Below are 70,524 nucleotides of genomic sequence, written 5' to 3'. Positions count from 1 at the left end.
ACCTGACACTCTCCGTCCCTTGGTCCTTACCTGCTTCCACTGACAGCTGAGCCTGGCCCACCCCTTCCTTTACAACTTCCCAGGTAAAAGTGGAAACGTTAGTTGTTTACATCTAACTCAATCTCAAAGTGTCTTTCTAGGGCTGGGGCTGGGGCTGAGTGGTGGAGCGTTTGCCTAGCACGTGTGAGGCCCTGGGTTTGATCCACAGTACTGCATAAAAATAAACAAATAAAATAAAGGTATTGTGTCCATCTACAACTAAAAATATTTAAAAACAAAAACAAAACAATTAGAAAAAAAAAAAAAAAAAAACTTACTCTTTCAGTTCTCCAGGTCAGAAGTCTGACACTGGCCTTGTTGGCTAAAGCCACCATGCGGGCAGGATAAGCCCCAGTGCCACCTCTGCTAGGTCTAGAGGAGGTCCACCCTCTTGAGGCCGCAGGACAGCTGGCCTCTCTAGGTCTGCAGGATGCCCACAGCCACAATCTTGCCACTCGCCTTCATTTCCAACACCTGACTTTTGCTCCCTCTTATCAGGACCCCGTGACGACTCTGGGTTCACCTGGATCATGCAGGACGATCTTTTCACCTTGAAATCCTCTAACTTAATCATAGCTGCAAAGATCCTTTTGCTAAGTAACCTAGTATACTGACATGTTTCAAAGATTGGGACGTGGGTAGGTTGTGCGTGTGTGTGCGTGTGTGTAGTACAGAGGACTGAACCCAGGGATGCTCTACCACTGAGCTATATCTCCAGTTTTTTTATTTTGCTATAGAGTCTAAATTGCCCAGGCTGAACCTGTGATATTACTGCCTCAGTCTCCCAAGTTGCTGGGGTTATAGGCCTGCACCACCATGCCCAGTGGACAGATTTTGCAAGCCATTATTCTGCCTACTAAGAACATTGAATTTTACTTTTTATACAGAAAAACCTGTTCTGCTTTAAAAGTCCTTTCCTTCTGGGCAGTGAGGCACTTCTGTAATCCCAGCAGCTCAGGAGGCAATGGCAGGAGGATCTCAAGTTCAAAGCCAGTCTCAGTAATCTACTGAGGACCTAAGCAACTTAGCAAGACACTATTCTCAAAATAAAATTTTAAAATATATAAGGAGGCCTGGGTATGTGGCTCAGTGTTAAGCCTCACTGGGTTCAATCCCTGATATCAAAAACAAAACAAACAAACCAAACAACATTCCTAAGGCTGCTTCAAACAAACAAAATATTTACATAACAATTGCTACCAATTAACAATAACACTTTAGATTGGAAAAAAAGGTTTAAAAGTCTTATTTCTTTATTAAATCCATCATAGATGAAACATAAAGAATATAATTTTTTAAAAAATCAACACATATCTATGATATAAAGAGTTGTAAAAACAAAAGAAAGAAAATTATTTCTTGTGTCAAAAAGGGAATGCTGTGGACTATTGCATATCTTTCCAGAAATGTTACTGTGTCTAAAAGCATGCATTTTTTTTACTTCTTATAATACAAATATTTTCTTCATCTTCACATATGCAAACATACAAATGGAATTAGGAAACCTGTCTGGCAGTTTTTTCCCACTTACATTTCTTGGACTGTGTTACACAGCCACACATATACATTGACTGTGTTCTTTTCTGTGGCTATCTGTGAATTAATCCACTCCATATATGTACCATGATTTATTTTGAATGACATCTAGGTTTGTTTTTTGGCTGTGAAAAACAACGGATCTGGGGATGCTTGCCTAGCATGCAGGAGGAGCCAAGTTCAATGCCCTGCAACTCAAAAACAAACCAACCAACCTCTTTGTACCTAGATTCTGCACATTTGTGTATTTTTCTTTTTTCCTTCCAGTACTGGGACTGACCCAGTGGTGCTCTATCACTGGGCCACATCCCCACCCCTTTTTATTTTCTATTTTGAGACAGGGTCTCAGTGAATTGCTAAGGCTGGTCTGGAACTTGTGATCCTTCTGTGTCAGCCTCGCGAGTCACTGGGGTTACAAGTCTCAGTCCCCTGCTAAAGTCTGTTGCCATTTACACCTGTATGCCTCCAGCCAGCAAAGTGCGAAATAGGCCCAGTTCCTTTTCACATCTGAACACAATGTACTGTTAAAAAACTGTTGATTCCCCTAAATCTAATCTACTTCAATAAAATACCATAGGATTGTTTTTGAGTTTGAAAAAGTATACTCATGTTTGGTTTTCTCTTTTGTTACTGGGGATTGAACCCAGGGGTGGTTTACCACTGAGCTATACCTGCAGTCTGTCTGTCTGTCTATCTATCTATTTATTGTGGTGCTGGGGACTGAACCCAGGCCTTGTGCATGTGAGGCAAGCACTCTACCAACTAAGCTATCTCCCCAGCTCTAAACAGGTTCTCCCAAAGTTGCTGAAGCCGATCTCAAACTTCCTCCTGCCTGTGATCCTCCTGCCTCAGCTATCCAAATTGGTGGATCACAAGCATGTGCAGCAGGCACAGCTCAGCTTCTTTTTTCCGGGTGGGGTACTGGGGACTGAACTCAGGGGCACCTGACCACTGAGCCACATCCCCAGCCCTATTTTGTATTTTATTTACAGACAGAGTTTCACTGAGTTGCTTAGCGCCTTGCTTCTGCTGAGGTTGGCTTTGAACTCCAGATCCTCCTGCCTCAGCCTCCTAAGCCACTGGGATTACAGGCATGCACCACCATGCCCAGCTCAGCTCAACTTAGCTTCCTTACCGAAAATAAAGACCTATGAAAATGGAGCAAATGACAGGCATAAACAGGTGTGTTTTCAGGGTTGAGAAAGCAGAGAGTGAACTGAATAACTAATGAATGTGAGAAACAGCTCTGCATCAAAGATCCGGACTAGGAGACACTGGGGCCCACGATCCTGCCTCCTCCCCTGGCAAATGCCTCTAGCCTTCCTGCATCTCAAGATCCACTGATCACTCAAGCCATACTTCTTACAGGCCAACTGCTATGTCCTGTTCTTTGCCTGAATCTGTATGCTTAATCCTCCTTGTAACCCCACAGGGAGAGTATCAGCATTTTCTCATTTTATGACTAGGAAACTGAGGCAGAAAGGGCCTGAGTACAGCCTAGGCCTTGTGGCTGGGGTGTGGGAGGCTAGGAGCTTGGCAGCACATGGCCTGAGCACACTACTGAGGCTCTTGGCCTTCCCTTGGGCACACGCCAGCCTGGCCCATCGTCCCTGCTCTTCCTTTGCCTCCGTGGCCAGGGCCTGCTCTTGGACTCTTTGATCTGGCTGCCCTCTCTGCCCAATGCTGCTGGCTCCTAAGCCCTGGGTGGACTTCCTGGGCCTCAGGAATGCTAGCGCTCCTCCATCTGTCTCTCATAGCGGCAAGCCATGCTCTCATGCCCCATGTTGGCCCTTCTGCCACTGTCTTCTCCGTGCAAACCTGCCTCCTAATTCACCCAAAGACTGACCCTGGACTCCTCTGAGGCTGCCCCTAGTAGCTCGTGTCAACTTCTGCAATGAGAGGTTCTCCTCTGGCCAAGACAGATTCCACATGTCACTTCAATGTCACATCTCCCCCTCACCCCTAAATCCTTTCCCCACCTTCTTGCCCAGGCACGTATGCACTGAGGTACAACACACCTGAGAAGGCTGCACAGCACCCCTTCAGATGCCGTCTTGTCCTGAAGCTCCTGGCTGTCCCTGGGGAATCTGCCTCTGCCTGTGTCCATCTCTGCCCTCAGACTCTGTCCTTCCTGTCTGGAAGTACTCACTCTGCCACCTGTCACTGCAAGACCCTAAACAGGCCTCCTTCACCTCTCCACACCTCCGTTTCCTACTCTGTAGGCGTCTGGGAGAAGAGTACACCTGCCTCATGAGGATGCTGTGAGGATCAAAGGAGTCACACTCAGAGCCAGCACTGCACTGACACTGCCCTCAGTACGTTTGGTCTCCAGGCCTGGATCTGGCCAGCAGCCAGGCCTTGCGAGCAGAAAACAGATGTCTTTAAGTTTTGTTTCTTTTTAATGTTCCCGGGCAGAGAGCTTACCTGTCCTTGAACAGGGGCACTGCCAGACCACTAAGTTTCTCATGCAAGTTGTTTACTCCTTGCCCCGGTTTCACTTTTTGAAAGCACTCTTAAGCGAGATTCCATCTTTCTCTACAGCATCTCCCCTTGCACTCAGTTACTTTCACTGTCAGATGCTTCTCTGTTCCTGCAGGTGTGAGGTCCAACTCCGTGCCCTCCCCGTTAGCAGTGCCCTGTGCAGTCCCTCACGCCTCACCTGAACGTAAGCGGAGGCCCAGGCCCTCACAGGACAGCATCCCCGCTCTCCAGGCCCCGTCCTGCTGTCCTCTCCAGTTCTTAACTCTGGGTACTGGCAACGCTTGGGGCCCAGCGCAGGAGCAGCTCCACTGTGCCAATGCGCCTTCCTTGATCCTGTGTTCGCCTGGAAAACACAGGCTTTCCTTTCACACTGATTCAATACCACTGGGAACTAAGCGAGTCCAAACTACGGCTGGGGACGACCTCGGGGTGCAGCAGGCCTTACTTGCCGGGTGCTCCTGCAAGGAGGCTCGTGGCCACCGCCTCTCAGTCTCCTGGGATGAGCGCCATGGGCAGAGGAAGGAAGGCGTAGTGAGAGGCCAGGCTCGGGTGGGCAGCCCCAGGGTTTCCACAAACCTGCCTGGAACCTCCAACACCACCTGGCAAGCCCTCGACCCAGAACCTCCTCTGCGACAGGACACATCAGGGCTGGACCCCTGCCCGGCCTGCAGAAGAGGCGAGCGCCTGGGCGGAGGCTCAGGCTGGGCACGGCGGGTGCAGGGCGCCTGCGTTCTGCCGCAAGCGCGGGCCTCTCCGGCCCCTCGGCCCGTCCTCCGCCGCGATCCCGCCTCTCCGGCCCCTCGGCCCGTCCTCCGCCGCGACCCCGCCCCTCAGGCCCCTCAGGCCCCTCAGGCCCGTCCTCCGCCGCGACCCCGCCCCTCCGCCCGGTCCTCCGCCGAGACCCCGCCCCTCAGGCCCCTCAGGCCCGTCCTCCGCCGCGACCCCGCCCCTCCGGCCCCTCGGCCCGTCCTCCGCCGCGATCCCGCCCCTCAGGCCCCTCAGGCCCGTCCTCCGCCGCGACCCCGCCCCTCCGCCCGGTCCTCCGCCGCGACCCCGCCCCTCAGGCCCCTCGGCCCGTCCTCCGCCGCGATCCCGCCCCTCAGGCCCCTCGGCCCGTCCTCCACCGCGACCCCCCCCCCTCCGCCCGGTCCTCCGCCGCGACCCCGCCCCTCAGGCCCCTCAGGCCCGTCCTCCGCCGCGATCCCGCCCCTCAGGCCCCTCAGGCCCGTCCTCCGCCGCGACCCCGCCCCTCCGGCCCCTCGGCCCGTCCTCCGCCGCGATCCCGCCCCTCAGGCCCCTCGGCCCGTCCTCCACCGCGACCCCGCCCCTCCGCCCGGTCCTCCGCCGCGACCCCGCCCCTCAGGCCCCTCAGGCCCGTCCTCCGCCGCGATCCCGCCCCTCAGGCCCCTCAGGCCCGTCCTCCGCCGCGACCCCGCCCCTCCGGCCCCTCGGCCCGTCCTCCGCCGCGATCCCGCCCCTCAGGCCCCTCAGGCCCGTCCTCCGCCGCGACCCCGCCCCTCCGGCCCCTCGGCCCGTCCTCCGCCGCGATCCCGCCCCTCAGGCCCCTCAGCCCGTCCTCCGCCGCGATCCCGCCCCTCCGGCCCCTCGGCCCGTCCTCCGCCGCGATCCCGCCCCTCAGGCCCCTCAGCCCGTCCTCCGCCGCGATCCCGCCCCTCCGGCCCCTCGGCCCGTCCTCCGCCGCGATCCCGCCCCTCAGGCCCCTCGGCCCGTCCTCCGCCGCGATCCCGCCCCTCCGGCCCCTCGGCCCGTCCTCCGCCGCGATCCCGCCCCTCAGGCCCCTCGGCCCGTCCTCCGCCGCGATCCCGCCCCTCAGGCCCCTCGGCCCGTCCTCCGCCGCGATCCCGCCCCTCCGGCCCCTCAGGCCCGTCCTCCGCCGCGATCCCGCCCCTCAGGCCCCTCGGCCCGTCCTCCGCCGCGATCCCGCCCCTCCGGCCCCTCAGGCCCGTCCTCCGCCGCGATCCCGCCCCTCAGGCCCCTCGGCCCGTCCTCCGCCGCGATCCCGCCCCTCAGGCCCCTCGGCCCGTCCTCCGCCGCGATCCCGCCCCTCAGGCCCCTCGGCCCGTCCTCCGCCGCGATCCCGCCCCTCCGTCCCCTCGGCCCGTCCTCCGCCGCGATCCCGCCCCTCAGGCCCCTCGGCCCGTCCTCCGCCGCGATCCCGCCCCTCAGGCCCCTCGGCCCGTCCTCCGCCGCGATCCCGCCCCTCCGGCCCCTCAGGCCCGTCCTCCGCCGCGATCCCGCCCCTCAGGCCCCTCAGGCCCGTCCTCCGCCGCGACCCCGCCCCTCCGGCCCCTCGGCCCGTCCTCCGCCGCGATCCCGCCCCTCAGGCCCCTCAGGCCCGTCCTCCGCCGCGACCCCGCCCCTCCGGCCCCTCGGCCCGTCCTCCGCCGCGATCCCGCCCCTCAGGCCCCTCAGCCCGTCCTCCGCCGCGATCCCGCCCCTCCGGCCCCTCGGCCCGTCCTCCGCCGCGATCCCGCCCCTCCGGCCCCTCGGCCCGTCCTCCGCCGCGATCCCGCCCCTCCGGCCCCTCGGCCCGTCCTCCGCCGCGATCCCGCCCCTCAGGCCCCTCAGCCCGTCCTCCGCCGCGACCCCGCCCCTCCGGCCCCTCGGCCCGTCCTCCGCCGCGATCCCGCCCCTCAGGCCCCTCGGCCCGTCCTCCGCCGCGATCCCGCCCCTCAGGCCCCTCGGCCCGTCCTCCGCCGCGATCCCGCCCCTCCGGCCCCTCAGGCCCGTCCTCCGCCGCGATCCCGCCCCTCAGGCCCCTCGGCCCGTCCTCCGCCGCGATCCCGCCCCTCCGGCCCCTCAGGCCCGTCCTCCGCCGCGATCCCGCCCCTCAGGCCCCTCGGCCCGTCCTCCGCCGCGATCCCGCCCCTCAGGCCCCTCGGCCCGTCCTCCGCCGCGATCCCGCCCCTCCGGCCCCTCGGCCCGTCCTCCGCCGCGATCCCGCCCCTCAGGCCCCTCGGCCCGTCCTCCGCCGCGATCCCGCCCCTCCGGCCCCTCGGCCCGTCCTCCGCCGCGATCCCGCCCCTCAGGCCCCTCGGCCCGTCCTCCGCCGCGATCCCGCCCCTCCGGCCCCTCAGGCCCGTCCTCCGCCGCGATCCCGCCCCTCAGGCCCCTCGGCCCGTCCTCCGCCGCGATCCCGCCCCTCAGGCCCCTCAGGCCCGTCCTCCGCCGCGATCCCGCCCCTCAGGCCCCTCGGCCCGTCCTCCGCCGCGATCCCGCCCCTCAGGCCCCTCGGCCCGTCCTCCGCCGCGATCCCGCCCCTCAGGCCCCTCAGGCCCGTCCTCCGCCGCGACCCCGCCCCTCAGGCCCCTCGGCCCGTCCTCCGCCGCGATCCCGCCCCTCAGGCCCCTCAGGCCCGTCCTCCGCCGCGATCCCGCCCCTCCGGCCCCTCGGCCCGTCCTCCGCCGCGATCCCGCCCCTCAGGCCCCTCAGGCCCGTCCTCCGCCGCGATCCCGCCCCTCCGGCCGGTCCTCCGCCGCGATCCCGCCCCTCCGGCCCCTCAGGCCCGTCCTCCGCCGCGATCCCGCCCCTCCGGCCCCTCGGCCCGTCCTCCGCCGCGATCCCGCCCCTCAGGCCCCTCAGGCCCGTCCTCCGCCGCGATCCCGCCCCTCCGGCCCCTCAGGCCCGTCCTCCGCCGCGATCCCGCCCCTCCGGCCCCTCGGCCCGTCCTCCGCCGCGATCCCGCCCCTCCGGCCCCTCAGGCCCGTCCTCCGCCGCGATCCCGCCCCTCCGGCCCCTCGGCCCGTCCTCCGCCGCGATCCCGCCCCTCCGGCCCCTCAGGCCCGTCCTCCGCCGCGATCCCGCCCCTCAGGCCCCTCAGGCCCGTCCTCCGCCGCGATCCCGCCCTTCCGGCCCCTCAGGCCCGTCCTCCGCCGCGATCCCGCCCCTCCGGCCCCTCGGCCCGTCCTCCGCCGCGATCCCGCCCCTCCGGCCCCTCAGGCCCGTCCTCCGCCGCGATCCCGCCCCTCCGGCCCCTCGGCCCGTCCCTCCGCCGCGATCCCGCCCCTCAGGCCCCTCAGGCCCGTCCTCCGCCGCGATCCCGCCCCTCAGGCCCCTCAGGCCCGTCCTCCGCCGCGATCCCGCCCCTCCGGCCCGTCCTCCGCCGCGATCCCGGTGCTCCGCTCGCCCCTCGGGCCACGCCAGAGCTCTGGCTCCGCCCCGCTCCCGCAAAACCCCCGCGCCGCCGACGCCGGCTCGCCCGCGCACCGAGGAGGGTGGCACTTCCGGCGGGCGGCGGAAGTGCGCCCGGCGGCTGGCCGGCGACTCCCAGTGGCGGCTTTGGGGCGGGGCCGCGCGGAAGGTGAGGCGGGCCGCGGAGGTCGATCAGGGCGGGGTCGCCTTGCGGCGGTGACTCCAGAGCCGGACAGGGGCGGGGCGGTGCTGGGGGCCAGGGCTGTCCCGTGCCGCCCGGGAGGGCGCGGGGGCGCCCGGCGGCTGTGGACAGCACGGAGGAGCCCGGCCGCCGCGAGCCCGGAGAACCGTGGGCGGACCCGCAGCCTGACCCAGAACAGCGAGGGTGGGACGAGCCGCAGAACGTGTCGGCTCACGGGTTCTGCAGCTGCGTGGTTTTGACTGGCAGGACAACCCCAAGTTTCTGTGCACGGCCGATGACGGGAGGAGGGCTGGAGTGCAGGGCGTAGGTCCCGGACGTGCGTGGCTCCTCATGAGAAGCTCTTTGTAGTGGGCCGCTAGAGGCTAGAGAAGGAGGTCCGGAGGTTGCATGGCTCCTCATGAGAAGCTCTTTGTAGTGGGCCGCTAGAGGCTAGAGAAGGAGGTCCGGAGGTTGCATGGCTCCTCATGAGAAGCTCTTTGTAGTGGGCCGCTAGAGGCTAGAGAAGAAGGTCCCGGACGTGCATGGCTCCTCATGAGAAGCTCTTTGTAGTGGGCCGCTAGAGGCTAGAGAAGAAGGTCCCGGACGTGCATGGCTCCTCATGAGAAGCTCTTTGTAGTGGGCCGCTAGAGGCTAGAGAAGAAGGTCCCGGACGTGCATGGCTCCTCATGAGAAGCTCTTTGTAGTGGGCCGCTAGAGGCTAGAGAAGAAGGTCCGGAGGTTGCATGGCTCCTCATGAGAAGCTCTTTGTAGTGGGCCGTTAGAGGCTAGAGAAGAAGGTCCGGAGGTTGCATGGCTCCTCATGAGAAGCTCTTTGTAGTGGGCCGCTAGAGGCTAGAGAAGAAGGTCCCGGACGTGCATGGCTCCTCATGAGAAGCTCTTTGTAGTGGGCCGCTAGAGGCTAGAGAAGAAGGTCCCGGACGTGCATGGCTCCTCATGAGAAGCTCTTTGTAGTGGGCCGCTAGAGATTAAAGAAGTACTCCGTGAGCAGCATACCGCCCCAGCGACGCTGCAGTGAGCAGGAGGTTCACTGGGGTGTGCTGCTAGGACAGAGATGAATTCTAAGGACAAAGGGAACTTCGCCCACACCTTGACCTGTCAGTCATAATATTGGAGCACTGGGAAGCATTTATAAAAGGCAAATAAGTAAGTCTGATGTGATTGGCAATCCAGAGTTTTAGCGTCTAGGGCTGGGCCTGTACTCGGTGGCAGTGCCTAGCAAGTGGGTTTGATCCCAGGTCTGTGCCACTGTGCTTGGCTATGCATGGATTTTTAGCATATTTGGTGTGACTTAACTTGTTGAAGTAATTTGATACTTACCTGTCCAACCTTGGCCAAGATGAGTTCCTTCATGCTGCTCCTCTGTCCCTGCGACATGACCCTAAGAGTCTTTGACAGTTTCTTTGCCTTCTGATATAAGAGGCTACAGGCTCATTCTGCAAAAGTCCTGTCCCAGCCCTCCCATCAGCCGCTTCTCTAAGAAATTCTGGTTCTTTTTAGTGGGAAATGGGTTTGAGACCACGATATGGGCTTTATGAGTACTCATTACTACTAAGGCAGTTATTGTTATAGACTGCTTCAATGTTTTGGATTTATCTTGATATTTCTAACTCAGAATTATAGAATTTTAATGTTTAATTTTACACTGATCTTTTTTAAATGCTAAAATTCTTTTTATAATGTTTTATCAGTACTCTATGAGTTAGTGAATTTTTTTTCTGTAGATGGACAGCATTTAAATGCCTTCATTTATTTATTTTTATGTGGTGCTGAGAGTCAAACCTAGTGCCTCACATATGCTAGGCCAAGCAGTCCACCCCTGAGCAACAACCCCAGCCCAATTTACCTGGTTTTTTTTTTTTTTTTTTTTTTTTTTAACAAATATGTGGAAATAAAAGAAAAAAAAAAAAACATATAGGGAAAATCCTCAATTATAAGACAAACATTTTCCAAATGCAAGATATGAACTTTGGATCCTGATTTGAATAATGAAATGTAAAAAAAAAAAAAAAAGAAAGAAACGTAAAAAAAATAACAGTTGGGGCATTTTAAACACTGGAAAGTTGATATTAAGGAATTGTTGATAGGATTTTTAGGAGAATTAATTACTTTGTAGTTATATTTTTATTATTTATTTACTTTTGATACTGGGATTGAGTCCAGGTGTGCTTTACCACTAGGCTACATCCCTATCACTTTTTAAAAATTTTTGTTTAGAGACAAGTTCTCCCTAAGTTGTGTAGTGCCTTGGTAAGTAACTGAGGCTGGACTCAAACCTGTGATTCCTCAGCCTCAGCCTCTTGAGCTGCTGGGATTACAAGCGTACAAGTCATCTTTTCACCCTATTGTTACTTCCCAGTAAATCCAGTTTTTAAACAGATGTAATGCAGTTCAACCATGTTCTCAGTGATTCAGTGGCTTTTAATCAGTTTCACAAGCATCACCACATGCAACTTTAGAATATTTTCACCACCCCGGAAATAGACCTAAGTTTCTTGAATTCCATTTACTCAGTGTTTCTCCTCAGGCTTCCCCATTTGACTTGGGTAAGACTCATGGGCCATGTTTACCTAGGAAAAGACAGGCACTTTCCCACTCTGTCTTGCCTGCAGTTAGTTGAACTATTTGTCTCACTGACTGGAGCAAGATGCTTCCTAAGTTAACATGACCGAACTTCCATTCATGGTCTCGCCTGCCCACTGGACCCTGAACTCTCTTGCCTTCAGCCCAGACAAGCATTAGAATGTAGGCTAGAACTTCATTCATAACAACCCCTCCAGAAAATCAGGTAAAATCAGAGCCATGGGCTGAGGTTGTGGCTTAATGGTAGAGCACTTTCCTGGCAAGTGTGAGGCACTGGGTTTGATCCTCAGCACCACATTTAAAAAAATTACAGTTACATAGTTAGGTCCACCTACAACTAAAAAAAATTTTAAAGAAGAGACTAAGTAAAGAGGACATCAAGTTGGAGGCCATCTCAGCAATTTAGCAAGACCTAACTAACTTAGCAAGACCCTGTCTCAAAATAAGAAATAAAAAGCGCTGGGGTGGGAATGTGGTTCAGTGGTTAAGCACCTCTGGGTTCAATCCGTGATACAGAAAATACAATAAAATAAAAAGCCAGGCACAATGGTGCACACTAGTAGTCCAGCCACTCATCAGCCTGGGCAACACAGCAAGACCCCATCTTATTTTTTAAAAATTCCTGATCAATGTCCAATCCCCATTTTTATTTTTATTTATTTATTTATTTACTTGGTACCAGGAATTGAACCCAGGGACACTCTACCACTGAGCCACATCCCCATCCCTCTTTATTTTTTATTTCGAGACAGGGTCTGGAGCTTGTGATTCTCCTGCCTCAGCCTTCCCAGTAGCTGGAATCATAGGTGTGCACTGCCACGCCCAATTTCCATTCTTTCTAGCATCCCTATAAAAGCAGAATCCTTTCTGGCCTTTGAGACACTGGCAGATTCTGAGTCTGAGGCTCCCCTGTTGCAGGTCCTCTGGAGTGCCTTCCAGAGTGGGTGTACAATCTGAGTTCCACCAGCATGAAGAATGTTTGGTGCTCTGCGTCGTCCCCAGCACTTGATTTGTTAGTGTTCTGGATTTGAGCCACTTCAATAGACACGCAGTGCCCTGATAACATGGCATTGAGCACCTTTTCATATGCTTATTTGTCAGCTGCCTGAATTCTTTCTGAGCTCTTCTTTGGTCCCTCCGTTAATTGGACAAGTGCTCCCCAAGTGCACAGCTGCTGTCATTACTACTGTTTAATTCAAGCATCACCCCTGCCCGCAGATCTATTTCGCTGGCTGTGTTTCTGGTTTGGTGTGATCATTTTCTGACCTTATGGGGCTCCAGAGAAGAAAAACTATTCCTCGCTGCCTCAGGGGGGCTCAAGTCTAGGCCTGAGGACATTCTCAAGCACAGGAATCTCAGACTGCTCACCTTCTGAGCCTGTGTGGGGGAGGTGATCCATCAGCCCATCAAGGAGGTATCAGAAGCCGTTTCCCTCTGGTTCCTCTTGCACCCTGTTCTGCCAGCCACAGTAGAGAAGACACTGTAGCTGACTACACAGGGATCGATGAACATTATACCTGCAATTTTGAGGAACTTTTAATTTTTACTTATTCCTTTTTAAATTAAACAGACCCTGAAACCTAAACAATGCATGTTAAGACATACCCAAAACATATAACTCCTTTAAAACATCAAACTGAATGCAGGCACAACTCATTTAGGTAGAATTCTTGTTCCCTGTTCAAAATCATCCTCTCCTCTCCTCCTCCTCCTCCCTCCTCCCAAAAATTGAATCCAGGGTGCTTAACCACTGAACAACATTCCCAGTCCTTTTTTTGTTTTTATTTGAGACAGGGCCTTGCTAAGTTGCTTAGGGCCTGGCTAAGTTGCTGAAACTGGCTTTGAACTTGCAGTCCTCCTGCCTCAGCCTCCCAAGCTGCTGGGATTATAGGCATGTACCACTGTGCCCAGCCATTTTACCTCTTGCATTGCTTCACACATGAGCTTTGGGGGGGACATCTCACATCGAAACCATAGTAGGGGTCATGGAGTAGAATGAAGCAGAGGAGGAGGGGCTGCCAAGACCCCATCCCAGTCCCTCCCTGCAAGCTGGGCCAGTGTTCTCGCTTCACCCATCCTCGCTCCAGAGTCAGGTGCATTCTCCGAGGCCTCCCCTGCCTTCCAGCATCGTTTTCCTAGACTTCCTTACCTCATCATCTACTTGGAAAGTCTGAGATGGAAGGACAGAGAACCTGGTCTCGGGCCCTGGCCCTCTCGGATGGACAAGGCACTGAAGACAGTGGCCTGTGTGGCCCCACATCTGGTCTGATTCTGCCCAGTACTGTGTCACTAGCTCGCCAGTCAGAAGGAAGCCTGACCCGTCAGGTGGGACTGGCATGGGCTGCACAGGCCGGCCGCATGGCCTCGTGCCGACCTGGCATCTTCTCAGAGCCGTCTCGCCCACCCACGCAGGGAGTCCCACCACGCACCCTCTGACAGTGTAGTGACCACGTGCTGAGAAGCTGCCCTTGGAGATGAGTGTGGCGAGGAGGTAGTTTGTTTGCACAGTTGTTTTGCAGCAGATTCAGAGGATCTGCTGTGGTCCCTCCTTCCTTACTGTGTCCTGGCAGGGCTGTGCCGCATCTTCACAGAGCACAGCATGATATGGCGGGGCCAGTGGGTTAGGTTTCCATTAAGGTGGAAAGAGAGTCCTCTAGCCAGTTATGGAGAAGGAGCATTTGTTTTGCTAGTACATGAATCCTCATAGCCCAAACATCCAGACATGTCTGAGTCACACCCAGCACAGGAACGTTGAGATATCTTGAAATGGAAAGACCCCAAATCACGATTGGCTCCCGTACTGTCTTGCCTGTGTGCATATGTCGTGCAGGGCGGTGAGTTGGTGCGCCACGCGCTCTTCTTGCAGAGTGACTGTAGGGCGTGCAGTGTTCTCAGGAACTCCTTTCTCTTCTTTCCCTTCAAGTGGCTGTTTCTCAGAGTTTGGCCTCAGTGCTGTCATACGAACGCTCCCTAAAGGGGTCCCCTCTCGTAGGACTGAAGTGAAGAGCGAAGGCCGGCCGTATCTCATCTTAAAATGTCAGTTTTTCTCAAAAATGAGTTCTCTGGTGCCCAGCACGGGGAGCATGCTGCCTGAAACCCTCTGCCTTGACAGCGTGTGGTTTCTCTCAATGAAGAGCTTCCGGGAGCCACAGGCCAGAGGGTCTGCCAAAGGCTTTCTCACACGCACGGCATTTATGTGGTGCTTTTTCCGTCTGGATTTTTTGATACACGATAAGGTAATGAACTCCGTCAGAAGATCTCCTACAGTGACTAGATTTACTGGGTTTCTTTTCAGTAAGAGTGGAATATTTGGAGGTAAAATGATCGGATTATGAGAAGTGTGACCTAACCAGCCTGTTCCAGTCTGAAAGGACTGGCTGACGATTACAGCAAGATGGGGGGTGTGCCCTAGAAGGTCCATCGTCCCTGCAGACCTTCACCCTTCTCCAGCCCTCTCGCTGTACCCTGGCTGCCATGCGGTGCTACTTTTCCTCTACCCTACTTTTCTGCCATGATTTTCTCTCTCACCTTGAGACCACAGCAATGGTTTTGGCTGTGTACGGACTGAAACCATGGGCCTCACGTGGACTTTACCTCCCTTAAGTTGTTCTGGTCACAGCAATGCAAAATAGACTCTCACAGAAATGGGCACCGGGAGTGGGGGCACTCAGCGACTTGCCTTACCATACGGTTCAGAACACTTTGGAAGTGGTTTGTAGGAGGAATCTGTAAAGGTTTGGAAAAGCAAGGTGGAAAAGACTTAGAATGTGATGAGCAGGGCTTACTGGGACATTCTGGGGGGAGCTCAGTGGACCAGAATGCTGATAGGAATGCAGACTTTATTCATGAGGTTTTTAGAGGGAAATGAGACTATTGGGAATTGGACTAGAGGTCACTCATGTAATATTTTGGCAAAGAAATTATCTACCTATGCTCATGCCATGAGAATTTGTATGAAGCTGAATTTAAAAGCAATGGACTGATTAATCCTGTGGAAGAAAATTCAAGGCAAAACAGCATCCAGTCAATGGCATAGGTATTGCTGGTAAGTTTTAGCCAGATTTACTGTGAGAATCAGAAGCAAAGAGCTGAGCAAAGGGATTTTAAAAACCTGCCATTGTCCAAATAAAGTGCTTATAAAACTGGGACCAAGAAAGATGTGATTGTTCAGGAGATTACAGCTGCTAAAGAGATGCTAAGTACAATAGGAAGGATGGCTCAAGGGAATTTCAGGAATGTGCAAGACCACATCCACTGCGGCCTCAAGCATGTAGAAAGAAAAGTTCCTTTCAGAAGACGGCCTGAGTGCACCCTGCTTGCACAGGGGACCCAGGAATTTCTTTTACTGTGCACACCCATCCAACCACTCAAGTGTCTGCACCTGTGACTGCAGGGACAAGGCATTGTGCATGGTGGCAGCAGCCCCTGCATCTTCAGGATGCTGGAGTTAGGAGTCATGGAGGCTTTCACTGAGATTCCAAAGGAAAGCCCAAGAGGTCTGGCAAAGTGCAACAGATTCAGAGGTCCCAGCGGACTGTCCCTCAGAGCACATGACAATGTGAAGTTGAAGCCAAAGGTGGAGTGGGGACCCCAAGAGTTAAGAGATGCCAGGAACATGGACTGCCAAGAAAGCTGCTCCCTATGGCCAAACTAAAGCGAGAACCCATGTGCACTGCAATCAGCAAGGCCAAACGCATGGGCTGCCCACGCCCTTCGGAGAACACATGCCCCGTCGTCTTCTAGGTACTGTACGCGGAGTTTTGGGACCTGTTTACCTGACTTAGTTTGTCTTGTTTGGGTCCAGTCCCTTCTTTCTATGACCCTATTCTTTTTTTTTTTTTTTTTGGAATGGAATATTTAGTCTGTGCCAATACATATACGTTAACTTGCTTTTGATAATTACAGGGCTCACAGCCAAGAATTTGCTTTGAGCCCAAGAGGAGACGTTGGACTTGGATTCTCGAGCAGTGCTGGAACCCTTAAGACTAAGGGACTCTTGGAGATGAACTTAAGTCATTGAGGTGGTCCACTGAGGTGGACATGAGGTTTTGGGATCGAGGGGCAGAATGTTATCTTTTGGATATGGTGCATCCCCCAGAAGCTCCTGTGTTAATGCAGGGATGATCAGAGGTGAAATGATCAGGTCACAAAAGCTGCAGCCTAATCAGACCAGCCTCGTTTGAATGGACTGAGCGTTAGGAAGGTGGGTATGACTGGTGGTGGGTTGCTGGGGCGTTCCCTACGAGGGTCATCTTCTCTGTGGTCCCTTCCTTTTTCTTTGTTTCCTGACCCTGTTGTGAGCTGAGCAGCCTCCTTCAGTGGGCTTTTATCCACATGTCTGCCTCACTTGGACACGAGTAAAGGAGCTGACCTGCAGCCTTGAGCCCTAAGTGGACTTTCACACTGAGTGCTCCCGTCAGGGGTCTTGCTCACAGCCTCACAAGGCCGGCAGAGTGTGACTTCTCTGACTTTGAGTAAGGTGAGAACGCTGGCTGAAGGAGTCTTGTGCGCTGTGATGCCTGACACAGGAGGGGCCGGAGAGCCCTCGTACTCGGGACAGGCGTGCCGTTTCTCTGCACTGTGAGTTCTCCGATGAGCAGCAGAGTGAGGACTCCCTCGAGAGCCGTTCTCACGCGCGTGGCACTCAGGGCCTCTCTCCAGGACTTGCTGTGGAAGAAGGCCATGGCTTTGAGACTTTCTGTCCCAGGCACCCAAGCCTTCCCTCAGTCAGTCTTTGATGCACATTAAATCAAGGATGTGACCAAAAGACTTCCCAGTTACAACGCAGTTTCTCTCCAGCCTTCGCCTAGTCGCGACCCAGCTGCTGAGAACTCGTCCACCTTCAGGACACGTCTCTCCACCGAGTTCCGGAGTCTAGGAAGTTAGGAACGCCAGCTGAAGACTCGCCAGCTTTTGATTCTGTAGTGTGCAGCCAGGCCCAGGCAGGAGCTCCAGGGCAGGTCGTGCCACGCCCACAGGCCTCCAGGACGAGTTCCCACCGAGTACAAGGCAAGAGTGGCAGAAGTTCCCGATTTTTTGCTACGCTTATGGAATCTTTTCAACAGGGATGGCCTGGCATTCACTTAGGGACAGATAATGTTCAGACTGCCATGACATCACGTTTTTCCTCCTGCATGTTTTTCTTTTCATCATTAAGGGAGGACCGTGGCAGAAAGGACCCTTGTTTGTTCCCAGAGGTCATCTTCTTTCCCGGAGGATGAAGGTCAGAGCTATGAAGTTCGTGCGCACTTACTTCTGCCTGTTTTTCACTTCCATGATTTGTCCGATGTTTGTTGAAAATGGACATTTTTTCCAACTTCTCCGAATCAGGTTCACAGAGATATTCTAAAGTGTGAGTCACCTGTGGGTTCATCCATCCATCTGCTGACAGGCAGCTACACGGCTGGTCCCGTGACTTAGCTACTGTGGAATGTTGCCATGAACGCTGGGATGCATGTACTGCCACAGCATGCTGATCTCACTTCTCTTGGACAGACACCAAGGAGGGAAGTGGCTGGATCAACTGGGAGTTCTATTCTGAGCCTTTGGAGGAAACCACACACTGCTTTCCAAAATGGCTGTGCCACTCTGCAGTCCCACCAGCAACGTCTGAGTGTTCTTTCTCCCCACGTTTTCCACGTGCATTTCCTATTACATGATCTTGGTGGCTGCCATTCTGAGATGGAATCTCTGTAGTTCTGATTTACATTTTCCTGAGTGTTAATGTCAAACATTTTATCATATAGTTTTATAGTTTTTGGCCATTTGCATTTCTTTCGAGAAATGTGTTTAGTTCATTCGCTCTTTTATCAATTGGGTTGTTTTAGGTTCCTTATATATTCTCAGTATCGATCCTGTCAGGAAAGTAACTTGTAGGGATCTCCTCCCATTCTGCAGGTTCTTTCCAGACCTGTTTCCTCTTCTGTGCAGATTTTTAACTTGAGGCCATTCCAAATACTCTTGGTGTTACTTCTTGTGCTTTGGGGTCTTACTGAGGAGACCGATGCCTGCGCCCGTGCTGGAATGCTGTGCAGTTTCTGGTCTGATTCTGAGGTCTTTGATCCACTTTGAGTGAATTTTTTTTTTGGTACCACACATTGAACTCAGGGGCGTGTGCGTCATCACTGAGCCAGAACCCCAGTCCTTTCTATGTGTTGTTTTGAGACAGGATCTTGCCAAGTTGCTGAGGCCTCAAACTCTCACGTTGCTGGGATTACAGGCATGGACTTCGTGCAGAAGACATCGGGGTCTAATTTGATTCTTCTAGAAATGGCTATCCACTTTTCCCAGCAGCACTTATTAAAGGGGCTGTTTTTCCTCCACTCTTTGTTTTTGGCACCTTAGTCAAAGATCAGATGATCACGTCAAGAGGATTCATTTGTCTTCTATTTCACTGGTCTTTGTGTCTCTTTACTGTCAACACAGCCAACTACTAAACCTCTTTTGGAAACACCCTGACACAGCCAGAAGAAATGTAGTACCAGTTATCTGGAGTGCATTTGTCCAGTAAAGTTGGTACATGAAATTAACTATTGCAGTCTCCCTCCATTAACTGCCTTGTCTTCTTTTTGGTACTGGGCTTTTACCCCAATGGCACTTTATCACTGAATTATACCCCCAGCCCTTTTTTGTTTTTGAGACAAGGTCTCACTAAGTTGTTGAGGCTGGCCTCACACTTGCCATCCTCCTGCCTCAGCCTCCTGATGCCCAGGCTTGTTTTTAATAACCAGTAAGATTTCAGATGCCACACACCAATTCCTCTTTTCTGTCTTTCCTAACATCTTACAGAGCATGACCACATACCTAATCCTCACCAATAGAATATGAGTGGAAGTAATGCCTGAAAATTAGTCTTCTTTTTTAAAAAGTAGATGAACCAGCAACACAACTTTGATTTCCCAAGAGAGGACAGGATGGGAAAAGCTGGGTCCCTGGATAAGCTAATGGGTCCAAACCTCTTGGCTGACCTCAGCTTCTCAACTTGCAAGTTATGTGACTGAACAGTGGCCATTGTATATAAGACATCATGTCTCCCAGAAGTCAAGTGTTCACCTTAGTACTACCTAAAGGAATCCCATTCCTAGATCTACAAAACCACATAGCTTCCCCATTTCCAGAGATGATACACACTGATGACACACAGAAACACTGGCTTTCTCCACCAGCTGGATCCTCACACTTCCCACATTTTGAATAGAAATAAGTAGTAAAGAACTACGAATTTAGTAAAGTCAAATTATTGTCCCTACTTGTAAAATTACATAATGTATCAGTAGCACATTACCTTATACTCTGATGTGGATAAATTGTTCTCTCTCAACAAGAACATCTCCTTGAGCATCTCCAAAATCTAGCATGGGGATGTTGGGAATATTTATTGAAGAGATAAATGAATACATGTCTGTTCTGGCCGTGGAGTCAAGGGTGGGCACTGATCGAATGTAAGCAGTCAAGTTTGACAGTGCTTTCTGTTTGCAGTACGTGGACATTTAACACTGGGGTCAGTCGCATTCAGGTACTGCACGGTGGGAACACAGATGCAGAGTTCAATGCCTCTTCTCTCATGGTTACTCCCCCTCTTTGGATTCCTCTCTCCAGTTTTTTTCTTTTAAAGAATTTTGAATCTTTTTGTATTTTTTCCTAGAAAAAAATCTTGCATTTAAACATCATCCCCTCCCCTCCAGTAAGTCATAGGGTAGCTGTTATGGTTTAGATAGGAGGTCTCCCAAAAGCTCACGTGAGACAATACAAGAAAGTCTGGAAGTGAAACGATCAGGCTAGGACAGACTTGACCTCATCAGTGCATGACTCCCCTGGTAGGAATCAATTGGGCAGTAACTGCAGGCAGGAGAGGTGGGTCCCTGGTGGTGCCTTTGGGGTTTTTACTGCCCTTGTTGAACTGAATTCTGCTTCCTGGTGCCATGTCCCTAGCTGCTTTCCTCCACCACCTTTCCACCATGATGTCCTGCTGTGCTTTTGAGTACCAAGGGATGGAGCCAGCTGTCCATAGACTGACACCCCTGAAACCATGAGCCCCCAAATAAAACTTTTCCTCCTCTAATTGTTCTCATCAGGTCTTTTGGTCACAGCAGTGAAAAAAGTAAAAGAGTAGCATTCTCCAGCACTGGTCTCAGGTTCAGACTGTGCTGGCCAACTCCACTGCTCAGGGACAGCGGTGAGGGTGGAAAGGCATGGCCAAGGACAGCTGCTCACCCCAGTCAGCCAGGAGGTGGAGGCCCTCATGATGCTATTGATGTTCCTATTGTAGGAATCACATTAGTACACATTAAATACAAAGGAAACAGGTTCTATAAGAAATATAGTTTATTTATCCACATTCTGTTAGCTCTTGTCCAAACACAAATACTTTACCCATAAAACATCAGTGCATAGATTATGGCTTTTTAAATTTATAAGTATTTTCAGATTTGTTATTACTTTTTTGGGGGTTAATACTAGGGATTGAACTCAGGGTCACTTTACTGCTAAGCTATACCCCACCCTTTATATATATATATATATATATATATATATATATATATATATTCCCCCCCCCCCCCATTATAGGTGGACACAGTTCCTTTATCTTTATGTGGTGCTGAGGATTGAACTCAGGACCACACATGCTAGGTGAGTGCTCTACTACTGACCACAACGCTAGCCCCTTTTTATTTAAAAGTCTCAGACAGGACATTGCTACGCTGCTTAGAGCCTTGCTGGGTTGCTGAGGATGGCCTTGAACTTGCCATCTTCCTGCGCCAGCCTCTCAGGTCATTGGGATTACAAGTGTGCACCACGGCATCCAGCCTTTTAATGACCCAATGAAGGAATAAACAAGTTAACAAGTTAAACCCTTTTGGGCTGGGGCTGTGCTCAGTGGTAGAGCACTTGCCTGGCACGTGTGCGGCACTGGGTTCCCTAGAACCACATAAAAATAAACAAAGGTATTGTGTCCATCTATTAAAAAAAAAAAAAGAAACTCATTTCAAAAAAACCCAGCCCTTTCCTCCCAACCGTACATTCACTGATGCCGCCCCGATTTCACTGTTTACGGGTGGTGTGCTGGATGGTGTGCCCTGGTGCAGGCATGTCCTCCTCAGTGCGCCTCAGCTCCCACAGGCTGTCTCCGGCCACGTTTCCTCAGCAGGCACGGGGCTAGGAGGGGGGCTGATGCTTCCCGGACTTCTTCCCGCTGTGTGTTTTCTGGTGCCCAATGAGGTGGGAGCTCTGGGTGAAGGCCTTCCCGCATTTCTTGCACACGTAGGGGCGCTCCCCAGTGTGAGTCCGCTGGTGCCTGATGAGGTGCGAGCTCTGGCGGAAGGCCTTCCCGCAGTCCTGGCACGTGTAGGGCTTGGCGCCCGTGTGTGTCCGCAAGTGCTGCGAGATGGCCGAGCGGTCGTTGAAGGTCCTGCCGCACTCCCTGCACTCAAAGGGCCTCTCCCCACTGTGGACTCTCTGATGCTGCGTGAGGGAGGAGCTCTGCACAAAGCCCTTGCCGCAATCCTGGCACACATAGGGCCTCTCTCCCGTGTGGATTTTCTTATGCACAGAGAAGTACCTTGGGTTCCGGAACACTTTACCACACTCACTGCATCGGCACACGTGGCTGCCCTTGTGGATTTTTATGAACGTGATCTGCGGAGCTCGCCGGCCCGTGACTGTTCTGCAGCCACTGCCGTGCCTGGCTTTTCCCTGTCCACAGCCCTTCTGATGGCTCCTCACAGAAGCCTGCATCACACTCTTAACCCGAGAGCCTCGTCGGCGTGGGTGCTTTCTAGGAGGGGCTTGAGGGGGCGAGCCCTGGTGTGGCTCAAGAGCAGCACCGGCCTGCGAGCCAGGGCCTTCAGAGAGCTGGTTCTGAGGCTGGTCCTTCTCCCGGGCAGGCTCCACTGCTTTCACTGCGTCTAGAGCTGTGGGGACCCCACCCTGTAAAACATCTTTGGAGGGGGAGGACTGGCTCCCTTCGCCTGAGAATTCTTTCATTTTTGGGTCCTGAACTGGTTTTTCTGCAGTAACATGAGAATCTGGAGTTGACTCTTTGCCTTCCAGCGTACTCTCCCACCCTGAAAGAAGCCAAAAATGTGGATGTTTTAGAGGAGAAGTGCCAGGAAGGATTCAACGGTATAACTGAAACACTCTAAGGTCAGGGGCCACTTTCCCCAGGGTAGCCGTCACTGTAACAGCAGAGAGGACAAGCAGTTGGTGGCCAGGAGCTGACACAGGCAGGGAGCTGCCTTAACACTCGCTCCTGAGCTCCTGCTCACACTCCCTGGGCGCAGATGGCAAATCAGATGAGAGCCTGCTCTGTCCCTGTCCCTCCAAGGTTCCCACCCTTCAGGCCACAGTTCCAGTGAAAGGTCCTGGACAGGGCAAGTGACCCTGGAGGGGATGTCCAAAGCCTGGGCAGGGCTGAGAGAGGATGAGGGTCTGACGTGGGCCCATGGCACTGCGAAGGCAGGCTCCAGCTCACCCACTGAAACCAGGTTCCCAAAGGTCTCCAGCATCACGTCATGGTACTCAGTCCTCTGCGTCGGGCCCAGGAGCCCCCACTCCTCCCGGGTGAAGCCCACAGCCACGTCCTGGAAGGTCACAGGCTCCTGTAACGTTACCCACGTGTCTGTTAGGAGGACTGGGGTCTTTCGGCAGGATGGAAGGAAGGCCAGAAGAGCTAAGGCACGGGAGTTCCTCTACTTGGCAGTTGGCTCAGAGATGCCAACTGCAGGCCCAGAGTCCCCTTGTCCCTCCTCACAGACTAGCTCAGAGCCTCAGCTACAAGGCCGATCGACAAGCAAGGTAGGCTCCCTGTGCAGCAAGCCTTCCCACGTGGCGGACTGGCCCCTGCCTCTGTGGACAGTCCACTGGAGTGCAGCACCCACCCAGCCAGGCCATGTCCGTCCTTTCTGAGGGGCTGACCAGGCCTCCCCATCCTCCCTTTGCCTGGATCTGAGAGGCATTCTGCCCAGATGGAGCACAGCCTGCCTGAGAAAGAATGAGAAGAAGCAAGAGCCTTGAGATGGGCTGTCACAGACCCCGCCCCCGAGCACAGCCTTGCCTGAGCCTGCCCCAGATGGCCTTCACACGAGGACCAGTAACTCACATGCCTGAGAACAGAGAAGCAACTTACAGTGCAAACAGCACTGACCAATGTCACAGAGGGACGGTATGGCCCGAATGGCTGGCAAGTCAGCCCATGTGTTCTGAAACAAATCCCAGACTCTACTGTTTCACTCACAAAGCCCCAAGGATGCGTTTTAGAAGGACATGGGCTCTTGAGTTCCAACCAGGATGCAGCGTGGCCCCCACACCTGCCTCTCCGCCTGGCAGGCCTTGGTGCCCTCAGGTGTGGGCTGTTTCAGAGATCAGCACACTCCCACAAGCTCAGGTCGGGAGGTCTTGCAGGGCAGGGACAACGGCAAGCCAGCAGTGGGACCGCCTCACGAAGGTGCTGAGATGCGAGGAGCAGGGCTGAAGTTCCCACTCACCTCATTCTGCACCACCTCTGGACAGATGGCCACGGCTTCCTGTTCCTCCTCTTGCTGAGCAGTGGCCTCTGGACAGCAGGCAGGCCCCTGGGTAGGGAGTCCTGGGGGACACAGCATCAGGGGAGGAGCTGAGAGGGGAGCCCTCGCCCAGGGACAGCGCCCCTGCATTCAAGGGCTGCTGCACGCTCACATGCTGCTAACGGCCCCCAGCGGTCCCTCCCGCCTCTTCCCAGGCAGCACCTCTGCAGAGCTGAGGCCTAAGCCCTGTACCTGGACGGGCCTAGAGGTGTCACCCTGCATGACCACAGGATCCAGTGTCCCCACCTCCAAGGACTGATTGGGGACCACACTTCTCCTGGGAGACAGTCAGCTCCCACCCTGCCCATTTGGACCCAAGCCCTCCTTCCCTCTTCTGCTGCCTCCTGGGAAGCACATCTACCCCTGCCACAGGCTGTGCCCACGGCCCTGAACCACAGCTCCTGCATGCCTTTCCTTCCCCGTGTGGCCCACATGGTCCTGGGCTACCCTGCCACTGAGCGGGAACACGACGTGACCCAGGCTGGTCCCCCAGGCTACTGCTTCTTCCCGCCCGGAGAATAACCTGGGATGAACACAGAGCCCGTGGTCAGCCAGTCAGAACTAAGGAAGGACAGTGGTGTGGGACATGGAAGAGAGGATGAGGCAAGAGGACACTACTGGAGCACCTGAGTGCAGCCATGCCTGAAGCTAGACCACACTGGGCTTTTTCAAAAGCTCTCCTCCTGGGAGCCCTCGGTATAAGGCTTCGTGGCTATCACATCTAAGGGTGACCAACAGCAGGATCCTCAGGGTTCTCTGGAAGGCCTCTGTGATGCTGCCCTCCTTCATCCTTGAGGTGCTGACCAGGGTGCATTGTCTGCATCAGTTGCCTACTGCTGCTGACCAGGCTGCCATAAACTTCATAGCTCAACAGATCTATTCTCTAGAATCTGAGGGTCTAGTGTGCGTTTCACTGGCTAAAACTGAGGTTCTAAGGGAGAACCCACGCACCCCCACCTTTGCAGCTGCTGCAGGCCCCCCGCCATTTCTGGCTCCTGGCCCTCCCATCTATCTCCCTGGCAGGGTCACAGAAGGTCCTCCCACCGGCCTTTTGTGAAGACCTGGTCACTCCATTTGACTCAGCAGAGTAATCCAGGATGATCTCCTCTCAAGATCCTAAATCACACCCTCTTGCCATGAGATACTATGTTCTCAGGGCCCAGGGACTAGGCCAACTCTGGGGACAAGGACCTGCCAACCACAGCATTCAGTACCCTGGAAGGGACCCAACACTGTCACCCGGCTCGTGCCCTCCCACAGTAGCTTCTTCAGGAATCATTCACCCGTCAGATTCCTGTCCCTCCACAAACACCAATGCCAACCGACCAATCCCTGGTCCAGAAACATCCTGAGCACCACCAATGGGGAACAAGGAGGCGAGCCACACAAAAGCAATTCTGCTCCCGAGCTCAAGCCAGACGGGGAGACTGAGTCACAGGGTCTCAGCTCCACAGTACTGTCACTCTGTCCAAGCCACCACACTCCTCAGCGGGCACAGCAAGGGACCTGAGGTGGTCAGCGTGCGTGTGTCTAGCCTTGTCCTCGCCCTCACCCACCATCCCTGCGCACTGCAGCCCAGGGAATCCCCAGGGCTCAGAGCCCACAGGCCCCCAATCCCAGAGCTGGGCCGATTCCCAGGGCGGGGGCACGCTGTGTAGTGCTCAGGACAACACCCGCCACAGGAAGCCAGGGTGAGGATGCACGCCTGCAGGCCCGGACGCTTCAGAGGACCCAGGTGGGAGCAGCCTGTGCGCCAGGCGCTCACAGGCTGCCTAGCCAACACACTGACTCTCTCTTAACAGAACTAAGCCACATGTGGTAGCTGCACCTGTGATCCCAGTGATTTGGCAGGCTGAGTCAGGAGGAACACAAGTCTGAAGTCAGTCTTGCCACGCAGCAAGACTAATTCAGAACGACAAAAAGGGATGTAGCTCAGTGGTAGAGTCCCCTGGGCTCAATCCCTTGTGTAGCAAAAAAATTAATTAAAGAAATTAAAATAGGAAAAAATCCCTACAGGGTGCTCAGCAGAGGCCAGCTCTGCCCTCTATTCCCTTCCACCACAAACCTGCCCAACCACTCCCTGATGTCTGCCTACCACACTGGTCACATCCACCCTGTGCCCTTTCTCCAGCTGGCCAGGTTCCAGTCTGTGTCAGGTGTCAGCTATAGGAATGCAGTTTCTGCAAGTCCCATCGGCGCCCTGACCATTTTCTACCTTGCTGTCCCATGTGTGTTCACTTGTCACATCCCCGACTCTCCTGCTGGCCCACAGGCTCAGAAGCCCAAGAGTCCTGCCTCAGTTCCCACTTCATCCACAGGTCCGCGAGAGCGAGAGCGCTCATGCATGGCAGGCATCCCAAAGGGATGAACAGAGAGCACCGTAGCCGTGAACTTCTCTGAGAAGCTCCTGGAAGGACTGTTAGGAGGCAGTGCAGCCCCACCACGGGTTTCCAACAGCTTTGACTCATAACCTGGGACACACAGACACCTTGGTGGATGGCACAGGAACAACCCTTTCCCCATCCTTCCCAGGAAGCCCAGAACTCTTCCTCCCAGGTCCTCCAAGAAACCTCTGCAGAGCTATCTCTCACCTCAGCCTTCTGTACACTCACCTTCCTCCACCGACAGCAAGGTCACGTCCTCCACCAGGGCTGCTGCGGCCTGGCAGTTCTCGGGATGCTGTGACTCCACCCATGTGCGAACCTTCCCGGGCAGAGCACCCAGGAACTGCTCCAGCACCAGCATCTCCAGGACCTGCTCCTTGGAGTGGGCCTCGGGCTGCAGCCACTGGCGGCACAGCTCACGGAGCCGGGCCAGGGCCTCCTGAGGGCCAGTCGACTCCTCATACTGGAACTGCCGAAACTGCCGGCGAGCGGCTTCAGGGTCAGCTGGATGCCCGCCTGGCTGTCGGGCTGGCTCCCTGAGGATGTCTACGCTCAGTTCCTCCTCCTCAGTATAGAGGGCCTGGATCTGGGCATTCCGGGGACCAGCCATCTCCTGGTTCAGTGTGAGGACCTCGACAACCCTGATCTTCATGAGGGGATTTTCAGCAGGAAGAGACGTCAACGGAGGGTCCAGTGGAACCTTAGGACATTCTGTAAGTCAAAAGTGTAAGACAAATGGCTACCAAGAACATGAAAAGATGCTCAAGATTTTCCCACCCGCAAAATGCAAACTAAAACCACGGTGAGCTACAATTCCACATCCACTACAACGGCCACGATCAGAGACAGGCCACATCCTGTGGACCCAGCACCAATGACAGAGGACTGCCCAGTATCCACAATACCCTCAGTTTGATCCCAGGACTGAGGAAAAGATGGACAGTTAACAAATGAAGATGTTTTAAAAAACTGCAACTCCCCCACACAACCAGAAAGAGTACAGAATGTTGTACTACCTTCCATAGCAATGTTAGCTCCTCAAAAAGCTAATCATACAGTTATCATACAACTCAGTAACTACCTTCAAAATACACGTAGATATGAGAAAAATGAAAACACATGAGTACAACTAGTCTATAAAATGTCACCTCAGTTTCCAACAAGCCAGAAATTAAAAAATTGTGAGGCCAAACGACCATCAAGTCCAGGACCACATGCACAAACTGTGATCTATACAGCGAGGAGGTCTGGCAATAAAAGGGATGGAGGACTCTGTGCCAGAACACCTGCGAACTTTGAAAAGATGACTGAGAAGGAAGCCAGACGCAAAAGACCATGCGTGCGCGGTGCAGATGCATTTACATGAAATACAGAACAGGCTTGCCTGCTCTCACCTGTACTACCCTGCCTTTGTCCAAGACATTCACCTCACACAATAGAGCAAATCAGAGAAGACAGGACTGCTCTCATTGCCAATACCCAGACTCCAGTTTCGTGTAGGGCCTGCCCTCTGTGTGGCATGTGGTACACAAACAGGAAGAGACAGTTCACTGTCCTTACTCAGTAGGGTCCTGACAAGCTCAGTTTCTTCCTTTCTGTCCAGTAAGGAGATCGCTAAGGCTGATGATGTGCCTGCACAGATCACATTCAAAGACCTGAAGGGTGAGCCAGGCGCAGTGGCCACAAAGGGTCCTCTCCCATATGAGTCCTCTGACGTGAACGCGAGAACTCCTACTGAAGGGTCCCATGTCCCCTGTGCACGGGACAGTGCTGGTCAGCACCCGCGTGACACTTGGAGCCTCCTGACGTGCTCTCGTGCTCACGTGCCCAGGAGGCTTGTCCTGCTCAGGAACGCCCGCCCGCGGCAATCTCATTCTCATGGCTTCAGAGTTCTCAGGGGTAAGAGCTGGTGTTGAGAACTTTTCCAGGGCTGGGGTTGTGGCGCAGCGGTAGACCGCTTGCCTAGCACGTGTGAGGCACTGGGTTCAACTCTCGGCACCACATGTAAATAATAAATAAACAAAATAAAGGTATTGTGTTCACCTAGAACTAAAAAATTAAAAAAAAAAAAAAAAAAAAAAAAAAAAAAAACTTTTCTAAACTCAATAAAGCTGTAGTTCTTGCCCAGTATGAATCCTCTCCACACAAGACATTAGGCAAGACGCCTTTCCTGCTGCAGCTGCATTCCTGCGTTTTCCTGCCTGTGTGAGTTCTCAGACTCCTGAAAAGACTTCCCCACAGGGGGTTACTGGGAGACGAGCATCCCTTGTGAGCTTTCTGTTAAGGAGGGCCAATCTGAGCTGAAATGGGCTTTCTCATATGCAACACATTTAGTCCACCTTTTTTTTTTTTTTTAATCAAACGACTATATTCCACTGCTTTCCTATATTCGCCACGTGTTTACTCTATAGCCTGTGAGATCCTCTTATTTATCTTTTTCACGCCCCCAAAAGATCTCATATAAATTACTGTTTTTAAATTGATGTTTGTTGTATGTTTGCAAGAACTGCCACATTCACATTTGCAGGGCCTGTGTCCTGCTGATTTCTTAACAAGTTGAAACATGCGTCCTGCAGGCTTTTGTGACAGTCCCTTCTCTGCACTACTTTCCTAATGCTTAGACAGCTCGGCTCCCACACGTTCCACTGAGGACCCTGCCGTGGCGATGACTTCCAGACGGGGTGCCAGGTGACGGCTGGCTTCCCCAGATGCATCACCTTCACAGCACCCTGTCCAGCTCAAGGCTTTCTAGAGGGTGAATGCCATGCCTGAGCATCTTTCCTCTTTCTCTTCTACCCACGCTGCCACTGGGCTAGGACGGAGAGCTGAGAGGCATGTGGGCTGAGCTGCCAAAGGGGCGAGCTTCGTGTTCAATCCCAGCTCTGCGCATTACCACATCACTGCTGGGAGAGGACTACGGCAGGGGTGCCACTCTAAACTGCCACGTCTCCATGCGCTTCCAGACCCACTCCTGAGGTTCCAACAGGTCCCAAGTGGTCTGGCAAACCTCTCCGGCTGTCTCTATGGGCCCTTCCCATTAATACTCCATTCACAGAACCAGCAAAGACCTGAGAAGTTCAAAAACTTGAATCAAGGTTGGACGCTATTATTAGTTCTCTGTATAATTTGCTTAAAATCATTTCAACATAAAAAGATAAAAAGCCTGTACTGCCACTCCTCAAAAATCTCAATCTTCAGACTTTGGCTAATGCCAAAAATTTGAGTGCCTTTCTCCTTTTTCATATTTCATAAACAAGACAGTGGCACAGACAATGGGAAGGAGAGGGAGCCTGAGCAGCACACAGGCACCCCAAGTCGCTCACATCCCTCCACCTGCCTTGACATTATCCTCACCACCACTTTTTTTTTTTGTGGTGCTGGGGATTTGAACCCAGGGCCTTGAGCTTGCGAGGCAAGCACTCTACTAACTGAGCTGTCTCCCTAGCCCTTCACCACCACTTTTTTTGTTCTTGTTTTTTAGTGGTACCAGGAACTGAACCCAGGGATACTTTACCACTGGCCTACATTTCCAATGCTTGTTAAAAATTTCATCTTGAAACTGCATCTCCCTAAACTGGCCAGGCTGGCCTTGAACTTGTGATCCTCTCACCTCTGCTTCGCAAGTCACTGGGATTAGAGGCCTGCACCACCACGTTGGGCAAGCTGACTTCCTTAGGCAGAGAATGTAGACCTGAAGGGTGAAGCCAGGTGCAGTGGCCCGTGTGATTCCAGCCAGCTGGGAGGCTGAGGCAGGAGTACCACCAGCTCAAGGCCAGCCTGGATATCTTAGTGATACCCTCAGTAACTTAACAAAATAAAAAAGACTTGGGTGGCTGGGGTGTGGCTCAGCAGTAGAGCACTTGCCTGGCATGTGTGAAGCACAGGATTCGCGTCTCAGCACCACATATAAATAAACAAATAAAATAAAGGTCCACTGACAACAACAACAAAAAAGTGTGTGTGAGAGAGAGAGAGACAGACAGACAGACACACACACACACACTAGGGATGGAGTTCATGGTAAAGTGCCCCTGGGTTCAATCCTGAAGTTCAAAAGAACCAATCAGTTCACCCCTGCAGCATACTAACTAGCTCCCACAGCAATTCCTCAGGGCTCTTCCCTTTGTACCAGACTCCCCACCAGTGCCTCCCACAATGTATCGTATCCGTAGAGCCTTTCAGTGTGTAAGGAAGGGGAGGGAGGAGAGCATCTAGCAAAGACCTGTGCCAGAGCACGGAGACTGCGGCCCTCTCACTCAGGCCCACCTGAAAGCTGCTCACATGCCTCCTTCCCTGGAGCACCACCCAGCTCTCTCCCTCCTGTAAGCCAGCTCTCCTCAGACACACAGAACTATGCCCACAGTGCCCCGCGGCAGGTGGATCTGGAGCGACGAGACCACCTAGAAGTGCACAGTCAGGAGGTTTGCCATGCAGGACACGGGACTCAAGACACACAGCTGCCTCGGCCAGGGCACATCCAGAGCCAACCAGGCACAGAACGCTGGCACTGCTGGGGGTCTGGAGCAGGCAGAGCGACGCAGAGAAAGGGCATTTTCAATGAAGAGAACGGAAGGAAGGACTGAATGGAGAAAAGAAAAGCAGAAAGCACTACTACACCCATCAGGACAGGGTTCAGAAAAGGAAGAGGCATCACAGACGCCAGTTTCTTTACTGTGGGGCAAACAGAGGGACCAGCTGGAGACTGCACAGAACACTGGCACACACCAGAGAGAACAGGCGGGACAGGGAGGCAGCCAGAGCGCTCCAGAGCCAGCAACCGTCAGAAAGGCGACGTGGCAGCAAACACCCAGAGAACTACCTTCCCAACCTAGTTAAGAATATCGACACATGGGCTGGGGGTATAGTTCAGCTGGCAGAGTACATGCCTCACAAAAACAAGGCCCTGCGTTCAAACCCCAGCACTGGAAAAAAGAAAAAGAAAAATCAACACATAAACAGAACTGGGCAGCTCCAGCAGCAAATCACAACATGCATTTCCCTGTCTACCATGTCACCATGTTAATGAACAAGATCCCTATGGCAATCCTGGAAGGCTCTGGAAGGGAAATTGAGGATGTGCCTGATGGTCATTCTTTAGAAAGGGCCAGAAGGCCATTCATCCAGGTAAACACTGATTTGAAACAAAGCAGAATCCAGCCCTGAGCACATCAGAAGTCAGAAATCTTCATGGGGCACCCACTCTTCACTCTTAGCATCATGATGTGTGGAAGACCCACTTGTGACAAGCCCAATTATGTGACTGTCCAAGGCAGTGAAAATTAACACGCCTGGCCTCCCACTTTATACCTGCTGGTCAAATGACTATGTATGGGGAGACTTAAAGAATATCACACAACTGTTACAAATCATACGAAAACTCTGGAGCCTGTGACGTCCACCTCAAACAATGGTACAAGGCTGAAGATCAGTCAGATCACCTACAACGCAAGCCCCAAATGCAGCACATTCTAACAGCATCTGCTCCTCACCCAGACACACCGAGGCTGTGTTGATGCAGAGAACTACATCCCAAGGCAGGGGAACATTCACCAGCACAGCAACACAGCGTTGACACGTAAAGGTCAAAGCAGCAGGAGAGAGCCCCGAGAGGCCTACGCACTCTGATCATGGGAATGAGTTCACACCAAGAAGGTGGTGTTTCCAAGCAGAGGGGAAGGAGAAAATGGTGCTGCAAAAACTTGTGCCGCACACCACATGAGAAATTTCCAGATACACTGGACAAAAAAGAACATTTTAAAAGTTCAAATAGGGTCAGGTGCAGAGGCAGACTTGTAATCTCAGGGACTCGGGAGAATGAGCCAGGGGGATCTCAAATTCAAGGCCAGTCTCAACAACTCGAATCCTAAAAACAACTAAGCAAGATCCTGTATCAAAAAAGTGTCTGGGGATGTATCTCAGTTATAAAGTGCCCCTGAATTCAATTCCCAGTTCAAAAACAAAAACAGAAGTTCAAATACATGAAAGTACTTTACATGGTAAAAAATCTAGAACAAAAATAAAGACAGAGACTGGGGTGCAGCTCACTGGTAGCATGCCTGCTTGGTATGCATCCAAGTTCCTGGGTTCAATCCCCAATACTACCAAAAAATAAAGGAATACCTAAAAATATTTTTTAAATTATATAGCTTCTGAAAAAGACTTCATAAAAATAGTAAATAAGTGTTGGACTGAGATAGCTATTTCAACACTAACATCCAGAATAGCATTCCCAAAATGTGGAAAGAAAAAACAAGTTGTAGAAGTTCTAAATGAAAACCTGCAAATGGATGGTCATTTGTAACATTAGAACAATGTGAACAAAAGTGAATCTATTTTTTGCCCATTAGATTTACAAACCTTAAGAAGACCATTACAAACCGCAGGTGCTAATAAAGGAAGAAGTTACTCCTGCATTTGAGCAGCTACACATTGTGAAGAATTTGAGAGAACAATCTGCTACTACCAGATTTTTAGCTTACACATGAGTTAATCCTACAGTTTATAGATATTCTGTCTAGAAAAAAATCAATTGTGCAGAAAAATGTGTACTGCAAAGGTTTCTACAATAACGTGAATACCTATCGAGACTGGAAAATTGAAATGTGGACTACAGTGAAGCTGGGGGGCCATATCCACCAGATGTGAACATGTTTACATACACACATGTGAACAGACAGAAAATTCGGGCTGGGAAAAACCAGAGCTACAAGTGACTACTTCTGGAGACAGCTGACGGTGAGGGATAGGTGAGGACCTTATCCATTCAAAAGATGAACCTGGGCTAGGGATATAGCTCCGCTGGTAGAGTGCTTGCCTTACAAGCACAAGGTCCTGGGTTCAATCCCCAGCACTGCAAAAAAAGAAAAAAAGTGAACCTGTGAACCTGCTGCCACTGTACCATACCACCCACTAGCAACAGGTTCACCTTTAACCAGCAGGACACTGTTGACCGGAGCTAGAGGAAAATTTGGAGCTTGAGTCTTTGAACAGTCCCCTGGGGTCTCACTCTCTACCTCTTTTCCAAAACACCAGCCTCGAAGGAATAACCAATGGATGCATCCCCTGTGAGAACACCCATGTGTCTGGTTCTCACCTGGAAAGGTATCTTGAAGAATTCCACTCTCCTCTGGCCAGAAGTCTTCTGCCACCTCTAACTGAGATACCACATCTGGCTTGGAAAGCTGATGTTCTGCTCAAGGGAAAAGAGAAGAATTGGGGCAGGAGCTGTCTGGGAGAAAACACTGTCCTACTGTAACTCAGGTTGTCCCAGCCTCCTCCCCTTCTAGCGCATAACATGACTTTGGATTTAGGGCAATAACAACCACATCCAACCCTTTTGTCTGATTTTTCTGGACTCCCTAGCCCACAGAGGTAGTGGAGGTCAGAGTACAGTTCTGGCAACCAAGACAAAGGGAGAGCAGTCAGCTGGGGGACCTCCTGGGAAAGCTTCAACACAGACAAGAACCTTGGGGCCATCGACAATGATGACTAGGAAGAAAAAGTTACAAGAACCACAGAAATGGAAGGGATCAAGACCTTTGATGACGCTCCCCAGCTGCTGTGTATTAACACATCGCCATCTGAATGATCACAAAAACAATAAGCATTCCCTACTGCAACTGAAAACATCCCTGGTATTCAGGAAGTTGAAGTATGGATTGGGTGAAGCTTTGCAATCAGACAAAAAGTTGCCTTTTTCCTAAGGGTACAAAGAAAAGACCCTGCTCTCAAGCTTCAGGGCCTTAAAACAGCTGCTCCAATCTCTTCAGTCTGAATCCAAGCAGACACTTCAGGGGTATCACACGTGGTACCACAAAGCACAAATCTTCACTGACATGGAAGCCGGCCTTACCCACTGAGACCACGTTCCTGTAGTTCTCCAGCATCACTTCCCTGTACAGAGATTTCTGTTTGAGGTCCAGCAGTCCCCACTCCTCCGGGGTGAAAGCCAGGGTTACATCTTCAAAGACCACTGGTTCCTAAAACCCACAGGTTCCTGTTCAGCCAAGGCAGATCCTCCTCCGCGTTCAAAGAGTGTGAAGGCTGGCCAAGATGACCTGAAAGCCTTCTGTGTCCGAAACCCGGAGCAAATCCGAGGCTGACCCTGTCCAGCTCACAGGAGAACAAACGACACCTCTCAGTCTGTGAAAACCAGCTCACTCCGTAGCAGGCTGGGAGCCGAGAGACTGGGAGTGCCTCCGAGCACCCCGCTGAGCTGAACCTCACGTCCAGGCCTTCAGCCTCCACCCGCGGGCCCCACTGCCTCTACTTCCTGCACCTGCAGGAACTCCAGCTCCCTCGCCTTACCTCTCGGCTGATGCCAACGCGCCTCTGAACTCCAGGCCAGGCCGACGCCGACCTGGGCTTGCTCACCGGCTTCAGCGATGCCTCGGGCCGCAGCCCGGCCTCGGAAGCCCGCACGCGGCCCTTCCCGCCCGGGCCCCGCTGCACCGCAGGGCGGCCCCTCCCAGAGCGCGCCAGGGGCCCTGGCTCCGCCCCCAGCACCGAAGGAAAGGAAAACACGGCGAGGGGCGCCTACTCACACTGCCCCAGACCGTCGGAAGCCGGGCGGCCATGGCCTGCTCTCCGTCGCGGGAAGTGGGCGGTCCGAACGGACGCTGGCGAGTCACGGGCGGGGCCTCAGCGACGGACGCCGCGCCGCCCGCCCGCCCCTCCGCCCGGGAACGGGCGCTGCCTCCCCGGGGCAGCGGGGGGCGCCAGCAGGGCCGGCTGGGAGCTCGCGAGTCCGCCCGGGAGCGGACGACACGGCGCTGCTGCGGGCGGCCCCGACGGGTGCGGCCTCTAGCCGCACTCACCCTGTGCGCGCCGCATAATGGCGCCCGTCGGCCCGCGGCGAAGTGCGTCAGCGCGCGGTCCGGACTACAACTCCCAGAAGCCCCTGCGGCGCGCCCCAAACGGCCGCACCCTCGCCGCGGCCATTTTGACCTGCCCGTCCGGGCGGCGGACGAGGCCGGGCCGGCAGGAAGAGGGCTGGCGGCAGCCCAGCGGGACCAGGGTACGGAACCTGGTGGGTAGCAGGTCTCGAGCCCCCGCGCCTCCGTCGGCGACGACCCGAGCCGCAACGGTCGTGCCCCACGAGGGCGACCGCGCGTGGGCGGGTCGGAAGTTGGAAAGGGCAACTGAGGGCAGGAAGTGCAGGGTGGGTTGGGCCCGGTGGGGCGGAGCGTGGCGGGGGAGGACAGCGGCCCGGAAGTGCGGGGCGCGCCTTCCGGAGCCTACGACGAGTGTAGACAGGTCCACTCCCGTCCACGGGGCGGAAGCGAGGGCAAGGGTGGGAGGTGTCCAGTATTTGCGGCCAAAATGCGCCAGGTTTTCGGGAGGGGCGGGGACTGGGCTGACCGGAAGTGTCCGAGGGCGGCAGGGGCGGGGCGCGGGCGGGCCGGGTGTGTGCCCCACCCCCGGGGGACGGGCCTAACCTGCGGGGCGACGGGGCCCAGGTCCACGGCGGCGGAGCAGTGACCCGGCCGGACCGCTGTCACGGTGCCCCGACGTCGGTGCTGCTGGGCCGAGGTCTATGGGCGGCCGGGAGCTGCTGCACGCGCATCTTGCGTGGCAGCCCAGCACGACGGAGCGTGCGCTCGTCTTCCTCGCAGACCCCTCTGCTGCTCTCTTCCTGGCTTGACGTGCTCGCCCCGGCGTGCTGTGGTCGTGTCTTCCTTGGGGCGCAGGATGTTCTCTTTCTTGGGACTCCGGGCCCAGGGAACTGCCAGCTGGGGCGAGGACCTGGTGTTCCCCCTCTTGGGGTTTCTCGGCCAGCCTCAGCAGTCCTGTGCCTCCCTGCGGTCGTCCACTCCACTGCCTGCTGAATTGGTTGCAGGGGTTAATTTTTATGGACTTGGTGAAAAGGACCACACTTGGAGCTGGGCTCGGTAGGCCTGTAATCCTAACGACTCAGGAGACTGAGGCAGGAGGATCACAAGTTCAAGACCAACCTCAGCAATTTAGCGAGACCCTAAGCAACTTAGACCTTGTGTCAGAAACAAAAAGGGCTGGGAATGTGGCTCAGTGGTAAAGCACTTATGTGTTCAGTCCCCCCACCACCTAAAAAAAAAAAAAAAAAAAGGACCACTCCTAAGCTCCACATTGTTCGTCTTAATTGTGTTAGACTGATTTTTACATATTAGTAGTTACAGAGGTCATGCTGTGTCTCTTACTCTAATAGTATTTCCTTGGATTTTTCTTGTAGATGGAACACCATCTCCATTGAATGAGTAGTTGGGTCTTTTTCACATCTGGCAGAGGTGCCCATGTCCAGGAAGGGGAAGCCCAAGTCTGTTGCTGATCAAAACCTGGTGTATGCACATCTTCCACATCAGCCCAGAACACGGAGCATTCTCGTCTTTCTCATTGTCCTGTCTGCTGTTCTTTTCTGAGTTGTCTTGTCTTCTGGCCCCAGGAAAATGTTGAACTGGCTAATGTAACATGTTAAATAATCATGTTTACTAAAATTTTGTTTTGAGTAAGTATACTGTGGAAAACTGATTCATGAAACATTTTAATGTAATTCAGTTGCATATTCTTGGCAAATTAAGCAGGATATTTAATATAATTGTAAAAAGCATGAGTTCTGAATAAATGTTAACCATTATACATGTAAAATATTAAATGTGTTATGCATCCTTTTTATTTTCAGAAACATACAATCTCTTCTTCAGAACTAGCAGGACCAGAACTTTCAGAATTCATAAACATTTGGATTTTAGCAGGATAGTGAGGTACATGTGACTTAGAGCACACAACATCCCCCACAGTCTGGGAAGGCCTGGCTGTGAGACACAGGAGTATATGAATTTACTAGTTTGGAGACAGACTATGAATAGTTTTGTTAATCCATGTAAATTTTGTGGATTCATTTTTCATGTAGATTCATTCATTTCATTTTGTAATGAAGAAATTTTTCATTACAAAAGATTTCAGAATTCTAAATTGCAGAGAAGGCATTGAGGATCGTATAAGAAAATGATTGGGTTAGTAATTATATTTCATTTGGTTTGTAGTTTTTCTTTTTTAAAATTGTCCACAGGGTCAGGCAATGAGATAATGAGTTATTGTAAGTCTACCATATGCTTTCTTGAATCAATAGTCCACTACTGCTTTAAATTAAAATGTCAGTAAAAACAAAACATATAAAACTAAACAGACCCAAAGTACTGCGGCAGCTGGTGGCATTCAACTGAATCATAAACCCGCTGTACAACTGGACTGCTTGCCCAAAACCTGTTCTCAGTCTCCACTCTTCATTTCATCGCCAGGAGCACCTCCACTTGTTGCACATGGAGGACACGTTTTAAAATCCATTTTTAAATACAGGAAGGGTGTGTTCATCTTTAAAGCAAGAGCCTCCAAGACACCTCGCTGGACTTTTTAGGGCTTCAAAACTTCAAGTTGGAAAAACAGCCAAGTTAATCAATTTTTACCTGAAAATTATTTGAAGTATAGCTATTTCTCTGAAAAGAGGCTTTTTGCTCTATTTTTCTGCTGCCCGTGTGTTCTTTTCCCCATTTCCCAGCATCAAAGATAAGGTCAGCACCAAGCTGACCTCACTGGTTGCCCAGAGAGAGCGGAAGGATCTGAGGTCTGAGTAGCGGGTAAACACTAGCAGCCTCCAGAGAACTGTCTGCTCTGAAGAGGAATACAGGTCCACACGCAGGAAACACCAGTGAGGAAAACCCACGGGAGCGGTGCTGTGTCCTCAGAGCAGGAAGCAGGCCAGCAGGTGGCCCTGGAGCTGGCTAAGCTGCCACTGCTGCCACCCAGAACAGGGTACCCCGCCCCCTTGCTGTCTTGTGTGGGGCGTCTTGTCCCTCGGCCACTAGAATGCAGACAAAGAACAAGCCAGCAAAAACTGCTGGTTGCCTCGCATGCACAAGGCCCTGGGTTCAATCCCCAGCACCACAAAAACAACAACAACAACAAAACTGCTGGTGCTGATACAACTCACCTCAGGGTCTCTCCCTGCCTAGGAAGTCCACCTGTTCCTTCCTGTGGAAATCCACTCCTGTTTCTTCTTGATTTGTCCAGTTTATCTCTCTGGTAACAACCATGGATGGTTATGAAACACGTCCAAGACAGAAGAAAGTGTCTGCTCCCCACAAGGCAGGAAGCAGACTTAACTGCTGTAACTTGGAAAAGAGAATGAATTAATGAATAGTCACAGTGGCGCACACCTATGATCCCAGCTACTTTGGAGGCTGAGGCAGGAAGTTTGCAAGTTGGAGGCCATCCTGGGCAACTGAGATTCTAAAAAGTAAAGGGGGTGGATAACACAGCTCAGAGCCAGAGCCCTTGGCTAGCATTGGCTAAACCCTCGCTTTGATCACAGTACTGGAAAAATCAAGCCAATAAACAACAGCAGCAGCAGCAACAACAACAACAAACTCAAATGAGGCTAGTTTATCAAGAAATGCAGGGGACCCATGCGAAGATAAGTTTCTGGAAAGAACTATAGGAACTTAAAATGCTCATGTTCCAGGATGAGAAGGCCAATGTATAAAGCATCAAGTTATTCCCAGTTTATCACTAGACCAATAAAATAGCAATAGAGTTACAGCAGAGTATTTTAGGATATTTGACCCTAGGCCCTTGGACCTTTTTCTGTGCTTGCTTCCTCAGAGCAGAAACTCCCACGTTTGTGTGTGTGTGTGGTCCTGGGGATTGAGCATGGCAGGTGGTGCTGTGCCTTTGAACTGCATCCCCAGCCCACCGCTGTTCTGCACAGGAGCACACTGGAAGCCAACTCAAGAAGGACTGTCCACAGAAATGACTGGTTCAGCAGAAGCCGTGGCTCACACCTGTGATCACAGCAGCCCGGGAAGCAGGAGGGTGGCGAGTTCAGCCTCAGCCAGAAGCCGTGGCTCACAGCTGTGATCACAGCAGCCCGGGAAGCAGGAGGGTGGCGAGTTCAGCCTCAGCCAGAAGCCGTGGCTCACAGCTGTGATCACAGCAGCCCGGGAAGCAGGAGGGTGGCGAGTTCAGCCTCAGCCAGAAGCCGTGGCTCACACCTGTGATCACAGCAGCTCGGGAAGCAGGAGGGTGGTGAGTTCAACGTCAGCCGCAGCAACTTAGTGAGGCTCCAAGCAACTCAGTGAGACCCTGTCTTTAAATCAAATACAAAAAGGGCTGGGGATGTGGCTCAGTGGTTAAGCCCTGCTGCATTCAATCCTGGTACCCTCCCCCCAAAAAATTAGTAGTTCAAAGTTGTTCTTTGCTTTTTCCGGTAAGTTTAGACTTGGAAATCATATTGTGGTCTCTAAGAGTCTGGCTTCCCCCTTGTGAAACGTAAATACCCCTGTGCTAGGTTTACAAGGCTAGAGATTCAGCAGATACTTGTGAAAAGAACCATTTCTTCTCAACTGTTTCTGTCAACTTGCTTTAGGTTAAAGACCGTGTGGAAGGTCTCCAGTTGCAGAGTAGGAATTTTTCTAAAAGAGGAAAAAAAAAAAAAAAAAATCCCCAAAGGAAAAAAATCCCAATGATAGGACAGGTCTAAGATGGTGCCAAGTAACCTATAAGCAGTGAGAGAAACTGTGGCTCAGGCTCAGAATTTGGAGTTGCTTCCTCTCTGGGCCCACCGCTGTGGGTCTTCTGCAACAGACGTAGCCTATCTGGACATTGGGGGGTCTCTGGGGGAGGGCACGGTCCTGCCTGCCACAGGGAAGGGACTAGACATTCTCAGAAGCCCTCTCACCTGTAGGCCTGCTCACACCTGCAGGCCTGCGCACACCTGCAGGCCTGCGCACACCTGCAGGCCTGCGCACACCTGCAGGCCTGCGCACACCTGCAGGCCTGCGCACACCTGCAGGCCTGCGCACACCTGCAGGCCTGCGCACACCTGCAGGCCTGCGCACACCTGCAGGCCTGCGCACACCCGCGTCCCAGCTGCGGGAGGGACTGGGAAAGAGCCTGGGCAGCGTTCCTGAGGCCTCAGGGAGGCACAGTGCGTGGCAGAGGTCCACCGGGCGACACCCGCCCGTCGAGTCATACGGCCACACCTGGGCCTGTCGCGACGAGGGCGGAAGTTCCTGGACCGGAAGTGCAGTCCCGCATCCCGCCGACGGCGCGTGGCTGAGCCCAGGGTCTCCACATCCCGGGAACAGCCAGGCGGTGGCGACCCCGGAAGGGGAGCTCTGCCTGCGTCGGGGAGGGAGAGAGGGGCTGCTAAAGGGAGCGAGGAAGGTCTCCAGGTGCGCCTGAGCCTCCGCTCGCTCCTGCCGCGGACGCACGGCTCCCCCGCGAAGCTGTGGCTGAGGCCGCCCTCGTCCCGCTCGGGCGCGGTGCTCAGGGAGGCCGCCCTCGTCCCGCTCCGGGCGCGGTGCTCAGGGAGGCCGCCCTCGTCCCGCTCGGGCGCGGTGCTCAGGGAGGCCGCCCTCGTCCCGCTCCGGGGCGGTGCTCGGCGAGGCCGCCCTCGTCCCGCTCGGGCGCGGTGCTCGGCGAGGCCGCCCTCGTCCCGCTCCGGGCGCGGTGCTCGGCGAGGCCGCCCTCGTCTCGCTCGGGCGCGGTGCTCAGGGAGGCCGCCCTCGTCCCGCTCCGGGCGCGGTGCTCAGGGAGGCCGCCCTCGTCCCGCTCCGGGGCGGTGCTCGGCGAGGCCGCCCTCGTCTCGCTCGGGCGCGGTGCTCGGCGAGGCCGCCCTCGTCCCGCTCGGGCGCGGTGCTCAGGGAGGCCGCCCTCGTCCCGCTCCGGGCGCGGTGCTCAGGGAGGCCGCCCTCGTCCCGCTCGGGCGCGGTGCTCAGGGAGGCCGCCCTCGTCCCGCTCCGGGGCGGTGCTCGGCGAGGCCGCCCTCGTCCCGTTCCGGGGCGGTGCTCGGCGAGGCCGCCCTCATCTCGCTCGGGCGCGGTGCTCGGCGAGGCCGCCCTCGTCCCGCTCCGGGGCGGTGCTCAGGGAGGCCGCCCTCGTCCCGCTCCGGGGCGGTGCTCGGTGAGGCCGCCCTCGTCTCGCTCGGGCGCGGTGCTCGGCGAGGCCGCCCTCGTCCCGCTCGGGCGCGGTGCTCGGCGAGGCCGCCCTCGTCCCGCTCCGGGGCGGTGCTCAGGGAGGCCGCCCTCGTCCCGCTCCGGGGCGGTGCTCAGGGAGGCCGCCCTCGTCCCGCTCGGGCGCGGTGCTCAGGGAGGCCGCCCTCGTCCCGCTCGGGCGCAGTGCTCAGGGAGGCACTGCAGCACTGACAGATGCCAGAACCAGAAAGCGCCCTGGCCCAGCCGCTCGGTGCCAGGCATTCTCCTGCCCACGAAGTCAGGTTGAAGGAAGGAGCAGCACTGCCGTGAAGCTCCAGATTGGGGTAGAGACCTGGAGAGTGTGGGGCTGGAAAAGGGCCTCCAAAAAGGTTGGTCCTGAGCCCGGTGTGTAGGAGCAGGGTCTTTGCAGATGCCCTGGACGATTCTGAGGCAGACCTCTGGGTTCTACATGCAGTCTCCTACCTCTGTAAGAATGAGGTGGAGTGACTGGACCACACAGAACAGAGAAGGCGTGTGCCCACAGAGGCTTGGGTCAGAGGGCCACGCCATAAGCCAAGGAAGGAGACCAGCTGCCAGAGACCCAAAGTGGGGGCGAGGCGTTCCCTGCTAGAGCCTCCGCGGGGAGCTCAGCTTGCCATCTTGAGATTTTAATCGCTGATACCGATCCGGTACTTCTGGCCTCCACAACTGTGAGTGGACAGAGAGAGAAGCCCGGTCTCTCTCCCAACTGTGCTCCGGTCAGTGGCGCCCACTGAAGAGAACCAACATCGCAGATGGCCGGCGGAAAGATGGGAGGCAACAGAACACTGGGAGACGTAGCTGGGCCACGCTGATCCTGAGGTGACTGACGACCTGACCTGCCAGGCTGCAAGTGGAGAGGCCCTGGAGTGAGCCAGTCTGAGGGGCCTGCTCTTCCTGGAGACAGGAGGCCTCCCGACTCACGCGACAGCACAGGCAGGCTCTCCTCTCTGTTTCTGGTTTGAGTCTGTTTAATACCTCAGCTGATCCTTTGTGTCCTGTCGACTGGCACCACCTATAAAAAGCTTTTCCGAGTGAGGCACTGGAAGGAATCCCACGGAAACCACGCTGGACACGGGAAATCACATAAGGGAGTTTATTAAGCAAACAAAGTGTCTCCCTGCAGGGTAAGAGAGAAAATGAGAGGAAAAGAAAGGGAAAGGGCACACGCTAGAGAGAGTGGAAAAGGGAGGAGGAGAAAGAGAGCAAGTGAGCAGGAGAGAAAAGCAAGAGAAAAGATGGCGGTGAAGCTATCTTTAAGAATCCCGCTGGCTAACAGGGGACCAATAATGGAGAAGGACACTTGCAAGCTGACTGATGGACCGATAGCTAGCTAGGACGTGCACACACCCACGGTAGTTGGGAGGCGGGGGAAATGGCTGCATCAGAAAGGGTGTACGTCACAGACACAGTGATGGGAAGTCCTGATCGTCACACCTCAAGGGAATCTTACAGACATGAGCACCTGTGTCTGCACCACCAAGGACACACTGTTCTGCTTCCTGGCCAGTATCATGGAGGTCAGCGCCACCCTGATCTTCACTATGGACTACTTTCCCCCTCCTGTCTGGCGTCTTTCACTCAACGTCATGTTTCTGAACACTATGCAGCAGTGTGAGACACCACACTTCGTCGGTCACTTTATATTGAGGGACTGAAGGAGGGTTCCATTCGTTTGTTACGACCAAGCCTTTTATGAACATCCTTTTATGTGTCTCTGGGGACACGGATGCTGGCCTGGCCTTTCCACTGTAAGCAGTTACTGCCAGTTCTCCTGGGGAATTCTGCAGGAGTGTGGCTTGGAACCCTTACGAGTCTGGAAATGTTTGTACTGCCCTCAACCACAAATGAGATCCTCATAGGCATAAAGCTCTAAAATCAGAGTCCTTTGTTTTCTGCAATCCTTACTTTTTGGCATCCAGAATTCAGAGAGAGCACCAGTGCTGCTTATTTGCCCACACCTGTGTTTTTGTGAGGGATTCTGGTTGGTGCTTGTGTGGTTTGCATTGCCCTTGTGGTCTGAGCCACTCTCAGGCTGGGCGGTCTGCGCCATCTTGCTTGGATGCTGTCTGCACCCTTCAGTGTGAAGTTGCACAAGATTCTTAATGATGCCTCTCTAAGGGGATAACAGGGTGTCAGTGACTGAACCCTTGGAGTAGGTGCGATGCTCTGTGGACACATGGATCATGCAGGAAATGGTGCAGGGCATGCCCCTGACCTTCTGTTGGAGCATCATGAATGTATGCATGCTAAAAGATGTATAGTGGCTGGGGCCGCGGCTCAGTGGTAGAGCGCTTGCCTTGAATGTGGGAGGCACTGGTTTGATACTCAGCACCACATAAAAATAAAAAAATAATAATAAATAGGGCTGGGGATATAGCTCAGTTGGTAGATTGCTTGCCTGGCAAGCACAAGGCCCTGGGTTCAAGCCCCAGCACTGAAAAAAAAAAAAAAAAAAAAAAGAAAGAAAGACAAGAAAAAACAAAAGGTATTATGTCCATCTCCAACTAAAAAATATTTTTTAAAAATGTCTGCACAATTCAAGATTGGTGGTTTTTGATCTGAATGATGTAGACAGACGTGTTATCACTGATTACCTATGACAATGATTTCCATGAGATGTTGTCCATCAGATCTAGACACTGAGTTCCATTAGATGTTTCTGTTGGAAATCGAGGTGCCACGTAGAGTGGGATTGCTCATACCTGCCAGCAGTGATTGTAGGAGGCTGTGAGTACAGTCTCAACACATTTGGGCACTGTGTTTATGGTTAAAAATAATGCGTGGGCTGAGGCAGGAATATAGCAAGTTCGAGTCCATCCTTAGCAACTTTTCAAGACCTTGTGTCAAAATAAAGCTGGATGCGGTGGTGCTTGCCTATAATCTAAGTGGCTCAGGAGACTGAGGCAGAAGGATCACAAGTTCAAAACCAGTCTCAGCCAACTTCCAAAGCCCTAGGCAACTTGGCACAAAATAAAAAATAAAAAGGGCTGAAGATGTGGTTCAGTGGTTAAGCACCTTGGGTCAATCCCTGGTACCAAAAAAAAAAAAAGGGAGGAGGGTTGGGGATTGGGATGTGCCCTCAGTGGTAGAGCACCCCTGGGTTCAATCTCATAGGGTAAAAAATAATAACAGCAATGATTCGTGGATTTTGCCTCCTTTATGGCGTATCTCTGATGTTCAATAAAGTGGAATTCTAGCCAATAGTTTTTCCATGTTGATTATGGTCAGTGAGTCTCTCTGTGCATTTCCTGGTGTACAGTAACACCAAAAGCTCACCAACAGTGACCCATTCACAGGGTCCCTGCACGAACCCTCTTGTGCTTGGTGGTGAGAACACCCACAGGCTCTGCCCACTCAGCACAGCACGGGGTCCCCAGCGTGAGTTCGCCAGACCCAGTCAGCTGTCTAAAGATCCCAGAAAGACCACCCCGTGTTTTCTCTCCAGTGTGCACTCTGGCATCAAGGAAGATAGCAGCGACCCGTGAAAGACCACGTTCAGAGGCTGCTTCTCCTGCAATTTACTGGCAGCCTCGTTGAGGAGACCCTCCCATGTTCAGCCTGCAGAGTATGGATCCCAAGAGCTCACTCACTGTCCAAAGACCTCTGGCCTCCACGTTCCATGCTCACTCCAGCCTCCCCGCCCACGTCAGAGGGCGGACTCCCTCAGGAGTGAGCTCTGCTGGGCTCTCCACATTGCTGCAGGCCAAGGGCTCTTTCTCATGTGAGCTGCCTTACGTTGAGAGGTTCGAGCTACATTTTCTTTTCTTTTTTATTTAATTTTTTATTTGTTCTAATTTGTTGTACCTGACAGTAGAATATATTTATACATTCGGATGGATTATACATAGATGGAGTGTAATCTCATTTTTTTGGTTGCACATATTGCAGGATCACATTGGTCAAGCAGTCATACAAGTACATGAGGTAATAGTGTTTCACTCTACTATCCTTCCTACCCCACACCCCTTCCCTCCTTTCACTCCCCTCTAAATAAAGTAACTCTATTCTTCCTTATCCCCCCACCTTATTGTGAATTATTGAGTTACGTTTTAAAAGTCTGCCACCTATATTTCACACACAATGTTTTTCTACTCAGAACTACTGCAAGCCTGAGAAGTTGAGTGTTTTGACAAAAAGCACTCTTCCAATCATGATTTTTGGGGTGTTCCCTCTGCATTAAGGGTAATGGATTAGGCCTGAGCATGGGTAGGTTTTGTGTTTTTGGCAATGTGTCATGATGTGGCTGGTAGGAGTGTTTGACAGAAGAAGTGAACTGACTTCTAATCAACTTCAATCATTTGTAACAGAGATTAAACCCAGGGACGCTTAACCTCTGAACCACATTCCTGGTCCTTGTCACATTTTAAGACGGGGTCACTAAGTTGCCTAGTCTGAACTTGAACTTGTGATCCACCTGCCTCAGTTTCCCAGGTTGCTGGAACCACAGGCACGGCCTCCATGTGTGGCAGAACTCATTATTTTTGTGGTCGCTCCAGAGTCTGTGCTCCCCAGCATATTCCATCTGCCCATCTCTCCTGCTGCTTCTCTAAGTGGCCTCCAGCCTTGTGACCACGGGCAAGGCTTCCTGTGAAGAGAGAAGGGGCCTTGACTGGGCAGTGCCTTCGAGGACTGAGCACATGTTGGCCTTAGTGACAATGCTAAGGAGCAAGAGGCATGGCTCTCACTAGGCTGGAAGTGAGAGCCTGGCTGAGAGCGGCCACCATGCCCACTCTGCTGCACTGGCATAGCGGTTCCCAGGTGCGCAGAGGCTCCATCTTTTCAGCTGCTGGGTTTCTTGTGTGCTTCTGTTATTTGTTTCTACTGGATTCCTCTGCAAATGACTTTGCCACTGGGACATAATGGTGCACTTTTTCAACTGAGCATATAACATCCCAGTTCTCATCCTGCCCCGTACATGTTGGGCAGTGTTGGCTCCCAGTTTCTTGCCACTACAAAACTTACTGTAGCAAACAGTCCTGAGTTTAGGCCCTTTCAAGGGACAGACTCACAGGTGGAGTGCCTGGGCCAAAGGATGTAATTAATGTATAAAGATATTTCTAATCGGATGTGGTGGCACATGCCTGTAATCCCAGTGACTCACAATTCTAGGCCATCCCCAGCAACTTAGTGAGACCCTAAGCAACTTAATTAGACCCTGTCTCAAAACAGAAAATAGAGGGGGCTAGGGATGTGGCTCAGTGGTTGAGCCCTTATCCCGGTTCAATCCCTGGTAACTAATAACAATAATAATTTCCAGGTGATTTTCCATGCCAACCAGTACCAATTCACTTTCCCACAGTGGCCATGCAACGTTCAGGTATCACCTCTCCTTTTAATCCTGCCAGCTGGATGAGTAAGAAAGCATTCTTTTATCACTTTGCCTTACATTTGCTGTATAATGGATGAGTCTGATCAGCTTGTCCTATGCTTAACCAGTACCTGGATATCTTCCTGCTTGAACTGCTGATTCAGGGTCTTGGGATCCATTCTATGATCAGTGTGTGGATGCTCTCTGGGGTTTTCTGCTGGGTGTTAATGCATTGCTGTTATGTGACTGTCTGTTGTGCTTTCCAGTTCTTCCTAGGTGACTTCTGGAACTTCCATCTTGGAGGACTTCCATCTTGGAGGACTCCCCAAATCAAAGATCAGCCCTGGGAAGGGACTGGCACACAGTGGCCTTGGTGCACCTGCCATTGTTAATAAAGTTTCATTGGAACAAAGCTACACCTGTTTGCTTAGTGTTACCTGTGGCAGCTCTCTGGCAGAATTGAGAAGTCATGGCTGAGACCTCAAGGCCTGCCAAAATGAAAATGCTGATCACTGGACTCTTCACAGAGTGTTTCCCAACCCTGCCCTGTTAGAGTGTGTATCTGTGACTGTGCTACTTAGCACCAGGGGATCCTGTCCACAGATCCCTTGCTATTAAGGGTATGCTCCATTGTGAACCTTTTACCCCACCATCAACTCTATTTCTCTTTTTAACTGTCTTTATTCTAACTTATTATGTTAGTTGTAAATCTATATTAATTTGATCACTTCTGCTCTTTTCCAAATTGTTTTCATTTATTTTATTTCTTTTTTATTTTTTTGGCACTGGATATTGAACCCAGGGGCACTTAACCACTGAGCAATATCCCCAGCCCTTTAAAAAAAATTTTTTTTTTTTTTAAAATTTTGAGACAGGCTCTTACTAAGTTACTTAGAGCTTTGCATAGTTGCTGAGGCTGGCCTTGAACTTGCAATCCTCCTGCATCAGTCTCCTGAGTCGCTGGGATTACAGGTGTGCATCACTGTGCCAGCTTACTTTATTTTTAATCTTTCATATTCCCTAATAAAGATCTTTATTTATTTGTCATACTGGGGCTAGTGCTCTGCCACTGGAATATATCTACTGTCTGTTTATTTTCATGGCACTGGGATCAAACTCATATCCTCATGTATGCAAGCTCTCTTAACACTGAGCTATGTCCACAGCCCTTTTTACTTTTGAGATGGGGGCTTGCTAGTTGCTGAGGCTGGCCTTCAACTTGCAATCCTCCTGCCTCAGCTTTCTGTGTAGGTGGGATTACAAGGGGGAGGTCACTGCAGCCACTAATAAAGACTTTTTTTTTTTTTTTTTTTTGGTACTGGGGATCGAACCCAGGGCCTTGTACTTGCAAGGCAAGCACTCTACTAACTGAGCTATATCCCCAGCCCCTAATAGACATTTTAAAAATATTTTGGACGCAATACCTTTAGAGCAAAGACATTTAATGCTTTCATTTTTCCTTTGATTATTTCTTCTACTTGACCATATCACCCTTCTGAAGACGTTCAGTTTGTCTGCTGAGGTTTTAGGTTTGGGAATCTAGCTGCTCAGTTACAGAAGGCTTTTCTCTTTCAGTTTCAGTCTTTGCAGACTAGCTGGTTCTGGGTGGGAACTGTCAGCCTCTTCTGCAGCCCTGAGTTTTCTGCTGTGTCTGTGACAGGGCCTCGTTCTGCTGTCTGCAGCCCTGCACGCCCCCAGTGGCTGGCTGGGTGTGAGTCAGGTCAGTGGCTGTGGAAAGCACAGGATTCATCTCTTTTGCTCTGGAACTCCCCAGGGACCAGTGGCAAGGTCCTCCTCATGGGAGGCAGCACCCACTTTCCTCCCAGTGTTCTCTGGCAGCACCCAGGAGCCTGATTCAGGCACGTCCAGGTAGACTCGACAAAATGGAACCTTCTCTAGGTGACTCACAGGTGTAACTGCCCAGTGGCTCTGCAGGGGTCTTTTGTTACTGCCTGGCTTTGGGGGATAGGAGAATAGGTCCCAGCATGGCCCTTGCATCAAATACCTAGGTTCCTTTGTTTGCAGGACTATCAAGGTGGGAGGAGGAATGGTCATGGGTCACCTTCTCCCCATACACACAGCTGCCCTCCCTGAAACCCCAAGACCCAGGACAAATTCCAATGTGAATGGAAGGAAAGGGATGGGCATGGTCATCAGTGGGCATGTGCTTTACATTGATGGACACTAAAGTCCAAGGACCAGTGGGAATGAATGGATAGAAATATTCGGAATACAGAAGAGGAAAGGAGTATCTGGAAGTCCTGGGCCTAAAAGAAGCCAGTCTGAAGTAGACCCATGAACTTGTCTAAGCTCAGGAAGGACAGTTCTTTCAGTACTAATGCTGAATTGCTGAGGAAAAGGAAAGTCACAGATAGTTTGTGGAGAGTGGAGGAGGAAATTGTGACTGGATGAACCCACGATAATGTGTGAGTTTTCAGCGTTAAAACATGGTCATTTGTTTTAGGATCATCCCTGAAGGAGGAGGAATTGGGCAGGAAGGTGCTGGTGGGTTAGTCCTTTCCCCCCAGTCTAGAGTGGTGGCAGAGGCCTGTAATCCCAGAACACAGGAGGCTGAGGTTGAGGCTGGAGGATTTCAAGATCAAGGCCAGCCTCAGCAACTTAATGAGACCCTTCATACAATAAAAGATGAAAATAAAAAAGGGCTGGGGATGTGGCTCTGTGGTAAAATGTGTCTGAGTTCAGCCTCCAGTAACAAAGTGAATCAATAAATAAGCTACCAGAGCAGAAAGGGTTATGTTCAAAGCAGGAAGTGGACTTCTTACACTTCCAGAAGTTTCCATTAAGAGAAAACTAAAGGTCGTGAAGTGTTGTTGCTTTGTGCTTGATGGGGTGGCTGTCATGGCGAATCTTGTGTGAGGATCACAGTTTTCGTTCCCCAATATCCAGCTCCATGTGAGCAGATAAGGAATGGCCTCTTGGAAGAACCAGCCACAAAGGGCCCACAGAGTCCGGATGATGCCCTCCGTGGATGGAGAAATAAAGCACTAGCACCCAGGCCCTGGCTTCCCCCGCCGTGGTGGCACCCCGACATTCAGACAGCGTCCTGACTGCCGCTGGTCTGGACTCCACTCGCCCACTTGGGTTCATACAAATGGGAGTTCTGAAGCGTCCACCCTTCCGTCTTCTCTGCTAATGCTGTGCTGTCCAGCCCTTTCCTTTTCCCTTTGGTGGTGCCGGGGAGGAACCCTGGGTCTCGGCGCGCCAGCAGCCGCCTGCCGCCACACGCGCCTTCGTGCGTTCTCCTCTCCCACCGTGGCCCGCAGGCCCGGCCGGTCACTGCGCGGCCGACGGGCGGCGTGGACGCTGCTGCGGACTTCCACGGGCACGCCTCCGGGACGCGGGCGCGGCCGAGCGGGCAGAGGCCGGGTGCGCCCGTCTCGGTATCCACCGCGTCACTGGGCTCGCTTTCACACGCACGAGGCCGACCTCTTCTTCCGGGGGCAAGGGTGCTGGGAGCGCTCGGGACACCCTCGGGCCGCCTTCCAAGGGCTCCCGGCGGCCGGCCGCGGACTCCGCGCGGGCTGCTCCCACTCTGCCCGAGCGCGCACGTCGGCGAAGCCGAGGAGACGTCCTCCTAAAACAGACTCCGTTAGACTACGCGGTCAACCAACTCGAGGCTTCGCAGTGCACCACGAGGGCCGCAGCGACTCGCTCCGCGGCCGGCCGGCGGCGGCCCGCGCATGGCGCTGACGTCGCGGGGCGGCGCGGGGTGAAAGGTCGCGAGTTCCCTCGGCCGACGCCGGCCGGCCGGGCCGGGGCCGCCGGGCCGCGCACATCCGGGTACTGAGGCGCGCGTGCGCAGTCGCCGCGAACATGGCCGCCGCCGGCCGCCCGCGGTGAGTCCCGCCGCGCCCCTCGGCCCTGCGGTGTCCCAGTTCCCCAGAGAGCGGCGTGGGAGGGGAGCCGCGGGGTGCAGGTGGCGCGGCGTGTCGGCGGCGGCTTTCGGGCGGGCGTGGGGCCGGCGAGTCGCCGCCAGCTCGGCTCTTCCCGGGCTCCGGCCGGTGCTCCCGCGGCGGCGTCTGGCCAGGGCCGCCGCGCACAGGCCTGGCGCGGGGCAACCCGGGTCGCCGCCGGCAGTTCACCCCGCGCCCCGCGCGCGCCGGGTCACGTCCGACCCGCGGACTTCCCGCGGTCTCCCGGGTTCAGTGGTTCGCCTCCTCAGGCGGCGCCCCGCCCCCTTGGCTTTCGTTTCCATAGAAACGCGGAGGCCTGTGCGCTGGACCCTAGCCGACCCTCAGGCCTCGCCGCGGGTGTCCCGGCCTTGAGCGCACCCGCGCGTTAACCCGCCCTGTGTGCTGCCTGTGCAAGTAAGTCGCAGATCGCACGGTTATCGCTCCAGCACCTGCCTCTGCTTTTCATCACTGTGGTTAAGGTTTGGAGGCAAAATTGATTCTCAGTGAAATGCTTAGCCCTTCACTGTGTAGTCCGCTGAATGGTGGCGAAGTCACCACCACCACGGAGAGATCCCTTGTCCTTGGCCAGTTTAAAAATGTCGTGGGCTGGGGCTCCGTGGTGGAGCGCTCGCCTAGCACGTGTGAGGCTTGGTTGGATCCTCAGCAACAACTGAAAGTGGTCTAAAAAATGCGGTGACGTTAAAGGAATGTGGTTGTTAGGGACTTGGCTTGAGAAAATGTCCTTTTTTTCCAGTATCGAGGATCGAACCCAGGGCCTTGTACGTACTAGGCCTGTGCTCCACCGAGCCGCACTCCAGCCCTCAGAATGGTCTTAATACCGTGCTTTTCTCCTTCCCTTCTCCCCCCATGAGAAGTAACTTTCCTCTATTTTTTTTTTTTTATGTGTCAGGATCGAATCCAGGGATGCTTAGCCACTGAACCGTATCCCCAGCCCTTTTTAGTTTTTACTTTGAGACAGTTGCTGAGGCGCGCTTGGGACTTGCGATCCTCCTGCCTCAGCCTCCTGAACTGCTGGGATCACAGGCACGCGCCGCTGTGCCCTGTGAACTTTCCTGTTTTCTGTTGCTTGTGTTCCTGTTTCTCCACCCAGCTCTTTCCCCCTGTCCACTTTACTTTTTTCTCCTTTCACCCAGCTTTTTATTTTGAAAAGTTTCACACCTACAGAAAAGTTGCAGAAATCGTTTAGTGAACACTTGGACAATCATCCGGGTTCTCAGGTTATTAACGGTTTACCACATAGCTTTTCTTTTCTTTTTCCCCTCTCTGAAACGCATGAACACGTTGCCTTTTTATACTCTACACATGCAGAGTAGCAAGGTTGCTGTGATGCAGGTGTATATTTACATATGCCTGTTTGTGTTGACTGTGATACTGAAAGTGTATCGTAGGCATCATGACACTTCACCCTGAAATATTTTTGCCTGCACGTCCTAAGCACAAGAACATTTTTGAACAAAACTAAAGTGTGGTTGCAATATCCAAGTTCTTTATTATTGGTAAGCAATTCTTGTCTAATGTACAATCTGCACATAGCTGGGTTGTTTTTTGTATTGTATTTGCTTTGAACCAGAATCCAGTCCAGGATCAATGTTAAATTTTAGTTTTCATGTCTTTTTAGTCTCCTTCAACCTGTGATCTTATTGTTGTTGCTTTTTCTTCCAAGACATTGACTTTTTTTTTTTTTTTAAAGAGCCAGCTGGTTGTTTTTTTCTCCCCTTAGTGTTCAGTTGATATCCTCATGATTAAATTCAGGTTCTCCATCTTTCACAGGAAATTAAGTGAAGTCATGCTCTTTTTGGTGCCCACATGAGGAAGAACATAAAACTGGTTGTGGTCAAACTTTGGTCACATGGTTGAGGTGCTGTATTCCAGGGCTCTTCACCTTTTCCGTTTGTACTCATTAAATCATCCTTGGGGTAGCCCTTTAAAAAAAATTTTTTTTTTTTCATTTTTAGTTGTAGATGGACACAATACCTTTATATTATTTATTTATTTCTATGTGGTGCTGAGGATCAAACCCAGTGCCTCATACCTGCTAGGCAAGCACTCCAGCACTGAGCCCCATCCCCAGCCTGGGGTTGCACTTTTAATAATTGTTATTTTTTGATTTATATTCATGGTATGTTATTCATTCTGATGTAGTCATATGATTCAAATCCTTTTTATGGTAAGTGCTTTTTGTGTATTTAAAAACTCTTCATTCTGATAAGGATAGTCTTTAGTGCTGTATTTTATTTTAATCATACTCAAGGTTTTTTTTTTTTTTTTTTTTTTTTTTTTTTTGCTGTGCTGGGGATTGAACCCAGGGTCTTGTGCTTAACAGGCAAGCACTCTACAAACTGAGCTATAGCCCCAGCCCGATACTCAAGTTTTTTATGTGTGTGTATTTGTATTTGATTTTCATGGTCTTTTCCATTTGGAATTTATGTGTGTAACAGTGTTTGTGAATTAGGATTTGTAATTTTTTTCCCATCTGAAAAGACAGTGAGAGAAGTACATACCTCTTGCTGAGGTATGAGGCTATGAGGCTGTTTTTTTTTTTTTTTTTTCTTTTGGTACTTGGAATTGAACCCAGGGGTCCTTAACCACTGAGTCACACCCTTACCCCTTTTTTATTTTTTATTTTGTGACATGGTCTCACTAAATTGCCTAGGACGTTGGTAATTTGCTGAGACTGGCTTTGAATTTGGGATCATTCTGCCTCAGCCTCCCCAGTTGCTGGTTTAGACCACTTTTACCATCTTCCAAATTAAGCACCCAAGTATATTTGTGGCTCTCTGCCCTTCCCTTCCTTTCACTGACTGTTTGGTTACTGCAACCTAGTGAAGAACGTCCACTTTGGGAGAGTAGTTCCAGCTCCTCTTCTTCCCTTCTTTTGCTTTTTCCTGGATATTTCAGGAGCTGTTCTCATCTGTGTGAATCACAGCAATGATTTGTACTGCTGCAGTGAGATTCCTCCAGAGATCTGCATTAGGAAGGCATTGCTTTTACAGGTGGTCTGATGGGAGGCCTCGAGATTTCGGTATTGGACCCCTTCATCCTTTGCACGGCATATAGCTCCCCACTAACTCAAGTGTCCTTTTAAGTCTTCAATATTTTTTCCAGTTCTTGGCACAAATAATGCTCTATGATTTTTGTTAGTTTTTATTTTCAAATTTTTGTGGGACTTAAATTTTTAAGACATTTCTTGTTGATTTTTGTTTTAGGAAGGTTTTGATTTTGGGTGTCAGTAGTTATTCAGCAAATGGATGGTTATTTACTGGGCACCTGAAGTACATCTATAAATAAACAGACGCACATCCCTGCTGTGGCAGTGCTTATGATTTAGGGCAGTCATTTCCCTTGTGGAACTCAGACATTTAAAAAAATAATTATCCCTGAGCCTGGTGCAAACTGACCTGCTTTACCAAAGAAAAGAAGAATTATATTTAACTGAGAAGAAAACATGATAAATTTTTATTTATTATTGTAGTGAGAATTGAAATTATTCTTAACAGGAACAGTATGCTTTGTGAATTGGTGTGGACTGTTAGATTCTAAAATAATTTCTATTGTGTATTATGCATATATACTCTGCTGAGTATGCTTATGGACTCCATGTGTATATGGTTAAAGGTTTATTTATTATATCATTGAATCCTTACAGTGATGTTGAACTGGGTAGCATTAGTGTTTTCATTTTTTACCTGAGGACACTGGGGCTTGAGAGAAGACCTGACTAAGCAGAGCTGGCCTTTGTACCAGGACCTGTTCACCTCCATGACATTCCTTATACCTGATTTGGCTATAACAGACCAGGTTTACTTAGAAGATACAAAGCAGTATCTATGAATAATTAAATTATGTGCTTTTTAATTAAATGAGTTTAGAAACTTACTAGTTGGTGGGGAATCTTATTATTAAAGAGGTGGTCGGATGTCTTCATTTTGCAACTGGGAAGGGGAGTGAGAAATATTTCTTTTTGTATAAAAAAATAAAAATAAAATTATCCATTTGCTTTTACGTGAAGTGAAAAGTAAAAACTAGGTGTTGGGGCCACCGTGGGGAGACAAGATGGACCCCTGCCAAATTGAGGTTGGCGATGTCACATACACACACAGGTCAAGGGGGGTGGACATTTTGCTCACAGTGCAAGGGCAGCTTCCCAAGCTAGTGCTGAACTAGATTGAGGGAGCAATCTGGCCGGGCTTTTTTCTTTTTCATATTTTTTGTTTTAGTCATAGGTGGACACAGTGCCTTTATTCTGTTTTTTTGTGGTGCCGAGCCCAGAACCCAGGGCCTCACGCATGCCTAGTGAGCGCTGGCTCCGCCACTGAGCCGCAACCGCAGCCCCCGACTGGGCTTTCATCGTGATGAAGGAGTGGGCTTAGGTGACAGTGGCCTTGCATCTGCTGGGGTTGCGTGTCTGATCTTTCTGCCGGTAGCAAAGAGGCATGCAGGCTTTCTCCTTAGTTTGCCCGGATGTGGGGGCTTGAAGACTGTCAGCAGGCAGTCATCACCCAATATTGAGTTGGGTGACTTTATGAGGTCGGGGTTAAAGTCAGTGCAAATGACTCTTGTTAAGGTGTGGATTCTTTGATCAAGTAAGGTAGACATTATTGGTTGCACCTGGAGATGGTGGGAGCCTTGTGGATGGGCAGGTCTGCTGAGTTCTGTCAGTGGCAGGTACCAGCGCCGAGTGCGAGCGGAGCTCTGCAGGGCTGTGGGACTAGGAGGAGACCCTTCAGAGCTGAGTGCCTGGAATGGAGCTCTACACAAGCTCAGCAGTCACTACAAAACCAGTATTTCTCTTATGAAGTCCCAAAGTGTCAGGAATGCCAGGTGGGGTTTAGATCAGCTGTTCTGACCCTAACAGACTCAACACGCTAATTTTTTTAGTTGTAGATGTACATGATACTTTTTTTTTTTTTTTTTTTGTGCTGCTGGGGATTGAACCCAGGGCCTTGTGCATAAGATGTAGCTACTAACTGAGCTACATCCCCAGCCCTACACGATACTTTTAATTGTTCATTGTATATGGCACTGAGAATGGAACCCAATGCCTCATGAGGCAAGTGCTGTACTACTGAGCCACAATCCCAGCCCTAAACACACTTTTTAAATAAACAGCATTATTTAGGTAAAATCAGCATCCCATACAGTTCACCCTTTTAGAGCATACAATTTGGTGATTTTTTTTTTTTTTTTTTTTTTTTTTTTTGTGGTTCCAGAAATTTGAACCCAGGGCCTTGTGCTTGTGAGGCAAGCACTCTACCAACTGAGCTATATCCCCAGCCCCAGTTTGGTGATTTTTATTATATTCACTGGCTTATATATACCCTACCAAAGTCAGCTTTGGAATATTCTCATCAATCCCCATCCCTTGCAGAAGAAAACCCAGACCTGTTGGCAGTCATTGCTCATCTCCCCATCCCTCTAAACCCTGGCAGTCACTGACCTTTCTGTCTCTGCAGGTGCCTGTTCTGAACATTTTGTATCATTAAATACCCATATAACTTTTTAAAAATTTTTTAATTTTTTAATTTATTTTTATTGTAAACAAATGGGATACATGTTGTTTCTGTTTGTACATAGAGTAACAGCATACCATTTGCGTTATCATACATTTACATAGGGTAATGATGTTTGATTCATTGTTATTTTTTCCTTCCCCCTCACCCCTCCCACCCCTCTTTTCCCTCTATACAGTCCCTCCTTCCTCCATTCTTGCCCCCCTCCCACCCCCCATTATGTGTCATCATCCACTTATCGGTGAGATCATTCATCCTTTGGTTTTTTGAGATTGGCTTATCTCACTTAGCATGATATTCTCCAATTTCATTCATTTGCCTGCAAATGCCATAATTTTATTATTATTTATAGCTGAGTAATATTCCATTGTATATTATACCACAGTTTCTTTATCCATTCATCAATTGAAGGACATCTAGGTTGGTTCCACAGTCTGGCTGTTGTGAATTGAGCAGCTATGAACATTGATGTGACTGTATCTCTGTAGTATGCTGATTTTAAGTCCTTTGGGTATAGGCTGAGGAGTGGGATAGCTGGGTCAAATGGTGGATCCATTCCAAGTTTTCTAAGGAATCTCCACACTGCTTTCCAGAGTGGCTGCACTAATTTGCAGTCCCACCAGCAATGTATGAGTGTACCTTTTTCCCCACATCCTCTCCAACACCTATTGTTGCTTGTGTTCTTGATAATCGCCATTCTAATTGGGGTGAGGTGGAATCTTAGTGTAGTTTTGATTTGCATTTCTCTTATTACTAATGATGGTGAATTTTTTTTCATGTGTTTGTTGATTGCCTGTAGATCTTCTGTGAAGCATCTGTTCATATCCTTAGCCCATTTGTTGATTGGGTTATTTGTATTCTTGGTGTAGTTATTTGAGTTCTTTATAGATTCTGGAAATTAGTGCTCTATCTGAAGTATGAGTGGCAAAGATTTTCTCCCACTCTGTAGGCTCTCTCTTTGCATTGCTGATAGTTTCCTTTGCTGAGGGAAAGCTATTTAGTTTGAATCTATCCCAGTTATTGATTCTTGCTTTTATTTCTTATGCTATGGGAGTCCTGTTAAGGAAGTCTGATCCTAAGCCAACAAGTTGAAGATTTGGACCTACTTTTTCTTCTGTAAGATGCAGGATCTCTGGTCTGATTTCAAGGTCCTTGATCCATTGTGATATGATTTTTGTGCAGGGTGAGAGATAGGGGTTTAGTTTCATTCTGTTGCATATGGATTTCCAGTTTTCCCAGCACCATTTGTTGAAGAGGCTATCTTTTCTCCATTGCATATTTTTGGCCCCTTTGTCTAGTATTAGAAAATTGTATTTATTTGGGTTTGTGTCCGTGTCCTCTGTTCTGTACCATTGATCTACCTGTCTATTTTGGTGCCAGTACAATGCCGTTTTTGTTACTATTGCTTTGTAGTATAGTTGAAATTCTGGTATTGTGATATCTCTTGTTTCATTCTTCCTGCTAAGGATTGCTTTAGCTATTCTGGGTTTCTTATTCTTCCAGATGAGTTTCATGATTGCTTGCTCTATTTCTGTGAGGTACGTCATTGGGATTTTAATTGGAATTGCATTGAATTTGTATAGCACTTTTGGTAGTATGGCCATTTTGACAATATTAATTCTGCCTATCCAAGAACATGGGAGATCTTTCCATCTTCTAAGGTCTTCTTCAGTTTCTTTCTTCAATGTTTTGTAGTTTTCATTGTAGAGATCTTTTACCTCTTTGATCAATTCCCAAGTATTTAATTTTTTTTCAGGCTATTGCAAATATAGTTGTTTTCCCTCATTTCCCTTTCAGCTGTTTCGTCACTTGCGTATAAAAATGCTTTAGATTTATGCATGTTGATTTTATAGCCTGCTGTTTTGCTGAATTCATTGATGAGGTCTAGATGTTTTCTTGAGGAATTTTTTGGATCCTCTAAATATAGAATCATGTCATCAGCAAATAGTGACAGCTTAAGTTCCTCTTTTCCTATTCGTATCCCTTTAATTCCTTTAGTCTGCCTAATTGCTCTGGCTAGAGTTTCGAGGACAGTGTTGAATAGAAGTGGTGAAAGAGGACATCCCTGTCTTGTTCCCATTTTTAAAGGGAATGCTTTCAGTTTTTCTCCATTAAGAATGATGTTGGCCATGGGCTTAGCATAAATAGCCTTTACAATGTTCAGGTATGTTCCTACTATCCCTATTTTTTCTAGTGTTTTGAGCATGAAGGAGTGTTGTATTTTGTCGAATGCTTTTTCTGAGACAATTGAAATAACCATATGATTCTTATCCTTAAGTCTATTGACATGATGGATTACGTTTATTGATTTACGGATGTTAAACCAACCTTGCATTCCAGGGATGAACCCCACTTGATCGTGGTGCATGATTTTCTTAATATGTTTTTGGATACAGTTTGCCAATATTTTGTTAAGCATCTTCACATCTATATTCATCAAGGATATTGCTCTAAATTTTTCTTTCCTTGATGTGTCTTTGCCTGGTTTGGGTATGAGGGTGATATTAGCTTCATAGAATGAGTTTGGTAGGGTTCCCTCCTTTTCTATTCCCTGGAATACTTTGAGAAATATTGGAACGAGTTCTTCTTTGTAGGTCTTGTAGAACTTGACTGAGAACCCGTCTGGTCCTGGGCTTTTCTTGGATGGTAGGTTTTTAATGGCTTCTTCTATTTCATTGCTTGATATTGATCTGGTTAAATTGTGTATGTCCTCCCGGTTCAGTTTGGGAGGAGCATATGTCTCTAGAAATTTGTCAAGGTATTTGGTAGATTCTATTTTGTTGGAATACAGATTTTCAAAGTAGCTTCTCATTATGTTATGTATCTCAGTGGTGTCTGTCATGATATTTCCTTTTTCATCATGAATTTTAGTAATTTGAGTTTTCTCTCTCCTCTTTGTCAGTGTGGCTAAGGGTTTGTCTATTTTGTTTACTTTCTCAAAGAACCAACTTTTTGTTTTGTCAATTTTTTGAATTGTTTCTTTTGTTTCAATTTCATTGATTTCAGCTCTGATTTTAATTATTTCCTGTCTTCTACTACTTTTGCTGTTATTCTGTTCTTCTTTTTCTAGGGCTTTGAGCTGTAATGTTAGGTTATTTAATTGTTGACTCTTCATTCTTTTCTGGAATGCACTCCATGCAATGAATTTTCCTCTCAGTACCGCTTTCATAGTGTCCCAGAGATTTTGATATGTTGTATCGTCATTCTCATTGACCTCTAAGAATTTTTTTATCTCCTCCCTGATGTTTTCCGTTATCCATGTTTCATTCAATAGCATATTATTCAGTCTCCAGGTGTTGGAGTAATTTCTGTTTTTTATTTTGTCATTGATTTCTACTCTCATTCCATTATGATCTGATAGAACACAAGGCAGTATCTCTATTTTTTTGCATTTCCTAAGGGCTACTTTGTGGCATAACATATGGTCTATTTTCGAGAAGGTTCCATGTGCTGCTGAGAAGAAAGTGAATCTGCTCGTTGATGGATGGAATATCCTATATATGTCTATTAAGTCTAGGTTATTGATTGTGTTATTGAGTTCTATGGCTTCGTTGGTTGGATTTTGTTTGGAAGATCTATCTAGTGGTGACAGCGGTGCGTTAAAGTCACCCAGAATTGTGCTGTGGTCTATGTGATTCCTGAAATTGAGAAGGATTTGTTTGATGCACAGGGATGCACCATTGTTTGGGGCATAAATATTTACTATTGTTATGTCTTCCTGCTTTATGGTTCTCTTAAGCCGTATGAAATGTCCTTCTTTATCCCTTCTGACTAACTTTGGCTTGAAGTCCACTTTATCTGATGTAAGGATGGAAACCCCTGCTTTTTTACTGAATCCATGTGCGTGGTAGGTTTTTTTCCATCCTTTCACCTTTAGTCTGTGGATGTCTTTTTCTATGAGATGAGTCTCTTGCAGGCAGCATATTGTTAGGTCTTTCTTTTTAATCCATTCTGCCAGTCTATGTCTTTTGATTGTTGAGTTTAGGCCATTAACATTCAGGGTTATTATTAAGATATGATTTGTATTCCCAGTCATTTGGCTTATTTTTGGTTTTTAAGTTGGCTTGGTTTCTCCTTTGAGTGGTTTTTCTCTAATGTAGTTCCTCCCTTTGCTGACCTCCATTGTTGTTTTTCATTTCCTCCTCATGGAATATTTTGTTGAGAACATTCTGTAGCACAGGGTTTCTATTTATAAATTCTTTTAACTTTTGTTTATCATGGAAGGATTTTATTTATTTATTTATTTTTACAATTTAGACATAATGTCTTGGTTCCCTTATCCAATACAATTTTGAATTTTTATTTTTTTATTTTTTTAAATTTATTTTTATTGTAAACAAATGGGATACATGTTGTTTCAGTTTGTACATGGAGTAACAGCATACCATATGCATATTCATATATTTACATAGAGTAATGATGTTTGATTCATGAAGGATTTTATTTCATCTTCAAATCTGAAGGTTAGTTTTGCTGGGTATAGGATTCTTGGTTGGCAACCATGTTCTTTCAGAGCTTGAAAAATGTTGTTCCAGGCCCTTCTAGCTTTTAGAGTCTGGGCTGGGAAATCTGCTGATATCCGTATTGGTCTCCCCCTATATGTAATCTGATGCTTTTCTCTCGTGGTCTTTAAAATCCTATCTTTATTTTGAATGTTAGGCATTTTCATTATAATGTGCCTTGGTGTGGACCTGTTGTGATTCTGTGCATTTGGTGTTCTATAAGCCTCTTGTATTTGATTTTCCATTTCATTCTTCAGGTTTGGGAAATTTTCTGCTATTATTTCATTGAATAGGTGTTCATTCTTTTGGTTTGTATCTCTGTGCCTTCCTCAATCCCAATAATTCTTAAATTTGGTCTTTTCATGATGTCCCATAGTTCTTGGAGATTCTGTTCATGATTTCTTACCATCTTCTCTGTTTGGGCAACTTTATTTTCAAGATTAAATATTTTATCTTCATTGTCTGAGGTTCTGTCTTCCAAGTGGTCTAGTCTTTTGGTGATGCTTTCCATTGAGTTTTTTATTTGGTTTATTGTTTCCTTCGTTTCAAGGATTTCTGTTTGTTTTCTTTTGAGAATCTCTATCTCTTTGTTGAAATGATCTTTTGCTTCCTGCAGGTGCTCTTTCAGGTTATTGTTATTATCATTCATTGCCTGCATTTGCTCTCTTATCTCATCCTTTGCTTCACGAATCATCTTAATCATGTATAATGCGAAGTCCTTTTCTGACATTTCTTCTAACATACTGTTATTGGATTCTATTAATATAGAATCTAGATTTGTTTGGATCATTTTCCTCCCTTGTTTTTTCATGTTGTTCATGTATCTTCCCCTCTAGCAGTGCAGATCTGGGGTATTGCAGATTTCCTCCTGTAGGCTCATAGTGGCCCTATAGGTTTCAAAAACCCTTTCTTTAAGGGGAGATCAATATTAGCAGTGCCCAATTCAGACACTATGCAATCCTAGACCAAATAGCCCCTATGAGGACAATAACAAAAATGTCATAATAAACAGAATGAGTTCAAGTATTATCTTCAGTAAAACAAACAGATTTGCAATAAGGTTTGCATTTTCTAATGGAGGACAAAGAGGATGCAGAGGGATGTAGAATGTGGCTGTTAATGGGATAAGAAAAGAATATACAGAAGTTCTAGATAATAGAAAGGATGAGAGTGTAATCAAAAGAAATTGGATTTTAGCATGTGAAAAGGGAGAAAGAGACTCTGAGGGAACAGGTAAACAAAAGGAAAAAGTAAGAAAAGTAAAGAAATAAAAACTCAGATTTTTTCAATAAGGAGAAAAAAGAAAATCTAGAGTATAATTGTCATATAGTAATGAAACCTCCCAGTGTTCAGTAGGATGATGCATGAGAAGAACCTGGCAATGAGGTTCAAGCCTCCAGCAGGCGTCTCAGGATGGGTTTTGCCCCATCTAACGATTGGAGCTACGTCTTCCAGGATTATCCAAGATGGCCGCTCTGGCTTCGAAATGTGTTGGCAAATGGGGAGCTGCAACTCAGGGTGTGGACATGGTCAGCTGGAGATTCTGGAGGCAAGATGCGGTCGGTCAGGCAGGGGTCCTGGAGGTCGGGTGTGTTTGGTGTGGTTGTGGAATCCAGGAGGCCAGGTGCAATCAGTTGGTCTGTGTTCCCGGTGATAGGGCTCAGTCAGTTGGTCTGGGGGTCCTGGCGGCAGCAGCAGTCAGTCGATGTGAGGGCCACAGAGGCAGGGAGTGATTGGTCAGGTGAGGGATCCTGGAGACGGGGCTCAGTCAGTCCAGCCCGGAGTCCTATGGGGCCTGGCTGTTGTCTCAAAATGGCAGCAGCCATGTGTAATCAAACCTGCAGGTACTGTAACAGTGAACTTCCAGGCAACAGCAGGCAGCTGGTGCTCCACTGGCGGTCGGTGATCAGTTTGCTGACTGTTGTCGGACAATTGGGAGGTGAACCTCGTGCGTTGGGTGATGGATAGGTGTAAGGCAGGTGATGGACAGGCGAGAGGCAGGCAAATGGCGGATGATAGGCGCCTGACAGTGAGCAATCTGCACTCCAAAAAGGCGTTGATATGCTGGCAGACTGCAGGTCATCACAGCAGACAAATGGGGTAAACACCAGGGGATTGATAAGCAGCAAAAACTGCCTCACCAAGAAACAGATATCCTCTGCTTGAAACCGGAGTTACGGAGCGACAAGGAAGGCAGCCTCCCTCTAGTCCGCCATCTTAGATCCCCCCATATAACTTTTGATCCTTTGTGTCTAGCTCTTTTTTGTGTGTGTGATACTGGGGATTGGACCTAGGGGTGCTCTACCTCTAAGCAACATGTCCAACTCTGTTATTTGTTGTTTTGTTTTGAGAAAAGGTCTTGATAAATTGCTGAGGCCAACCTCAGTCCTCCTGCCTCAGCAGTTGCTGGGATCACAGGTCTGTGCCATTGCTCTTGACTATTATGTCTGGCTTTTTTTATTCAGCAAAATGTTTCCAAGATTCTTCCATTTGTAGCGTGTGTCTATACCTTGTTTCTTATTATGAATGGCAGACTGGACCAAGTTTTTTTGTCTCTGAAGTGTTCCAAGATAGATTTCGATGTTTAAAAGAAAAATATGTGTTACAGTGGCTTGAGTTTTGCCAGGAATGTTGATGCACGCCTGTAATCCCAGCAGCTTGGGAGGCTAAGACAGGAGGATCGCGAGTTCTAAGCCAGCCTCAGCAAAGGGAGGTGCTAAGCAACTCAGTGAGACCCTGTCACCCTGTCTCTAAATAAAATACAAAATAAGGCTGGGGATGTGGCTCAGTTGTTGAGTGTCCCTGAGTTCAGTCCCCAATGGGGTGCCCCCCCTGAAAAAATGGCTTGACTTTCCTCTTGTTAGGATCCACTTTTTAAACTTTCCATCCCTTGCATCTCTTGTAGTTACCTGTTGTGCATGTACTAGTCCTCCAGAACCAAGTAAGTTAAACTGAAGCATCTGGCTGGGAGGAACTCTCCAGGGCTTGTTTTCCAAAGAAAAGTACGTAAAGGAACTTAAGCCTCCCTAGGTGTATTACAAAGCTGTTCATAAAGTAACTCAGTGAGCCTAGTGAATGGAAATACATAGTACCCAAGTCAACATTCTGCTTTAAAGAGTAATAAATGCAAGTGAGTTAAAAAATGAATATATCATCATATCACATTTTGTTTATCCTTTTGTCAGCAATGGATGTTTAAATTGTTTCTACTTTTTGGAACTGATTGTGGTTAGTGAGTATGAAGTGTGATCACATTGCAGTTCAAGTTTGTACTTTTCTGATGGTTAATGATGTTGAGTATCTTTGGTTTATTGATCAATTTTGTATCTTTGGAGAGCTATTAAAATCTTTTGTCCATTAAATTATTTTTAGATGTAAACGGACACAACACCTCTATTTTATTTAGTTTTATGTGGTGCTGAGGATCAAACCCAGTGCCTCACGCATACTAGGCATGCGCTGCACCACTGAGCTACAACCCCACCCCCTTGTCATTTCTTATATGGGTTATTTGTGTTTTATTATTGAATTTATTTTTTCAAAATACCAGTCCTTTGTCAGACCTGTGATTTGCACACATTTTCTCCTGCTGTGTGAGTTTGATTTTACTTTTTCCATGACATCTTTGAAGCATCGAAGTTTGTTAACCTTTTAGTCTTTTTTTGTTGTTTCTGTTGTTGCTTGTACTTTTGATGTCATAGAAACTTTTCCAAATACTTAGGACTGTTTGCCTGTGTTCTTTTCTAAGATTCGTATAGTTTAGCTCTTCATTAAGACATGTGATCCACTTGGTCACTTTTTGTGAGATGTGCACTCTTTTTGATGAGTGCTTTGCAGTGCACCTTTCATCATCTTTAAAATTTCTAAAAAAATTTATTTTCACGTGGCGCTGGGGATCGTGCCCAGTGCCTCACGTGCTAGGCACGTGCTCCACCCCTGAGCCACAACCCAGCCCTGCCTTTAACCTTTTTTTTTTTTTTTGTGGTGCTGGGGATCGAACCCAGGGCCTTGTGCTTGCAGGGCAAGCACTCTACCAACTGAGCTATCTCCCCAGCCCTGCCTTTCACCATCTTGAAAGGCATTGTACAGGTAGTGTTAAATAGCCATGTAACTTTAGAAATTCTAAATCTCTAGGTTCATGCAAGAAATCAATAAAAGGAAAAATATTTGTTTTAAAAACATGTTTCTTTGTTTGAATATTTGGATGTGGCATCTAGAAGACTAGGGAGAGTCAGGTGTTAAAGAATATGTTTGTCTTCTGCAAAATTGGATGGGATGAAGGAGCAGGTGCTGCTGGGGAGGTTGATGCATGTGGTACCTCAGTGGAAGTAGCTCTCAGCACTCAGGGCCCACTGCATAACAAGATGCCTTAACCACAGGGGAGGGTCATTCCCCCTCCCGTAGCTTCCCTGGAACAGCACAGGGCAGCTTGTCACAGCAGTTCTCCAGCTCTGAAGTCTTGCTGAGACTTATCTCTGTGCCTTTTTTCTTGCATGTTGGGGATGGAACCTAGAGCTTTGCTCATGCTAGGCAAGTATTCTACCACTGAGCCAAACCTCAGCCCAGCATCCTGTATGTAGAAAGATTTGGAGATAACCTCCTCTGGCGGTAGTGGGAAAGAGGACAGGCGGGTTAGGGGAAGAATCAACAATACTGGAGGCTTCAGAGAAGTGTGTGCAGGTCAGAGGAGGAGTGGGAAATGAACAACATTGAGATGAGTTTTTTACATTAATTTTTGCCATTGTCAAAAGTAGTAGGGCATAAGGGTGGGACAGCAGCAATTAAGATGTTTTCAGAAAAATTTTAATTCATGAAATTCAGTAGGATTCTTTCATGAAATGCCTTAATGTAATACCATTTTCCTTAATCTGTCCGAATGTCTTCCTGTATACTGGTGATAATTTGTTAACTCACCGTGGGACTCAGGTCCTTGTCATCTGAGGATGGCTTAGTTGGTTTAGACTGCTGCAGGAAAATGCCATAAATTGTGTGTCTTAGGAACAAGAAAGGGTTGTTTCTTACAGATCTGGGGGCTAGGAGGTCCACGATCAAGGCACAGGAAGCCTTGTTGAGTGTGGACCTGCTTTCTGGGTCACAGTTGGTGACTCCTCACTTGTCCCCATGAGCTCTCTAGGGCTGCTGCATTTTTCTATAACAATTTATGTATTTCAAATGGACAAAAATTAGTAGTATTTACAGTATTTTTAGATAAATTGCCTTTGGGAGCTTTCTTTCCAATACCTTGAGATCTATAAGATGTATCGAGAAAATTCACTACTGTGGAAAATGAAGATTGCTTAAAGCAAATGGGGAGAAGGCCTGCAGTTTTTCTTCTTCTTGCCCCCCCCCCCCTTTTTGTTAAATTTTTTAAGTTCTCAGTGGACCTTTTATCTGTTGATATGCGGTGCTGAGGATGGAGCCCAGGGCCTCACGTCCCAGGCACGCACTCCGCCACGGAGCCACAGCTCCAGCCCCACTTTTTTTTTTTTTTTTTTTTTTTTTTTTTTTTTTTGCAGTACTGGGGATTGAGCCCAGGGCCTGTGCTTTTGAGGAAAGCACTCTACCCACTGAGCTGTATCCCCAGCCCGCACTTTTTATTCTTGACAAATGACAGTGACACTGCCCTCCTGGCAGCTCAGGAGTTTGGTACTTTCTTTAGGCATCGTTGAGGCCTGCAACTCTTGCAGAACAACTTTGATGCTGCGTAAATTCTGCCATTTTGCTAGCCGGTTCTTGGGCTCCTCACTCCATTAGAACCATTGTCTCCCTGCATGTTGATTTCCATCATGGACCTTACAAAAGGGGCTGGTCCTGGGTATCTGTTTTAAGGCTTCAGGTTCTATAAGCAGTTTTTGGAGGCCCTGTCACCAGCCCTGTCCACCTTTGTTTTTTGGTACAGGGAATTGAATGAGCCCAAGGTACTCAACCACTTGGCTACATGCCCAGCCCTTTTAAAATATATTTTATTTAGGGACAGGGCCTTGCTGAGTTGCTTAGGGGCTTGCTAATTTGCTGATGCTGACTTTGAACTCCCATCCTCCTGCCTCAGCCTCCCTAGCCGCTGGAATCACAGGCACATGCCACCGTGTCTGGTATCCCTGTGCATCTGTGTCATGTCTTCATCTTCTAGACCCCAGCTAACTGTGCCATCTCTTTCTCCTTTCTGGTCTTTAAGTTCTTCCAACAGTTGGAAATCGCAAAGGACTTTAACTCCTGAGCAAGTGGTGGCCACTGTTTTGTGACTTGGGTCTTCTTTCATAATGAGGTCAATCCCTTTTATTTTTTTTGGTAACAGGGGCACTTAACTAACCACTGAGTTATATCCCCAGCCCTCTTTATGTTTTGAGACAGGGTCTTGCTGGGTTGCTTAGGGCACTGATAAATTGTTGAGGCTGGCCTTGAACTTGGAATCCTCCTGCTTCAGCCTACTGAGCTGCTGGGATTGCAGGCATGTGTCCCGTGCCGGTGTCAGTCTCATTCCTGAGACCTCCACCTTCATGACCCACTCGCCTCCCAAACGCCCTGCCTTCTGACCCGTCACACTGACCCACTCGCCTCCCCAACGCCCTGCCTTCTGACCCATCACACTGACCCACTCGCCTCCCCAACGCCCTGCCTTCTGACCCGTCACACTGACCCACTCGCCTCCGTCACAGCCCTGCCTTCTGACCCGTCACACTGACCCACTCGCCTCCCCGATGCCCTGTCTTCTGACCCGTCACACTGACCCACTCGCCTCCCCACAGCCCTGCCTTCTGACCCGTCACACTGACCCACTGGCCTCCCCACAGCCCTGTCTTCTGACCCGTCACACTGACCCACTCGCCTCCCCACAGCCCTGCCTTCTGACCCGTCACACTGACCCACTCGCCTCCCCACAGCCCTGCCTTCTGACCCGTCACACTGACCCACTCGCCTCCCCACAGCCCTGCCTTCTGACCCGTCACACTGACCCACTCGCCTCCCCACAGCCCTGCCTTCTGACCCGTCACACTGACCCACTCGCCTCCCCACAGCCCTGCCTTCTGACCCGTCACACTGACCCACTCGCCTCCCCACAGCCCTGCCTTCTGACCCGTCACACTGACCCACTCGCCTCCCCACAGCCCTGCCTTCTGACCCGTCACACTGACCCACTCGCCTCCCCACAGCTCTGCCTTCTGACCCGTCACACTGACCCACTCGCCTCCCCACAGCCCTGCCTTCTGACCCGTCACACTGACCCACTCGCCTCCCCAACGCCCTGCCTTCTGACCCGTCACACTGACCCACTCGCCTCCCCACAGCCCTGCCTTCTGACCCGTCACACTGACCCACTCGCCTCCCCAACGCCCTGCCTTCTGACCCATCACACTGACCCACTCGCCTCCCCAACGCCCTGCCTTCTGACCCGTCACACTGATCCACTCGCCTCCGTCACAGCCCTGCCTTCTGACCCGTCACACTGACCCACTCGCCTCCCCGATGCCCTGTCTTCTGACCCGTCACACTGACCCACTCGCCTCCCCACAGCCCTGTCTTCTGACCCGTCACACTGACCCACTGGCCTCCCCACAGCCCTGTCTTCTGACCCGTCACACTGACCCACTCGCCTCCCCACAGCCCTGCCTTCTGACCCGTCACACTGACCCACTCGCCTCCCCACAGCCCTGCCTTCTGACCCGTCACACTGACCCACTCGCCTCCCCACAGCCCTGCCTTCTGACCCGTCACACTGACCCACTCGCCTCCCCACAGCCCTGCCTTCTGACCCGTCACACTGACCCACTCGCCTCCCCACAGCCCTGCCTTCTGACCCGTCACACTGACCCACTCGCCTCCCCACAGCCCTGCCTCTGACCCGTCACACTGACCCACTCGCCTCCCCAACGCCCTGCCTTCTGACCCGTCACACTGACCCACTCGCCTCCCCACAGCCCTGCCTTCTGACCTGTCACACTGACCCACTCGCCTCCCCACAGCCCTGCCTTCTGACACGTCACACTGACCCACTCGCCTCCCCACAGCCCTGCCTTCTGACACGTCACACTGACCCACTCGCCTCCCCACAGCCCTGCCTTCTGACCTGTCACACTGACCCACTCGCCTCCCCACAGCCCTGCCTTCTGACCCGTCACACTGACCCACTCACCTCCCCACAGCCCTGCCTTCTGACCCGTCACACTGAAGATAGGATCAGTACAGCTTTTGGAAAGGGTGACATTCAAGCCCAAGCAGAAGGTACAGCTGACATGGTTACTTTTCATCAGGGAGAGAGAATTCAGTGTGAGGAACGAGTCTGAGTTGAGGGCAGTGTCTGATTTGTTGTTTGTGAAGGAACTTCCCCCTGATGTCTTAGAACACAGTGCTGTGGTGCTGTGATGTACCAGGTTGTTGGTCCACAGAATGGCCAAGCTTTCTCCTCCTTTGTGAAGGCTCCTTCCCTGATGTCTTTGAGCACATGGTATAGTACTGCTCTGAGGTCCCCTGGTGGTCCACAGGATGGATGGTCGAGCATAATGTCGGTATTCTGAGTGTGGTAGCAGAATTGACCTCTTCAGGTGGGCTCATCAGATGCTGCATTTCCCTTACTTTGATGCTGTGGCAGCTTAACACCTCTGAAGGTATTGGACACCTGCAAGGAGTACTGCCACTATGCAGTCTGTAGTGGCTGCTTCTCGAGTCACAAGGTATCTTGAAGGCTTAAGTTTGGTTATTATGGTAATAGGGAGCCTGTAATCCCAGTGACTCAGGAGTCTGAGGCAGGAGAATTGCAAGTTCAAGGGCAGCCTCAGTGATTTAACAAGGCCCCGTCACAAAAGAAAACATAGTGCTGGTGATGTGTATTAATGGTAAAGTGGTCCTGGGATCAATTCTCAGTACCAGAAAACATTACTACAGTTTCATTGAAATATAATTGATACACTATATGATTCTCCCATTCAAAGCTTAGCATTCAGTGGTTTTTAGTATGTGCATCAAGTTGGGAGATCATTCCCAGTATCCATTTCCAGAATCTTTTCATCAGCCCAAGAAGAAACCTGTATCCATTCGTGGTCAACGTCCTCTTCTACCTCAGCTGCTGGCAACACTGATCTACGTTCTGGCTCTGTGGATGGGCCCTTTTGAACAGTTTCACAGAAGTGAGACCCTGTGGTATGTCCGCATGCGTGGCTTCCTCCATGGAGGGTAGTGGTTCTGATGCTTGTCCACGTGAGCGCCTACTGGTGCTTCATTCCTTTGTGTGGCCGAATACCCTTCATTGTGGGTAGATCATGCTCTCTTTATCGATTCAGGAGCTGATGCACATGTATTTGGGTTGTTTCTGGTTTATTTTTCTCTTGAACAGGTACCTAGAATTGCTGGATCCTATGGTAATCAGGTTTTCATTATTCCAAATGGATAGGGGTTCATTTTACCTTTTTTTTTTTTTTTTTTTCACATTGTTTTTAGCTGGTCCCTGTGGTAGTCAGGACACAGGTCTGTCAGGGTGTGGTGTGGCCTTAGTTCAGTGGGTTCCTTGGTTTATGTCCATGGTCAGCAAATGTTCCACCTGTACCTAGAAGGCATCTGGCTCTCATTAGTCCATAGTCCTTCATCCTAATGTGATGGGGCTGGCTGTTCACATTCTCTCCTGCTCATCCCTATTCACTTTTTTTGAATTTTCATTTCTGAAAGCATCTCACTGTGGTTGGATTTAGGTGTCTCCCTGCAGTTGTGGGTAAGACTTTGCTCTGTGTTTTGCTGCATTTTCTAGGTGTTTGTTGCCCTGTGATGCTTGCTGGGTGGTTTCATTTGGTTAGTAAAGAGACATAAAAAACCCTTCCTTGGTTGGCATTTGTCTGTTCCACCCTGTTGCTTGCCTTCTGTGTTTTTTTGCTTTGGTGTGCCTGTTACAAACAACTTCAACAGAATTGTTCTGTCCCATCAAGGCTGTTCACGTTTACTGTTATTGGTGACATCCTGCTTCCTACTTTTCAGTTAGCCTGTTTTAATTGTACTGTTGGTCCTCCATGCCAGCTTCTCCTGAATTGATCTGGCTTTATTATTCTTCCTTCCCTCCACAAGGTCTTTGTACCTCAGCACTATTGACACTTGGGGTTGGACCATTTCCTGTTTGGGGGGCCATCCTGTATATCCTAGGATGTTCAGCAGCTCCCTGGCCTCTGCCCCTAAATGCTAGAATCCCTAGTCATGACAGAAGCATCTCCCAACATGGCCAAGTATCTTCTGGGGATAGAGCTATCTCCAGGTGAAATCCAAAATCCACACCTACTCGGGATGGAGCTTAGTGGTAGTGCCTTTATTAAAAAAACATGTTTTAGTTAGTTATACGTGATGGTAGGATGCACTTTGATATATCATATAT

At 50.5% G+C, this 70,524-nt stretch overlaps 1 protein-coding gene and 1 long non-coding RNA gene across 5 annotated transcripts; one reads left to right on the top strand and one right to left on the bottom strand.

Annotated features, from left to right (window-relative positions):
* Window positions 1-21,107: 21,107 nt before the first annotated feature.
* Window positions 21,108-34,662, bottom strand: ZNF274 (zinc finger protein 274). 4 transcript variants are annotated; one of them, XM_079117529.1, is made up of 7 exons: window positions 34,478-34,662; window positions 33,787-33,913; window positions 33,028-33,123; window positions 26,163-26,645; window positions 23,473-23,573; window positions 22,461-22,587; window positions 21,108-22,053 (listed from the first exon to the last, which is right to left on the bottom strand). In XM_079117529.1, exons 1-7 carry the CDS (start codon window positions 34,508-34,510, stop codon window positions 21,146-21,148), a joined length of 1,875 nt encoding a protein of 624 aa, XP_078973655.1. In that variant the 5' UTR covers window positions 34,511-34,662; the 3' UTR covers window positions 21,108-21,145. The 4 variants fall into 4 exon arrangements, with proteins under 4 accessions (XP_078973655.1, XP_078973658.1, XP_078973656.1 ...); XM_079117532.1 differs by lacking the exon at window positions 34,478-34,662 and adding an exon at window positions 34,242-34,426; XM_079117530.1 differs by lacking the exons at window positions 33,028-33,123; window positions 33,787-33,913 and having other exon boundaries at window positions 34,478-34,602.
* A 159-nt stretch (window positions 34,663-34,821) lies between these two features.
* On the top strand, window positions 34,822-36,553 carry LOC306647937. Its single transcript, XR_013760214.1, has 2 exons — window positions 34,822-34,962; window positions 36,142-36,553. It is a non-coding gene; the product is annotated as an uncharacterized lncRNA (long non-coding RNA).
* The last annotated feature ends 33,971 nt before the right edge of the window (window positions 36,554-70,524 follow it).

The sequence above is a fragment of the Sciurus vulgaris genome (assembly GCF_902686455.1).
Source record: "Sciurus vulgaris genome assembly, chromosome: 17".
Lineage (NCBI taxonomy): Eukaryota > Metazoa > Chordata > Mammalia > Rodentia > Sciuridae > Sciurus > Sciurus vulgaris.
Note: the sequence above shows the minus strand (reverse complement) of the source record. Positions and strands in the feature narration are given on the sequence as shown.

Bases quoted from the DNA above. Each gene is read 5' to 3' on its own strand.
- ZNF274 (XM_079117529.1), bottom strand. From the start codon at position 34,510: ATGGCCGCCCGGCTTCCGACGGTCTGGGGCAGT. The intron at 33,914-34,477 runs GTGAGTAGGCGC...TGTGGGTTTTAG, and splicing joins TTCCGACGGTCTGGGGCAGT to GAACCAGTGGTCTTTGAAGA. The intron at 26,646-33,027 runs GTGAGAACCAGA...TTTGACTTACAG, and splicing joins TCTTCAAGATACCTTTCCAG to AATGTCCTAAGGTTCCACTG.